This window comes from Melitaea cinxia, chromosome 1, assembly GCF_905220565.1.
Source record: "Melitaea cinxia chromosome 1, ilMelCinx1.1, whole genome shotgun sequence".
Taxonomy (NCBI): domain Eukaryota; kingdom Metazoa; phylum Arthropoda; class Insecta; order Lepidoptera; family Nymphalidae; genus Melitaea; species Melitaea cinxia.
In genome coordinates this window covers 13,413,483-13,485,571 of record NC_059394.1, presented here as the reverse complement: position 1 = coordinate 13,485,571, position 72,089 = coordinate 13,413,483, and the positions used below count along the sequence as shown (strand labels likewise).

The 72,089-nt window shown below is 33.7% G+C and overlaps 2 protein-coding genes and 3 long non-coding RNA genes across 5 annotated transcripts; all 5 read right to left on the bottom strand.

Annotated features, from left to right (window-relative positions):
• Window positions 1–18,344: 18,344 nt before the first annotated feature.
• Window positions 18,345–53,020, bottom strand: LOC123653973. Its single transcript, XM_045589943.1, has 16 exons — window positions 52,930–53,020; window positions 51,998–52,156; window positions 51,535–51,718; window positions 49,224–49,373; window positions 45,481–45,596; window positions 44,196–44,370; window positions 43,366–43,494; window positions 40,187–40,329; window positions 39,719–39,938; window positions 31,927–32,201; window positions 31,535–31,716; window positions 30,662–30,853; window positions 20,420–20,579; window positions 19,855–19,979; window positions 19,441–19,607; window positions 18,345–18,540 (listed from the first exon to the last, which is right to left on the bottom strand). Exons 1-16 carry the CDS (start codon window positions 53,018–53,020, stop codon window positions 18,345–18,347), a joined length of 2,664 nt encoding a protein of 887 aa, XP_045445899.1.
• Window positions 22,128–22,443, bottom strand: LOC123669832. The gene is made up of 2 exons (XR_006745810.1): window positions 22,309–22,443; window positions 22,128–22,212 (listed from the first exon to the last, which is right to left on the bottom strand). It is a non-coding gene; the product is annotated as an uncharacterized LOC123669832 (long non-coding RNA).
• Window positions 27,891–28,206, bottom strand: LOC123669821. The gene is made up of 2 exons (XR_006745809.1): window positions 28,072–28,206; window positions 27,891–27,975 (listed from the first exon to the last, which is right to left on the bottom strand). It is a non-coding gene; the product is annotated as an uncharacterized LOC123669821 (long non-coding RNA).
• A 4,565-nt stretch (window positions 53,021–57,585) lies between the features above and the next one.
• LOC123653961 lies at window positions 57,586–58,496 on the bottom strand. Its single transcript, XM_045589933.1, has 2 exons — window positions 58,143–58,496; window positions 57,586–57,768 (listed from the first exon to the last, which is right to left on the bottom strand). The coding sequence occupies exons 1-2, from the start codon at window positions 58,494–58,496 to the stop codon at window positions 57,586–57,588; spliced, it is 537 nt and encodes a 178-aa protein (XP_045445889.1).
• A 1,640-nt stretch (window positions 58,497–60,136) lies between these two features.
• Window positions 60,137–61,217, bottom strand: LOC123669810. The gene is made up of 2 exons (XR_006745808.1): window positions 61,183–61,217; window positions 60,137–60,548 (listed from the first exon to the last, which is right to left on the bottom strand). It is a non-coding gene; the product is annotated as an uncharacterized LOC123669810 (long non-coding RNA).
• Between the last annotated feature and the right edge of the window lie 10,872 nt (window positions 61,218–72,089).

Sequence of the window (72,089 nt, the reverse complement as noted above, 5' to 3'; positions counted from 1 at the left end):
TCCGTGCTTAGCGGAGTCTGCTAACTATAATCTACCTCCCTGCCAAATTTTATCTTTTTCCAACCTAGATGGATAGACCATCCAGCGGTTTTTGAGTTTTCGTAATGAGTGAGTCAGTGACCTTTCTCTTTTATATATATAGATTACGATGCATTATTTGGACACCTCCTCACCATCTATAAAGCACACATTTTAAATTTCAATTCTTTTACTTCAAAAACATAGGACTTTCATACAAATTTCCAAACCCCGTTTTATCCCTTTAGATTAACGGATGTCTACGCCCTATAAGGAACGTACCTGCCAAATTTCAAGTTTATAGCTGTTATAGTTTTGGAGGTTTCGTGATAAGTGAGTCAACCTACCATCTCCTGTTTTAACTCAAAAAGAGAGTTGATTTCTAAGATACATTATTTGGACACCTTCTCATCATCTATAAGGTATACATTTTAAATCTCAAGTCTCTTACTTCAAAAACATGGGACTTTCACACAAACTTCCAACCCCCGTTTTACCCCCTTAAAGGTCGAATTTCATAAAATCAGTTCTTAAAAAAATGTCTACGTCCTGTAAGGAACCTACCTGCCAAATTTCAAGCTTGTAGATGTTATAGTTTCGGAGATTTCGTAATGAGTGAGTCAACCTACCATCAACCGTTTTAACCCCAAAAGGGGGTTGATTTCTAAAGATACAGTATTTGGACACCTTCTCACCATCTATAGAGCATACATTTTAAATTTCAAGTCTCTTACTTCAAAAACATAGAACTTTCATACAAACTTGCAACCCCCGTTTTACCCCCTTACTGGTCGAGTTTCGTAAAATCCGTTCTTAGCGGATGTTTACGTCCTATAAAGAGCCTACTTGTCAAATTTAAAGTTTATAGGTGGTATAGTTTCGGAGATTTCGTGATGAGTAAGTGACATTTCGCTTTTATATATATTATAGATTAAGATGCATTATTTGGACACCTCCTCACCATCTACAGAGCATACATTTTAAGTTTCAAGTCTCTTACTTCAAAAACATAGGATTTTCATACAAACTTCCAACCCCCGTTTTATCCCCTTAGGGGTCAAGTTCCGTAAAAGTCCGTTCTTAGTGGATGCCTACGCCTTATAAGAAACCTACCTGACAAATTTTAAGTTTATAACTGTTATACTTTCGGAGATTTCGTGATGAGTGAGTCAACCTACCATCCCCCGATTCAACCCCAAAAAGGGAGTTGATTTCTAAAGATATATCATTCGGACACCTTCTCATCATCTATAGAGCATACATTTTAAATTTCAAGTCTCTTACTTCAAAAACATGGGACTTTCATACAAACTTCCAACCCCCGTTTTACCCCCTTAGGGGTCGAGTTTCGTCAAATCCATTCTTAGCAATAGATTACGCCCTATAAGGAGCCTACCTGCTAGATTTCAAGTTTGTAAGCATTATAGTTTCGGAGATTTCGTGATTAGTGAGTCAATGTAATATCCCCCGTTTTAACCCCAAAAGGGAGTTGATTTCCAAAGATAAATTATTTGAACACCTTGTTACCATCTATAGAGCATACATTTTAAATTTCAAGTCTCTTACGTCAAAAACATGGGACTCTCATACAAACTTCCAACCCCCATTTTACCCCCTTAAGGATCGAGTTTCATAAAATCCGTTCTTAGCGGATGTCTACGCTCTATGAGGAACCTATCTGCCAAATTTCAAGTTTCTAGGTGTTATAGTTTCGGAGATTTCGTGATGAATGACCTTTCGCTTTTATATATATTATAGATAGATTAATACTTTCACTTTTTTATATATTCTTATTCATATTTTAGGTACGTATCCATCAAGGTTCCTTTGAAAATATTTATGTATATTTTCCTGTTACGTTTTATACTGGCTATCGTTGTTACCTACCCTACGTGTAAATTATGTGTGGGCTGAGGCGCTGGCATGGCGTGCCATTCATCCATTCCGTATCCTTGAATTAAACTTTTGGTATTTTCAAAATTATTATTTACACGATATTACTTAAAGACAAAATATTGATTTATTTGAGTAATTTATACAGAATCTTCTTTAACCAATCTCTAAACTTAAGTATATGTTATTGTAGATGTCTTTTCAAGTTTTTGAGCAGTGTTAACTTTTGCTAATATAGTAATTAACTTAAATAACTTAGTAACTTAAAATTATTTGTACACTACAAGCCCTACTTGGAAAAATCTGTGATGATAATATAAATTGAATGAAAACCCATTTCGTGTTATAGAAAAGAAACTAAACGAGATGCAACGAATGCATATAATTATTTTATTTTTTATTTATTTATGTATAGTAACTTTATCTATAACGTATTACTTGCGACCGGACCCGGTTTTGCAAGGGTAGTACACAATGATCTCAGTTACAGAGAGGAGCGCGGCCAAGTGGTCGTGTCAATCGAGTCCACTTATTGGAGCGAGAACAGCTTTTAGATTTACTTTCCCGCGCATTCGTTTTTATTTTATGATAACTCCTAATACATTTTTATATATAAATTTTGTGGAGAACATCTATCTAAAAGCTTTCCAATTATAGCATTGTACTTGGTCATTTTCTAAGAAATTAGAATTAATTGTCAGGCATCAGGGGTGCATCTGGTGCATACGATTTGTTTTTCTGGACAGTGTTAAAAATATTTTTGAGTTCGGCTTTTTTGTTATTGGTAAATTTTAAATATAAAAATTAATTTTCATCATCTGAATAATAAATATATATAACCAGGATCTGATGATGGAATCCCAGAGAAATCGAGAGAACCCTCGAAAATCGTAGTGACGACTAGGCGTTTGTTAATTTTTTTCGTCTACTTACGTCTATTACTTGTCGATATAATTGAAGTCGGTTTTTTTTTCGTTTGCTAGCAAACACAATTATTTATCTTTCAAATTATTTCATTTAGTCACGTCGATTAATTAATTATTGCGTCCTCGGTGCGCCCTGTCAGCCCTGCGGTCACCAGCCTGCCTGCCCAGAGTGGTGACTATGGAAAACACACATGAGTTCACGCCATTTTTGGCGCGAATGATGATGATGATGACATAAATCAAATAAGCTCAGAGTATCCGTTAAAATTTTATGGCTATGAGATGCAATTAGGTATATTGTTGAATATTAGGTGAATGCTCTATCATCTCTTACGGTTCATTAAGTGCTGTGAGAAAAGATGCAATAAAGATGATTTTGCTGAAAGCCGAATGAATTGTTTCGCACGTTGTACGCCGCGTCGGCGAGTTAAAAAGGAAATCAAAACGATATTCACAGTATTTTGAACAATACAACTGTAGCCCTCGAACCTTTTCGAAATGTTGGACAGAGAAATGCAGAAAAACATTATATACCTTAAATCGACGAAGTACCACGAAATAATTTACATTTTTGGACTTGTTTATTTATTTATTTAATATTCGGAAAACCAACAGCATAAATAAAAATACATGGCAATTGTACTAAACAACGTTTAGCTAATGATAGGTCTTCACGTATAAACTTGTACGTATAAACGTTGTTCGAAAGAGCTAGCAATAATATTGTTCCAAGTAAAAGTAATATCAAAATATTATGATTAAATTTATTGATATTAGGTACTATTGAATTTGTCAAACAAGCTTTCCAGACAATTTTCGACAAACCGATCGTCGTTATTATGTAAATTGTTGGTTAAATTCGCAATATTCTCTATTTAACACCCCGTGAGCCTTTATCTACAGAAAACAGGCATAAGTATCTGTGGAGCCTTCGACAAAGGGACGAGTACAGCACGCGGGCCCTTCGCGATAACACTTAACGATACTTTAAGTAAAACAATTCACTTTTATATTTTTAGAGTAGGTTCGTGCGTTTTAGTGCCGCATTAGTTTATAATAATGATGATATAAAAGACGTTGCAAAATCATATATAATTAACGATATCAATCTAGTGATATTAAAGCGTTAGCTTTGTCACCTTTAGACTGCCTCTTGATATCGACGTATGTAAATAAAAAGTAATGGCTGAAATGTATGTACGAACATAACTTCCATACGTCTGCATCAAATTGGATAATTACTTTTTTGCTTATTGTCAAGTCAAGGTTTGTATAAAAAAAATAACAATATATTGTGTGATACGAAGTTCACCGGGTTAGTTAGTCCTTAATAAACACAATAGATGTAAGTTATATATATATGACAAATGTTTAATTATACAAATAAAGTGGAGAAAAAGATTTAAAGGACAGAATACCTTAAACTTTAAGTAGATCTTAATTAAAAGGCCGTAGGTTTAATATTTCTTGTTCTAAAAATTCTCATACGAAATTTTAAGACGTATCTCAGATTATGCACAGTAGAACAACATTGATTAACATCTAATTTGAGATGCAGTAAAAACAAGTTTAAATAATGTAAAAAAAAGGTTTTATTCCATAGAAAAATACAGACACATATACATTTTAAATTATGTATGCAACGGTGTATTTTTCTTTATTTCATATCATTTAAATGATTTTCCTATAGTGTATTTGTACATAGTTCTGGGATCTTGTTAGCATCAACTGCAGTGAGAAGCTATACAGATGAGCCAGGCCAGTTGTAGACGACCTTCGTTACCTACACTGTCATTTGCTTAACAAACATTTGAAGTGCACTCGCCCATCAACGAAATAATTGGATTCTATTATTTCAGTTACTTTTAATTTGCATTTAGTTGTTTAGTTATACTGTTTTATATTCAATTAAAAGGATGATGTTTCAAAAATTTATTATTCATCTTTTATGTTGTTATTTATATATGAATAGCTTTTATTGTGATTTGACAATTAGTTTCGTAAAATATTGGTTTCGTTTCCTAGCTTAGTTTCATTTTATTTGTTTCTTTTTACAAATTTTGAAAACCGTAGATATAAAGTTTGCAAAATTAATTGATTAATAATAATACACAAAAAAAACAGTATACATAATTGTAGCCGTTATTATTATAAAAGTCCCATGTCCCTTCTTTATTCCTTCGAGTTGAATTTAAAATTTGTCAATGGTTCATTAGCGAAAATGAGTCAAGTAACAATTTAAACTAAGTTACGAATTAAAAAAGTGTTAAAGATAATAATTGTGTAAATACGCAAGTACGCAGTACGCAGTCACAGAAATATCTGCATAGTCTCTACAAATATTAGTTATGAACGGGATCGAACCCGCAATTATTATTATTAGCACAACATCCAGTTTATATGACAACTTTGCGTGAACCAGTCACCTAATACGTCGATGGTCAATTAATATAACATTTATTTTTAAGCGACTTTCTACTGTACCTAAGAAAAGACGTAAAATCATCTGTTTGTGTTGTTATCATAAATACCTTATAACGAATGTAACTCTTTAGAACATAAAAGTCTTCGTATGATTGAAGAACCTATGAAAATTTTAAATAATGTATTATATAGAGGACATTTTATTTTAGGAAAGTATTTAAGACACAAAATAAAATATAAGTCGAAGTATTGATTGATATAAGAGACGATACTCAATCCGAACGTATACTCGGGTTGCCATGGAATCTAGAAGCCGACATCGACTCGCTTTCATTCTCGACTTGGTAAGATAACTATCTGGCATCATTGACTCTTCGTAATCTTCGAAACAAGACGCACTCTAGATAGTCATATCTTAATTTGATCCGCTTGGTTTTCGCTTTGTCACTCCAAAGTACCGGATTGGATCAACTGATTGACAGGACATAACAAAACAATAGACAGACCTCGTGATAGAAGTGAAGAGTGAGGCTACCTTGCTGTAATCATCATTATCCTTGTGGCAGCAATATTTGCATAACCCAATATACCTAAAACCCGATCAACTTCAGTTCTGGACCAATAGTAAAACCACGCTAATATTGCCCTTTGTAGTTTCACAAGAAAAGCTGGTAAAAAATGGAAAAGAACATTTTATACAGCGAACGGTGATGGACGCTATTGAAGCTTATTATCGTCGATAATGCTATAAAGACGCCTCTCGTTACAAAATATTGGTCTGGCTCTGAGTTACAAAATATTTTTTCAAAATGTCAATTTTGAAAAAATATTTTGTAAACCCAGTTTTGGACGGGGAGACATATCGATAATACAACGAGAAACTGAAGCGATTGCGATCGTGGGCTTAAATCTGGGCTAGTACACCTGAGTTTAATAAGATTTATTGCTTTTGTGCGTAATGTTTTCTAGTAGAAAACATATAATTGTTAAGGAAGTCTGCATGTTTCCAGAAAAATTAATCTCGATCTGCACTGTAGAAGTGTTTATGATTAATATCCAATCTTCATCCTAAAAAAGTCAAGTGTCCACATTTATAAACAGCCGGAGACAAAATTATTCTCTTAACTTGACTATATCGTTTCATAAACGTTTTTTGTACGTATTAAAATACTTTAAGACGCTAATAACTCGACAATACTTTCTCTAAATGTACCTTAAATATTAACTATTATAATTAAAACAATTAAGAAAATAAAAGAAAAGTCTTTATTTAATAAGTAAGTGATAACAAAACATATAGCTGATGTTTATTTTTCTGATAAATATTTGTGTTTTTCTTTTTTATTTATCAATATCCATTAAATAAAATAATTAAGTAAAATTAGTTTTGTACTCACATACGCTTAATAAATGTACTGCATCTACAATAAACATAATTCTTGTCGTTGTATCGAAATAAGGTACATAATCCGTACATTATAGTATGAGTACCTAGTTAGATAATTACAAAATATTTCTTTGCTTTTACCGTCAAAGATTTTGTTACAACATAAGAATTTTCAAATTGACGAAAAGTAAAAGCAGAATAATATTTATGTATATAAAGCAATACAAGAAGGCTTACATACCAGACCAGGAAAAAAATATTTGTACAAACACAAAATATTCGTTCCTGTCTGTGTATGTGTGAGGACAAATATTTCGCTGCTTAAGCTTTGGCTTGCAATATCCCACTGCTGAGCATAGACCTCTTTCCCTATATAGGAGATAGATCAGAGCTTAATCTACCACGCTACTCCAATGCGGGTTAGAGGATATATTCCCTACTATGAGTAACGATCGCTATCACGTGTACATGATAACAACCGGGGCCGACAGCTTAACGTGCTCTCTGAGACACGGTGGGGAGACCTATAAAACAACCAGAACGGAAATAAATATTTGTATAAACACAAATATCCACTGCGACCGGGAACCGTACCCGCGACCGTCGGTGTTTAGGCGCCGCCGACACGGCACTCGCATCATCACAACAGAGCGGTCGTTGGCGAAAATTTCAGTCGCGTTGAAATACTTTCCACTTTTGTTTTTAAAACTAAAGCTTAACGTCAATGATAATATGTAATTTAAAAATTATACAAAAGTAACAAAGGTTCACTATGAATTTATTTCGATATTACAAAAAAGGAGATATCGTTTAAAGTCGATACTCTTTTTTAATTTTTTTAATATTTTTTAAATGTCAAAGCGATAATAGCTGAACAGGTTCTACTACGATGGCAGATGAAAAGAGAACGAAAGTATTAAAAACTTTATGTCGCCAGCGAAAAATCTTGTAATGGGGCATTTGACGACAGGCTATCATCATTAGGAAAAAATTTTTGGAGAAAAAATTTAAAAAAGTTTACAAATTTTAAAGAATCTTTTTACACATAATGGGTTAGAAGCAGTCGTATAAAAATATTGCACTTACTAAGTATGCAAGGCGTTCAGATACACCTTTGTTGTCTACCCTCTAGCACTCAACGAAGGAAACACAGTAATGGCGTATTCCTCGAACAATAGATGGTGCGGAGTACTCACAGGTGCGTTTTAGAGTTGTCTCAAGACATTAGAGGAGAAATGTTGCCTAGTGGAAACAATACCTTTGAATGTTATTGTTACCAGCGCCCACAGTAAATTTGGGACAACAAACTGTACAGCACTGAATAAAATACGAGTTGTCCCTTAATTAATTCAGTTCTAACTACATTCTAAGTTACACTACTCCTCGTTGTGGGATAGTAGGAATTTGTAAGCATTTACCCTGTACTAATCTATTTTAATGAATTTCTATTAATCACTATAGTAAAACGGTTAATGTTTCAAATTGTAAAATAATTGAAAACATCACGGATGTCTGTTATAGTGTACAAATTTTGGTTTTATTTGCTAAATTGCAACATTTCTTTTCACTTTTCTGGATATTTAATTTAAAACCATTTTAAAACTAAGTTTATAAAAAAAAAAACCTTAATATTGTAATAAAGTAATTGAATAGAACACTTCTTACTTGACCGCTTATAAAATTACGAATGTTAGGAAACATCTTAAGTCCTAAAACAATGACCAACCGGGTAACTGCATATTAAATTAAGTTTGGTTACCGTTTACGGTAAAGCGGAGTGAGTACGCAAGACTTATGACAGCAAGTTTGTAAGCTCGCTGTTTGCAATCCATTAAAAACTTAATTATGACTAGGCTCTTGCTAACTCTGTCTAATTGAAAGGAACAAACATTGCATCGTTTCCTAAACGTCGAATTCAAAAAAAACTCTAAATGTATTTATTTTAAAGTGGAAGTTTACTAAGCACTTGAATTGTTAATTTTCACTGTTTTTGACAAAAGAGTTACTAATGCTGAAGAAGAAATTAATAGCATTATTCATATTATAGTAATTTGAAATAAATTAATATAATATAAATAAATTGATATAATAAATATAATATAAAAAAAGCTCTTTTGAAAAACGATTTTAGTGGCAAATATAAATCTAATGTTTGTGAAATTTCAAATAAATATTTAAAAAATACCAGATTAACAGTATAGGTAAGGTAATTGTCTGATTTGTATAACGACATCAGACGTGATAAATGAGGATTTCGCTGAATTGAATCCAGAGCTACCACCTACATAACAATAATATCAATATCGTTAAGTACTTCGTTATTTGATTTTTTTAAAGCAATGAGAAAACTGTGAAGTTGTTGGTAATTATTGTTTTTTTTTTTAAGTTTAAAACAAAAATTGTAAACTGTATTTCTTACTTGTTTTTTTACGTGTATTAATGAAAGTGTATTTCTTACCTGGTCAATCTTGCCTTTGTTTTGAGTTTTTTATTTTAAGTTACTTTTAAGTAGCTGCGTTTTACTGGTCCTTCGACGTATTTAGCAATGACCCTGTTTTCTGCTCCAGGTTTGTGGGTGCGATTCTCGCCTAGAGGCTCTATGGAAGACATATTCATTCCTTGTGTACTATATATAAAAATGTACATTTATTACAAATGTGTACATCAATTGGCTTGTACCTAAGTCACTACCATTACGTTGCTTATCTTAGGAACAGACGACTGTATATATGTATCTATGTTAAGTATATATTTTGTTATTTTTGTAAATAAACGAGACAATTACTTTGAATTATTTAAAAATTATAATGATAGTTATTACTATAAACTTATATATACAGGCGAGTCTGCACATTTATTCTTAAAAAAATACCTTTTTTTACATTTAATTTAATAACTTTATAATTTGTTCAAAAAGTTAACTTTATGTTACATATTCGTACAAAAAGTAGAAATCATTTACATTTGGGATAGGGCGTACAACGATACGAAACGATACGTTGTTGATATACGTTGTTGTTGATTGATTTACTTTAAATGGAATCTTGAGTAAGTTATAAAATAATGAGTTTTATACTTAACTCCGTAAATCATCTCATGTACGATCCAATCAAATGCTTTTAATACGTCACGTTATTACATAATACCAAAAAATTACTTTTAATTAGATTAACTTATTTGCACAGAGAGTAGGTACATCAATTAATGTTACATAAGTTTTACTTTACACCTACATCACATTGGCTAAATAATTTGTGCGAAATTGTGACAGCTGAAAGTCGTATAATGAAAAATTTAATTGAATTGATACCTTACAATCTGCTGTGAATCGATATAGAAAGTAAAATTATTCTTCTAAAACTGCAATTTTGATATTAAATGTTACATAACTTTGATAGAATATTTTTTAGGTCTGTGTTTAACTCAACGTACTGCTTATAAGTCAGACGTAGCGAAACGATGTTTTGTTAATAAAGAATTTGCTATATGTAAATAATGTCTTATAATGTATTTAAATTTAAAAGTACTCTTTGGCCTGTTTTCAGTTCAATTCTAAATTTCAATAATCAAATTCATAGCTAAAAGTTTTTTCCATAACCTTTGTCATACATATAAGAGAGTTGGCAAACTAGCTAAGTTTTGTGTCGGCTTGTATCTGTTCTTATTGTACATGACGTAATAGGATTAGGCATGTTGAGTGTAGGATGAATCTATGTCAGTAGCTACTTTTAATCTCATTAAATTTACCATTTTTCGTATCTGTATAAAATGCATATTGGAAACAGTAACATTTTATAGTCATGAAGAACAAAAGAATTATTTAATCGTTTGAAAAATAAAGTAATAAAAATGTTGATTTTTTCTATCAGTGAATTAGCGCAAGATCAAGACCAAACTGCAAAACACTGCTAAAGCAAGAAGAACTTCTTAAGTGTGATAAATTGCACTTTTAATTAATGACTGCTTCTCTCCCTGTCGGCCGCGCGCCGCCCGCAGCAAGTCGCGGATGCTGAAACTTTATAGATAGAAAAAGCTTTTATATACTAATTACCATTTTTTTGCTATATTGACTTCATTTCTTTGACTAATATTAATTTATATTTATATATCATATATAAATAATTTTACTTGCCAAAGTTTAAGTTCACATTTAAATGTTTTCTTCTAACATATTTTAATGCATCTACTATTATATAAATAATATACCGATTATACTAAAAAATGCTTTCAAAACTTACTATTTAAAAAAACCAAATCATATGCAACAAGTATAAAGTAATTACGGAAATTACAAAGTAGCCGTAATTTACAACTCGTTCGCACGTCCCAATTTTCAATTGATTCTGATCAACCTTCGGCATACATGGGTTATATATACATTTACCTCTATAGTCTTAAAGTGTATCAAATGTAATGTAAATCGTATTCAAACAATTTGAATTTCACTGTGCTAGAGGTTGAATATTGCTTTATCGGTTCAGAGCCTTTAATCACTCTAACGCACTTTGCTTCGGCGTTTGCACACATATTAAATGGCTCACGGTCGTTTTTATCCCCACATTGTATGATGAAACTATGTGTATACATACAGCGTAAAATTTCGTTTACACTTGTAGCTCTTTTATGTCACTATTTAAAATTTATACGAAGCCCTAGGATGTATGAGAATAGTGTATTTGAGATGTGAAAGTCACAGGACCAAATAAAAACAACTGGAGTTAAGAATGTTGATTTTGTCCACTAAATAAATATAGAAAGATATTTAATGGTTGCATTAGTTGAAAAGATAAATGTTTATACAGATATGGATATTGTATATTACTAGTACAAACACTTAAAGTAATGTATCGCTTAAGATATTCTTAATATTTATTCATTTTTGTAAATAGATACTGAAGGAATTTAAGCAAGTAAACAAAAGACAATATTACGAATAATGTAAATGTATACGCTTTGTTAGTTCAAGGGTGTGATATTCCTTTAAGTATAAGAAGTGGTCATTTCTTATGTTAAATGTAATGTATTGTTATACTTAGTGTAAGAGGGATATTTAGTATAAGTGAGTTGATCAACCAGCGCCGATAATCGGTGTGCAGAGAACTAGAAGCAATCATACTACTACTCTTCTCTAGTCGTCGTTTTCTCCTACTTTCTCTATTCGGCCCCGCGTATATCGATCTATCTATTATATACTTTATTGCACTCAAAAAATAGATATAAAACATACAATAATAGAAAGGTTTATGGCAAAGGTGGACTTATCTCTGAAAGAGATTTCTTCCAGTCAACCCATGGTCATGAGTAAGTGTTTCATATAGCGAGGCAAACAGTGCAAGAAGTATTCATTCAGAAGAAAATAAAAAATAAATAATAAATATTTAAAAAAAACACCAAAGAAAAAATAAATAAAATAAAAGAATAAAATTAATATATATATACAAAAATGTAACATACTACATATTAACAAATACATATAAAAATACATACCAAAATATAAATATACTTATACATATACATAAACATATACATACACATAAACATATACATACTCACTATAATATATAAGTAAATACATACATATTCTATAATATACAGATGATTACACATTAGCTAGTGAAAGCAAGTGTTTCTTTAATTTATATTTAAAGGAAACAAGGGAAGGACTAGTTTGAATGACTCTTGGGAGTTTGTTCCATAGTATGGAGGCGCGTACCGAATAAGAATTTAACTTAAATTTTGTATTACATTTTGGTATGTCTAGCTTAGCTGTACTGCCAGAGCGCCTGGAACGAGTAGGAGAGGGCAGTAGGTGAAATCGGGATCGAAGATACGATGGAGCATTTGGATCGTGAAGGATATTAAAGAGAGTGGAAAGGATGTGCATATCACGCCGAAGACGAATGGGGAGCCATTTTAACTGAGCACGAAATTGAGAGATGCGATCAAATTTTCGCAGGCCAAAAATGAATCTTATGGCAAGCAACTTTGTAAGTAGCTCCTCAGTCACATCCAGATAGCATACATCAGCATAATCAAGGATAGGCAGTAGAAGGGTTTGCGCAAGCATAATTTTGGTTTGGAAAGGAAGAAAATATTGGAGACGCTTGAGAGAGTGAAATGTGTAGTGTATTCTTCTGCTGACCTCGCTGACATGAGCTGACCATGACAAAGTGCAATCCATAATAAGCCCTAAATTCCTAACTTTATCACAGTAAGGAATTGGGACCCCAGAGTACGAGATTTTAGGAACCAATTCCCAGTCAAGTCTGCTTCTCAATCGACTACTTCCAATAATGATAGCTTGTGATTTAGCAGGATTGACCACCAGACCAAAAGACCTAGCCCAGTCCTGAACTGCGACAAGGTCACTATTTAAATTTTCAACAGCCTCATGTAACTCAGTCAACTGAAAGTGTCTGTATATTTGTAAGTCATCTGCATACAAATGGAAGGGAGAAGTGATAACACGAGAAACATTGTTAATGAACACAGAAAATAGCAATGGAGATAAGACGCCACCTTGTGGAACACCAGCAGTAAGTTCCATCCAATCTGACGTATTGCCGTTGAAAGTAACGCACTGCTGGCGTCCAGAAAGATAGGAGTGAAACCAGTCAATAACTGCAGGTGAAATGTTAACCGCACGCAGAGTACCAAGAAGAATGTCGTAATCAACTGAGTTAAAAGCACTGCTAAAGTCTAGCAGGATCATGGCAGTGAGCTTGGTTTGATCCATTGCACACCGCACATCCTCTGCCACATTCAGCAGTGCTCCAACAGTGCTGTGGGAGGGACGGAAACCGGATTGATAAGGAGATATAAAATTGTAAGAGGAGAGATGAGTATAAATTTGATTATGAACAACGGATTCTAGGACTTTAGAGAGTATGGGAAGAATGGATATAGGTCGAAATTGAGAAGGGATAGTAGGATTAGAGGTTTTAGGTAAGGGTATGACAAGAGCTTTCTTCCATAGCGATGGAAAGACATTGCATGTAAGTGAAAAATTTATTATATGAGTAATTACAGGTGCAATGTCCTCCAACACCGGAAGAATCATGTCGAGGCTGAGGCTATCGTTACCAATTGCTTTAGTTGATATAGAACGTACATGCTTCTTAATATCCTCCTGCGAGACTGTTTCAAATGAAAAACTAGGTAGGTCAGGTGAGACAAAAGTGGATAAAAAAGAAAGCGTTGCAGCCCTAGTATTAGAATCCACAGTTACAGGTGGAGTAAAAAATATCTATCTATTATTACATGATAAGAGGAAACATTTGGTTTTTCGTTTGTTTTTAATGGATAAACGGTCAAAGTCGTGTCATCCATGCGGGCAAAGCCACAAGCGGAAAGTTAGTAAGTAGTAAAGTAATTCTTCATAAGCGGTAATCGTCACATCTCACAACTTGCCTACTCGGTTGTAGTCTGTTTCGATAAACGAAATTAGGAATGACCGCCTCGGCACTTTGCCTCGTAATTGCATAAGACATTCCTGTCTCGCGGTCATGTTGTACTTATTACACAGTGGAGTCAACAACACCGCATTTTGAACAAAAAATAATCCCTATGTACAAAAAAAAAATATACTTTTGTGTCTCGTTACTTTTTGCTTACAGCATAATTTTTATGTTATTTTCAAACGCTTCAATTGTTTCAATTGTTCAAATGTTTTTTGATATAATATGTAACGTGTATACACCATATGCATTTAGTAAAAAGTGGTTATTTTATTATTACAAACAGACACTCCAATTTTATTTATTTGTATATAGATAAATAATTTAAAAAAATACAGGAAACTAATTGTTTTATAGTTTTCATAAATAGTTGCTGCAAATCATTACAAAGGCATTCTCTTCATATGCATACGTATAATATGGCTTGCCTCGCGGTCAGCTTATCGTTCGTATAATATGTGGTAATATGTGGCTTGTGAAATTGTTTCATGCCTCAAATTAAGTTATTTTAGAATTCATAGCGAAATCTGAAGTAAAGCTTTTGAATTACATGGAATAATTTAATATAGTACTCGCAATATATACGACAGATATTCTTAATGATTTTAATAAATAAACTAGCTGCTGCCCGCGACGTCGTCTGCGTGAACGCTATACAGCACCAAAAATACCTACGATTATACCTTTTAAAATAACATTCATTTACCCGTTTCTTCTTTACATTTCATACCTACAGAAAGTGCAATAACAGAGGGAGACTGTCTTTTGTAAATTGACCTTCAAAAAGTGCTTATTTTTAGCCTGCTTTGAATAAATTACTTTATGGTGATTCTGCTGAATTAGGTCATAAGTTGTGACTGAAGCAGATAGAGAAAATTCCAATACAGACAAATTCGATGAATTTTATAAGACATAGATGAAGCAGCTTAAAACTTATATAAACACATCTTTTAATTGTCTTGCTCATCTCTGAAACGAATTAATGATACAATTTTTAAGAAGAAAATTCCAACTCCATCATTTTCACAACTCCATCTATGACTATTAACCTCGCCAACATTATCGAATTTAAATATTTATATCTAAAAAGGATTGATGTTTTTAAAATCTCATAGATGGCGCTGCTTTAAAATTGTCTTGATACTACTTATATTCATTTAATTAAGTTACTTATATTGCGTGATTTTTATAGTGTGAAGCTAGCTTATATAGTATGGTTATTAAACATAATAATAACAGCATTTAAATATGCGTCGTTAGATTACACGTTGTTACAGAATGCGTTGAAGAAATAAAGGTTCACTGCTCGTTCCCCGTATATATTGTAGTTTCGCTATATATTGTAGATCACACCCCAAGTATTCTTTTTAAAAAATATTCAATGTACAGTTTTGACTTTCCTACCATTTTATTATACTAGCTGACCTGGCGAACTTCGTATCACCTTATTTTTTTCTGAAATATAATAATAACATAATATATCAAAATAAAATATAGCCTATCTTTTAAGTTGGATCAAACTGCACACGGTGTGCAAATTTGACTAAAAAAGGTTAAGTAGTTTAGGAGTCCATTGAGGACAAACATTGTGACACGAGATTTATATATATTAAGATGTATAGATTATGCATTTAAATATTGTAAAGAATCTCCATATTATTATTATATGAATTACATTTTTACTTGTATATTTTAATTAAAGTACTGCTTAAAATATGTATCAGTAAAATATTTTTATTACGTTAAAAACTAAAAAATTTAACCAACGGCCGTAACAACTATTACAAGCAACACTTTACAGCATCCAATTATTTCGCACTCAACCACATTTAATAGAATGTGGGATCTATATTATTTTGTAGATAGTATCAACTGGTAACCCGCAAGATTAAAGTCTTTGAGTGATCCTTGAACAAATTGGCTGGCTAATGAGATAGGTAGTGGGGGTGGACGGACGGATTACGTCTAAATGAATCAAAGTTGTTCGGGAACCGGGCTTAATACTATCAATTACAGCTGTAATACTTACGCATATTTGAGCTATAGCAGAAAAATTTAAGATTATAAGAAAATGTCGTTTTGGTAAAAATATTATTAAAATTTTTAAACGGTTTTTATTCAGACAATAGTTAATCAGAGTTTATTTCGTTCATTCACCGGTTAGAGAATAAAGGAATGATGTTTCAGTAGCAGCTGTTATATACAATTTTATTTCTAGTTTTGTTTCCTATCGTAAAAAGAAATTTCGTTCTTAGAAACCACAAAGGATAGTAGAAGTTAAAAGCTAAAAGAACATTTCAAATGAAAGTTTAAAGGTTCGATAAAACTTTCAGTACTGACATAGTTATCTCTAAACCTCGTAAGTACTTTGTATTTTTGCTTTTGTTACTACCAAAGTTTATTTTATACCACAGTAAAAGTGTTATATATATATATATATATACGAGTATGATAATCACATGTATGTTTTACATAATTATAATATCTTTACACAGACAAGTTATTGTTATAGAAACCATAATACATAACCAGAAATTGACTTCGTGGGACAAATAGGAATGTGTAAATAACGCTGCACAAGCTGACTAGCTCCACGGAAGCATCGATAAATGAGTCACGAATCATTGAATGGGTACAATGTGCAATACTGCAGAAGAGCATTGGATTTCCATCCATAGGTTTGAATTGTACGTTACGGTATAAAAGAACTTGTCCAATCGTTCAATGTTGCGAAATGAAAGACAAACTCAATTTGATTTCTCTATTTCGGTGTAACAAACATCGCTGAATTACATTAATCGAGTCTATTATAATTAATGTTCATTTCAGTATTTACTATGTGTTGTCTATATATGTACATCTATATGTAAATTACAAGAAAATATACAATTGCTAAAACTAACTTATGACAGCTGTGTCATTATCAGTTTAATAATATTAAACTGATACTGTTATATTTTATATTTATATAATTAACTGATGTAGTAATTAGTGACAGTTTATTAATAAAACAATAAACATAGAATATGACAATAAGTAAAGATATATGTAACTTTGAAACGTATTTTAACTTTATAATTCACAATTTAAAATACGCAACTAAACTGATTTAAAAGGGCTCCCCTACTGTAAAAAAGATAAAGAGATAGGGTTATAGCTTATTTCATCGCGTTGTTCTGCTTCTGGTTTGCAAATATTTTAATTTAATTTCTAAAAACTAGACGTCAATTTTTAACGATTCCTTTCTTGGTTATTATCAGTGTCAAAGTACGGCCATAAAACTTACATTGATGTACCTAAGTTATTTGCAAATACCAAACGAAGGTAAGCAAGAACAATAATTATTTAAAGAAGAATTACATACAAATCAGGTTATATAGTAAAATAAAGTAAAACTTTAAAATAAAATACATTAGGTAGTATATAAGTGAACCTAACAATTATACGTGTAGCACGAGTATTCTAAATTTAATTACTATCTTAGTATTTCTAATTGACATGTGATAGTACATAGTATTATTTACAAATAACGGCTAGAGAGTTTACATTCCCAGTGTTTTTTTACAACATATGAAAACATAAATAAATGGGACCACATGATACCTACCAGCTTTCGAATATGAAGAACACCCCCCATTTTTGAAGTGGATTTATGTATACTCTTAAGTTAAAATAAATTCTATCAGAGTAGTGTTAATAAATTTTTGAAATTGTTTTATATTTGGTTTATAAGATCAAACAAACTTTTAAGTTAAGTTTAACTTATTTAACGTACAAGTGATAGCTAAGAAACTTTAATGCTTTTTAACAGTGCTGAAGTTATAATAGTTTTTGTGATTCCCTTGTGGTTTTACTTTAAAAAATAAATTATTACACATTATTTCTCAATATTACATTCTTAAAGCACGATCCTTAAGTGTTTAGTCCATTAGTCGCCAGTTTTTTCGAAGGTATTTCACATAAAAACTACTTACACGTTCTATCGTGTTAAACACTTTACTAGTAAGTACAAGACACTAAAATATAGTCACATAAGTTCCGTATTAATTTTCACCATCGACACAAAAATTAAATATTTTTTTGTTTAATATTACACGAAAATTGTACACACACAAGTGAACCAAAATCACATACTCACACCTATACACTTACACAAACGCGTCAATAGTATTCATGTGTGTGTGACACTTTTAATCACATGTTATATTAATAGTCACACATATACACACAAACGCTTCTTTACTCGTGTGTGTGTAACAGTTGAACGTACTTTAAACATAGGGTAAGGAGAATGAGGAGCAGGTTGTAGTTAAGATCGGATGCGATGGCCGCCGCTGCAGGTGCTGGAGTGGGTGGTCCGAGTCTGTTAACTCTAACCACTTGCGAGCGCCACCGAACTGTGTATAGAGGTTGCTGCCGTGACAGTGCTACTAACCTGTTTGTGTCAGAAGAATTGTTTTTAATGATATAATAGCACCTTTATTAATAATATGGTATAGATAATAACACGTAAATGTGTTCTATAGCTATTTTAGCTATTTATGTGTTTTAGATTATTTATAATCAAAAATAAAAATAAATTTGAAGATAGATGTTTAATGACTATTACTCTCACTTATTCAAACCTTCCATAGCTTTTCTGTCAAATTGGAGTTCATATTATATTATTATGTTAAATAATCAGAATTTTGGAAAGACGAAGCAAGTACCTTAAAAGTCAATCATCATTATTATCATTTAAAAATACACATAAAAGTTTTTAAATACAATGTACGATGATATATGGTATATGTATGTTAATAACTAGGAAAACATTTTACAAACTCGCCACGTTGCTCACTTTGTTTATCTAATATGTACAAAGAAAGATCTTTTGTAATGAAAGTATACCTACGTACCTCTACAAAAGTATGCGCTTTTACGGATTTCATACGAGCCGAGCGGGCTGGCGTATTAGGGCGAAGGCCATTCATAAATAATTTACCAAATAAGTGATACAGTGTTTGCCTTCCTCTCGAAAATGTAAGCTCGCTAAAAGCTCTTACTAAAATTTTCTATTGAACTAATGAGACAGCACGGGTAGATCAGAGAAGTGTTGTTGCCTTTACTGTTTGTCCAAAGTTACATAATATATTTCAATCCATATATTTCAATCAATTATTACTCTAAACACATTTTTAAATTTTAGTGGCTATGTAAATGTCAATGTTTATGCATTTAAACGAAATGACATAAGAAGCCCTACTAGCTAGCTAGTTATTAAGTTTTATTCAATAAATAAAATACATATTTGATGACCTTGTACATCAATTTATGTGAAGTGGTTTGAACTTACCTTATCACTACTGTATTAAGTCGCCATGGTAAAATGTACGTGTGGTTCTTATCCCTGGCGCAGAACGTGTAGAGCAGATCCCCAGCGGAAGCGGCTAGTCCGTCGCCATGGGCGCGTGGCCCCGACCACTCGTGCAGGGTAATATTCCACGAGCTACATGACTTATCCTAAACGAAAAATGTCATTTTAAATTTAATGTTAGATGTTCAATTTATTTTTAAATTTTAATAAAATTCGTTTACCTAAATACGCTACGAGGAGATAAAGATAGGAATAGAGGTAAAACTATTTTCATATTGTTATTATTTTTATTTTCATATTGTTTACGATATTGTGATCGATAAATTATGAACTTAAAGATTTTATGCCATTGCCCATTGGCAAGGAATATCGGTATTATATTACGGACAATACCTGCTCGGAAGATATATCGATGTACAACTGACGTTCAACATTCGAGTCCAGAACCCAGGTGCATTGTTGGTAGAAAAACTCGTTTAAACTGCCAGTGACAGACACATTTTTCGACGTTATCTCTCCTGTTAATAGAAATCTTATATTAAACTCGTGGTTTCGAAACGTTTAGATGTACAACTGTTTATGCCAAATGCTTATGAGCGCCTTTAAATCCAAAAACAACGAGTTACCGCAATACCAGCGTGTAATTGGAACATTACGATCTCGTTCAAGGTTTTTTCATTTCAACGTTACCCCAAGCGGCGTAAAACTAGGTCGGTGCCACGTAATTTTCTCGGACACGCCCCGCGCCACCGAGAACAATATCCGAAGCATTTTAGCAAACGTTCGCCGCCCGCGACAAATTCGGAATTGACTGTTTGTTTTTCTTTTATGCGATCACGAATGATGAAATTTATTTCGGATGAGAAACCGATTATTTATATTCCTGGATGGTTTCTACGAAATGGTATCATCACGACGGTCTAAAACGTCTGTTTCATGAGTGTTAATAATAACTTACCAGAGTGTGTTGTATACGTCCGTTGGCCGCACATGGCGTCGTCGTTAAAGCTATACGCGGCTGCATAATCGAATCCTCGACTAGCGTACGTGTAGTGAGCCACCGAATACTCCAACCGCAGACTCGTCCAACTCCGGACTACGATCGGCAGCCAGTCCGCCTAACATTGTAAACACAGATTTAAGAAATATACTGTTCAAACATATTATTATTATATTCATAACTCAAACCCGAGTCTTCGAAGAATCAATAAGGCGCTCCAATAACTTAATAAGTTTTTTGTATACTTATAATAAAGAGTAAGGGACAGACCCCAACCTATCCCTCGAGGAATTGAGAATATTAGCTTTCAGAACAGGGTAATTTTGTAGATATCTACAGGTTTTTCTTGTTGATATTTAAATGAGGAAATATCATACAAATTTCTTTCTTACCCATAATAGATCTACGAACACCTCTGAAAAAAACAGCGCGGGTTCATCAAATTACCGATTCAAAACTCTTACTTGTTATCGAAAAGGTAAAAATGTTTTATCATAAGTGTTACAATATATCGTGTTGGTATATTAGTAGTATTCCCTATGTTAAAATGTTTATACAGAATATTAAATTGCTACATTAACGTAATCAGATAATCGTTCTGTATATTTATCACGAATTTTTTTTTCACTAAGCCTGCCACCCGACACATTGACGGAAAAAGTTGCCCGGCTATTTCGGAATACAATGTGCCGTTGACAAAAAAAATAGTGATATATCTTTAGGGCTAGGACCAAATACAAATTTTAAGCAGGTAGGAAAAAAAAAGATTTAAATAATAAACCAACTAGATATTCAACATTAAGGTAGTTTAATTTCCATTTTTTTACACTTACCCTCATGTAACAAAATATAATAAATAAGCCTACCTAGCTAACCCCAAAACCATCACTTCAGAAATTACAATTTAAACAAATACTAAGGTTGCTCAGTCGTAGAGAGAAGGTTCTTAATATATTTACTACATTAAAAAAAAAAATACGTGATGAGTATAATTGCTTAACGAGTATAATGAGCTTAACGAGTATACCACCAGAAATCAAATAACCTTGTAAATAAGCATAGATCAACTAAATAATGAGAAAGTCTGTACCTCTTCTGCTTTAATTCATACCAATTACTTGAATTGTCAATTTGCTCGGGACATCCACCGGGTGTTAAGGTCTCAACAGGAAGTTTCGATGAGCAGGATCCCCAGCCCAAAGGTTCTACTTTAATACGGACAGATGTTTCATTGCTCTGGTGATCCACGGTAGACTCAGCTTTCAAAATATTGAAAAGATACCTTTTGGTGTTTTATTTAAATTCCAAATTCAAATATCCAGGCCTCGATGATTGAAGTTTAACGAAAATGACAGAATGAAATCGAAATATAATTTTAAGTTTGAGTTCTGTTTGTAACTCATTTAAGTTCCATCTTAATTTCAAATTATAAATTTTTCATATTTAAATTTTTCCTACATCATGGTAACGCAAGTGTATTTTCTTCTAAAGTCATATCTCCATTAATTAGTTACGTAATATAATAAAATAAAACAATAAAATACTAAGGAAATATAAAAATGAAAGAATCAAAAAAAAAAACCCTGAAACAAAGAAAACACGTTGTCAAAATGGCGGAATCGAACCGATGCAAAATTTAAAAGAATGGTTTAAAATCTTACCAGAGTAGATTGCATAAATGTAATCTCTCGTTCCCACCATCCCCGAAATCAGATAAAAATATCTATTTCAAAATGAACAAAATAAGGAAGCTGTAACAAAAGTAAATTACGAGTTAATATGACACCTAAAGGTTATCACAAACACAAAGGGAAAAAGGTCCCACCAAAATATCGAAATTAACTCACCATTATTGTTGAGATAAATAAAATTATTATTCTCTACTTCAGAGACATAATTTTTAATATGCAGGCGAACCTGGCCAACAAAACACGAAAACGTGAAATCTTTCCCTCGCCGTTCCCAATCATGGTCGAAGCGAAAGTCCTTTTAATCTGGCAGTGTTGCCACTCAAAATTAAAAATTTATCCAATACAGTAAACCGAAAGACATCTATATAAATATTTTTTTTTTTTATTATTATTTATAAAAACAATTTAGACAAAAATCCTAAGCAATTAAATAAATATTTGAATATGAAACAATGTAAAAACAAAACCGTGCAAATACATAGCAACTCTCCAAGCACGCCATCTAGTGAGCCCGCAAGCTTCGCTAGATAAACCTCAATACCAGGATCAATAGTAATACCGCGGCTATAACTAGATGTCGCTATGCACCACAATTTTACTACGTTACAATACCCCCCCCCTTACGAAAAGGTTCACCGGGTGAACCACGCTGCCCTCAGCGTTTCAGACCTGAACTAAAGAAATTCCAACTAAACTATCCGGAACACTTAAAAAAAATGCAAACACTAACGTATACTATATATACAGCAAAAGAAAAAAAAACAATAATATTGCGGTGTATTAAAATGTGCTTAAGTGAGAGCACCTTGACATCACCTCCCAGCTCATTGTTAAATGCAATGAAGCTATCTCCACGGTGACTCACTCCTTGCTGCCAACCGCCGGAATACAATTGTCAAAAGACAATGTTTGAAATCGAATCATGTGTAGTAGTGCGCCCTTCCTAGCGACTAATCACAAGAAAATGCAAAAGTTTCTACTATTTATTAGAATTGGTTCTAAATAAGAAATAGTAGTTTTCCTGGAACTGATCATAACAAAGACCTAAAATCAGAATCTTGAAATAAAATTCAATAACCCAGGAACTAAACAAAACGGAAAATACACGGAAAAATCCAAAAAAAATAAAAAAAATACAATGTATCAATCAGCCAAAATCTTAAGACAATAAATATCAGCATCACACGTTATTTACTCTCTTTTGCTAGTCTTCCACGAACACTCAAATCTCAAGCAACCTAACCTTACTTACATCAACTTCATCAATCCCTATTCAAACCATGGTAATGTAACTGCTAACTCAGTACATCACTACACACTCAAAAAAAAACTAATTGAATATAGTCGAAACTTAAATATCCAAACAGTAAAGACCACAAAAATGAAATGCTAAATATTTACCTCTTAAAATCCTTAATATGCCAAGTACCTATAGGATGGTTGTCAGCAACTCTAACCAACTCATACACTAGAGGTGACAAAACTTTTACTACCCTGCACTTTTCATATTTAGGAGCCAACTTGGCTGTAAAAAATTTCTCAGCATCGCTTTGTGTATACGTCTTTTTCCACACAATATCGCCTACCGCATAACGTGCTGGTCTGCGCCGTAAATTATAATGCGTTGCATTCTCTGCATGAGCCTGGAACAAATTCTCTCTGACTTGACGAAATATGTCCTGTAAAATTCCAAAATTTCCAGCATATTCCTCCCTTGGCATTCCTACCTCGTAATCCTTATCCGAGTCTTTATAAAAGGAACCATTTAGTACCGGTTCTCTTCCATGGACAAGAAAAAACGGGGAGAAACCAGTGGACTCGTTTACCGCGCTGTTAATGGCAAACTGGACTTTATACAAGTTTTCATCCCAGGACCTGTGGTTGTCCTTTACAAAAGCAGCTACTGCAGTCATAACAGTCTTGTTATACCTCTCTACAAGATTTACTTGTGGTGTATACAACGGTGTGTAATGCAAATTCGGAATATTGTAACGCTTTATGAGATTACGGAATTCGGAACCCGTGAATTGCGATCCATTGTCTACAATTACGGTCTCCGGAACACTATGGTTCAGAAAAACAAAATTCTCAAGCGCCTTTACAACAGCGGCACCTGTGGCACGCCTTAACGGAAACAACATTGTATATTTTGAGAAGCAACAAGTTACTACAAAAAGAAACGTAAAACCTGATCTAGATCTGGGCAAAGGTCCTACCAGATCAGCAGAAATAACCTGAAACGGTCTACTACAGACTTTTGGTTTTCCTAATAAACCAGGAGTGGCTGTTGTTGTATGCTTATAAGCAGCACAAACATCACAATTTTTAACATAATCAACCACATCCTTATACATACCGCGCCAAAAGTATCGAAGTGATATTCTACGATGAGTTTTGAACACGCCGAAATGACCAGCAGTTGGGTCTGCATGGTTTTCTTTCAAAATCCTATTAATGTCGCTCTTATGGACTACCTCTTTCCAATCGAACTCACTCAAAAGCTGGTATTTACATTTACTGAAACGGAACAATTTATTATTCAAAATGCAAAAATTTGGAAAATTGGCTGGATTATTTTTACAACCATTAAATATTTTGTCATACCAGTCATCAACGATAGTCTGTTGTCCCGAACTACTTCGTCCAACTTTAACCACATCAACCTTTATGAGTCTCGACAAGGTATCCGGAACTACGTTATCACTACCCTTTCTATGCTCAATAATAAAATTATACTGTGACAATCTGCAACCCCATCTGGCCAATCTCCCAGAGGGATTTTCCAAATTCAAAAACCACCTAAGCGATGCATGATCCGTAATAATCGTAATTGTTTTTGAACCAAAATAAGCCTGAAATTTCTCCACTGCAAAAATGACAGCAAGAGCTTCGCGTTCTGTCGCACTGTAATTCCTTTCATTTTTATTTAAACTCCTACTGACATATGCGATAGGATGATCATGTCCATCTACCTCTTGTGTCAACATACCGCCAACTCCATAAGCTGAAGCATCGCAATGTACCTTAAATGGCTTGTCGAAATTCGGAACCGCAAGCACAGGTGCCGTTACTAGTGCATTTTTCAAAGTATTAAATGCCACCTCTGCTTGTTCACTCCACTCAAATTTTGGTGCGTTCTTGCCTTTACTAGTTAATCTATTGAGTGGGGCTGCTATAGTCGAAAAGTTTCTAATAAAGCGTCTATACCAGGAACATGTACCTAAAAATATTTTTACATCCTGTGCGGATTTTGGTGTCGGAAAATTCATGACCGCGGCAACCTTCTCTGGATCAGTCCGTAACCCGAATTCATCTACCATGTACCCTAAATAACGTAATGATTTCCGAAAAAAACTACATTTTTCAAAATTTATTGACAATTTAGCCATTTCTAATTTATCCAAAACTCTATTTAACAAAATTAAATGCGTTTCAAAATCTGAAGAGCAAATCACAATGTCGTCTATATAACAAAAAACTCTCCCATTCGTTATATCGTTACAAAAATTTTGATTAAATAACCGGTCCATTAATCTCTGTTGTCGTGCTGGAGCACCGCATAAGCCAAAAGGCATAACTTTAAATTTAAACAAACCCCTACCCGGAACTGTGAAACTAGTTTTCTCTTGAGAATCTTCACTTAACGGAATTTGCCAAAAACTAGAACTTAAATCAATTGATGACAAAAATTTAGCTTCTTTTAGGCTATCCAGAATTTGCGGAATGTACGGAATCGAATATGAATCCCCCTTGGTTACTGAGTTTAACTTACGGCAATCCAAGCAAAATCTCCAGTCTCCATTTGCCTTTTTAACCAAGATCACTGGGTTATTCCAAGGACTCTCACTAGGAGTGACTACATCCAATTCCAGCATTCTATCTAGTTCTTTACATAACGCCTCTTTCTTTTCCGGAGAAAGTGGATATTGTTTAATCTTAATAGGTAAAGCATCACCGGTATCAATAATATGTTCAATCAAGTTAGTTCTACCTAAACCTATCCTTTGTGATGAAATATCCAAAAATTTATTTACTACTGAATTTGCTAATTCTTTTTGCTGGTTTGTTAATGATTCAAAAGATTTTATGGTATGAACTGGTTCATTATCAATAACATTTAAATTATAAAATCTTGAAGGTGCCTTACTCAATTCCAAATTATCAAAAATTCCTGGCGCTAACTGAAACGTTTTCCAAAAGTCACAACCAAAAATAACATCTACCACAATAGATGGAATTACAAAAAATTTAATAATGTGAGTCATAGAATTGTAAGTAATCGGAATAAACATGTAACCCAAGCAATGGAGTTGGTCCCCATTTGCCACAGAAAATGTGGTGTCATTATCCACATGTAATTTGTAACCCATTTTCAAAAAAACCTTGTGCGCCTGGTTACCCAAAATTGACGCGCAAGCACCGGAATCTAGTAATCCTGTAATCTCTAAGTTGTCTACTGAAGTCTGTAAATGTGGTCTAACATCCTTTTCATTAATTGAAAACAGAACTGTGTCAGGTATGCAAGTTGTTTTACTATAATTGACACCACTATGTAATTGTGTCTCTGCACAGTCCTGGTATATTAGTTTTTTGAATTTTTATCTGAAGGTGGTTGTCTAACCAAAGCCCTCTTACTACACACTGGACATGTTTTAACTGTGTAGTTCTGCAATCCACACGAAAAAACCCCACGTTGGGCGCCATTTGCCACCCGACACATTGACGGAAAAAGTTGCCCGGCTATTTCGGAATACAATGTGCCGTTGACAAAAAAAATAGTGATATATCTTTAGGGCTAGGACCAAATACAAATTTTAAGCAGGTAGGAAAAAAAAAGATTTAAATAATAAACCAACTAGATATTCAACATTAAGGTAGTTTAATTTCCATTTTTTTTACACTTACCCTCATGTAACAAAATATAATAAATAAGCCTACCTAGCTAACCCCAAAACCATCACTTCAGAAATTACAATTTAAACAAATACTAAGGTTGCTCAGTCGTAGAGAGAAGGTTCTTAATATATTTACTACATTAAAAAAAAAAATACGTGATGAGTATAATTGCTTAACGAGTATAATGAGCTTAACGAGTATACCACCAGAAATCAAATAACCTTGTAAATAAGCATAGATCAACTAAATAATGAGAAAGTCTGTACCTCTTCTGCTTTAATTCATACCAATTACTTGAATTGTCAATTTGCTCGGGACATCCACCGGGTGTTAAGGTCTCAACAGGAAGTTTCGATGAGCAGGATCCCCAGCCCAAAGGTTCTACTTTAATACGGACAGATGTTTCATTGCTCTGGTGATCCACGGTAGACTCAGCTTTCAAAATATTGAAAAGATACCTTTTGGTGTTTTATTTAAATTCCAAATTCAAATATCCAGGCCTCGATGATTGAAGTTTAACGAAAATGACAGAATGAAATCGAAATATAATTTTAAGTTTGAGTTCTGTTTGTAACTCATTTAAGTTCCATCTTAATTTCAAATTATAAATTTTTCATATTTAAATTTTTCCTACATCATGGTAACGCAAGTGTATTTTCTTCTAAAGTCATATCTCCATTAATTAGTTACGTAATATAATAAAATAAAACAATAAAATACTAAGGAAATATAAAAATGAAAGAATCAAAAAAAAAAACCCTGAAACAAAGAAAACACGTTGTCAAAATGGCGGAATCGAACCGATGCAAAATTTAAAAGAATGGTTTAAAATCTTACCAGAGTAGATTGCATAAATGTAATCTCTCGTTCCCACCATCCCCGAAATCAGATAAAAATATCTATTTCAAAATGAACAAAATAAGGAAGCTGTAACAAAAGTAAATTACGAGTTAATATGACACCTAAAGGTTATCACAAACACAAAGGGAAAAAGGTCCCACCAAAATATCGAAATTAACTCACCATTATTGTTGAGATAAATAAAATTATTATTCTCTACTTCAGAGACATAATTTTTAATATGCAGGCGAACCTGGCCAACAAAACACGAAAACGTGAAATCTTTCCCTCGCCGTTCCCAATCATGGTCGAAGCGAAAGTCCTTTTTATCTGGCAGTGTTGCCACTCAAAATTAAAAATTTATCCAATACAGTAAACCGAAAGACATCTATATAAATATTTTTTTTTTTTATTATTATTTATAAAAACAATTTAGACAAAAATCCTAAGCAATTAAATAAATATTTGAATATGAAACAATGTAAAAACAAAACCGTGCAAATACATAGCAACTCTCCAAGCACGCCATCTAGTGAGCCCGCAAGCTTCGCTAGATAAACCTCAATACCAGGATCAATAGTAATACCGCGGCTATAACTAGATGTCGCTATGCACCACAATTTTACTACGTTACAAGCCGTCGTTGATATTAATAGGATCATTATTTGCGCTAGCTTTGCAGGAATATCAGTTTATAATTTATTAATTTTCTGTAATTAATGTAATTACTCTATGCGCCAATATTCGAAGCCCTATTTACATTATAAGCAGCAATAACGTAACATCGTAAAATTATCATTTTATTTTTTCATAACTTTTCGAATTAGGTCAAGTAAAGTTCGTTAACGCTTAATTGTTATTCGAATTTGAAACAAGTCTCGAGATTGGCGCCTAAGGCATCGTACAAACTTTATATAAATAGATGAGCCCCTTTTCAAACACGTCTCAAACACGATACTATTTACGGTTGACATAAAGTCATTGAATCTGCCACCCTAAGTTTACCTTGAAGTGTTAGTCGTTGTACGTTTTACGCATAATACGTAGAACATGTTAAATTATTTAGCGGTAAATTTGCTTTTATACTGAAGACCCTCACGGTCGGATGGTCGCTCCGCGCTTTATTGCTATTACATACTTAATGGTAACCCTCTTACTTAATTATGCGTATCGTGCCGCAACCCGAACGCCAGGCAGGAAAAGGCTGGTTCAACCGTAGGTGTGTTAGCATAAGACCCGGGTAATACGAGTACGATTAATTTATTTGTTACAGTCATGACGAAATTTGCAGCATTCATCGATAAAGATGAATATCTTAAAACAATATTTCGATGAATGTTTAAAGTAATTGAGTTTCAAACCTCTGGGAACAATGAAACTGTTTTAAAATCAAACAAAATAAATAGTTCTGCTAAAAAGCTAAAATTAATAAACACATAATATACTAGTAATATAATAGACATTAATCTAATAAAGGTATTTACAACCTATCTATATTAGACAACAACTACAGTATACCTACGTAGTTCACGCATTTTTTTAAATTACAATAACGATAAAATTGCAATAAATGCTATTGCAATAAATATATTGCGCATCAAGATTGTAAAAAATAATAATAGTATAGTAAAAATTTAGTAGGTCGCTTATATATTTTTTTTTTATTTCATTGTCGGCAAACAAGCGTACTCGGCTCACCTGATGGTAAGCGATTACCGTAGCTTATAGATATCTGCAATACTAGAAACATCGAAAGCGCTTTGCCGACCCTATCCCCTATACCCCCAGGAGCTCTAGACACCTTACTCTACAACAGGAATACAACACCACTAATCTAAGGATATTATTAAATTGGCTGTTATTTGCTCGGTGATCGCTTCGATTTTCTTTTACGCTAAACAATTATCGTCAATTTTTTTACCGTTTAATTTTGTTTTTAGAATAGAATTTTCTTATAAAAGAACGGGCCACTTCTTCTGTTTAATTAAGTTCTTTGTTATTTGACAGGTTTAAAATTTGCGTTTTTGTTTACTCATTCTATTAAAACATTACAGAATATATTTTGAACACATCAGGCTTAATAATTTGCAGATGGTTACATGATGGAATAATGATGGAAACGCCAGTGGGCATAAAATATATTTTCGTCGATTCAATTAAGACATGCTTAGTTAAACATCGGAATCGAAATTGCCGTTATAATTAAAATAGTAGGTAGATAGTAGTAGGTTGAGTAATGTGGGGATAAAATAAATATTATGATGACAACAATTTTAATTATAGTGATTATAAATAATGTTTATTTCATTTGTAATTTTATTTTATTTATTTATACAACTATATCTTATTTGTATGACTAAACGTACATGGACACAAATTATGTTGCTACCTTGACTACAAGAACGACGCCCTCCGAGAGAAGGGAGACCGAGCGACTGATATGCAATTAACGCGCGTATGAAAATGGAGGGTCAAAGACCTCCTAAAATCACGTGTCTTGTCTTATGATCATTGTAATAATGACTGAAAATTAAACGTATTTTTTCATACAACAAGAGTAGCAAATAATCGTACAGCCTACGTGATGGTAAGTGGTTACCGTAACCTATGGATCCCTGCAACACCATAAAAATCGCAGGCACGTTGGCAACCCTACTCTGCCTCTCCCCAGGAGCTCTGGCTACCTTAATCACCACAGAAAGCCAACACTACTTATGAGCAGTATTATTGGGCTATAATCTTGTGTAAGGTTGAGGATTTATAAGTTGATTACCTGAAAGTCTCCACATAGACAGGACAAATGCGTGCCGTCCCCTGCTACCAGTGCGATGTGGTCGTGGTAGTGGAGAGGCGTGGCCGCGCGACACTCGCAGCCAGCATCCCCGCACGCTGTGCGACAGCCGCCATTACCCGTTGCTACGCTACCGGTCGGCTCCGCGCTCCACATACGCTCTAACCTTTGTATCTTCGAACAATTGGAACCAGCTATTATAAAATATTTTTATACCCATTCAATATGGATATACATATAAGATTATATTATGATTATATATATATATATAAGATTTGTTTGTATTGTATTGTATTCATTTTGGAAAAAAATGCTATGGTTGATTTGTGGTTGTACTTCTTTTACATCAAATTACTAGTAACAATGTGTTATCGGGTCAATAATGGAACTAGGACGTTTAATTTTTGGATGGTTTCATCTGATTTTAATTATAAATTTTACGCTACAGTGAACTTTCTAATTTTTGAATTTTGTATGAAGTTTTTGTATCACACATACACACAATTACAAGGCCAATTTAAAGCTCATGTTAGATTTACTACCATAATCCTAAGTATACTAATAAACATTCGAACAAAATGAATTAAGTAATATCTAATATATAAAATTCTCGTGTCATAGTGTTAAACATTGAACTCCTCCGAAACTGCTCGACCGATTTTAATAAAATTTTGTGGGCATATCGGGGGTAGGTCTGAGAATCGGCCAACATCTATTTTTCATACCCCTAAGTTATAAAGGGGGGGGGGGAGTAAGGGTGTTAATAACATATATGGCAAAACAACGTTTGCGGGGTCAGTATAGTATATGATAATTATAAAATGTTCGTTGTATGTTTATGTTATTAATTAGTACCTCAATCGTTACACTCTGGTTGGAAGCAGGTATGAAGCGATGTGTACACATAAGCTGTTCTTCAATGTTCCAGAATATGTGGTGATGTGATGGAGCCGACACTCCACCGTGTGTGGGCGAGGTTAATCCATAGTGCGTCGATGCGCAAGTTGCATCTGGTGATATGGTCCCTTCGTGTTGTTCTGATTAAAAACAAACAAACTTTTACATTGTATAATATCGCTATCGAAGAAGCTTCTCTAAGCTTATCGATGGTAATTTTATTTAGGATAAAATTTTATTTTTTTGTATACCCTTGGCTGAAAATTAAAAATACTTAAAAATACTTTTTACCAGTCCAAATTACCTTTAAAAATAATATAAAGGTTAACATAATTATCTCAATTACTAACCGTCATGAAATGCAAATGCTCCGTCCACAAATTCTTCTTCGTCAACACTCTGAGACGTCGCCCTTCTGACAAGAATTGTCAAATTTGAACCCTTAGAAGTAACAGCTTGTCGAACCAGAAATCTCCCAGAAGGATCTCTTGCTTCTCTTACAGATGGACCACATATGCGCAACATGGCTCTATCTCCTCTTTCAAACCTATCTCCTCTATCTCCTCTGCCACCGAACTCATGAAGTCCCTCTAAGATCTCAATATGAGATCTACAACTTTGTAACCTATAATATTACAATAATTTCAAGAAAAATAATTAAATAGAAAGGAGAAAGTTACGATCACATGCATAAATATAATGAGATAATTCGCGACTAAGCAATTTATTAAGGGGTCGTCCAGTAATCATGTGATATTTTTAGCAACTTTTTAACTCCCTACTCCTCTTGATGATATATGATGTATTTTTTTTCACATGAATTTTTCCACAGTATATTTGAATTTTGAGAATATTATCTTTGAATAAAGGTACCGCAATACAGGTATTTTATATTAGCAGAAAATTTAGCATCGTAATACACTAGATGCATCAAAGTTACAAGGTGTTTTTTGGTTTAGAAATCGCGCGTTCAACAAAAAATCAACTTCATATCTCATTATAGTCCCCCTCCTCCTTGTGCTAATTCGTGTTTCTTTTTCGAACATCACCCCCCCCCCCCCCCCCCCTGGAGCCTCACATGATTAATAGCAATTAATTCTCAGTCTGCGATATATTCAGAATATAGATAGAAACAACAAGTAGATGTTGATTAGGAAATGTTATAACTATAAGTTATTACTCATATTTAATTTATTATAATTAGAGACTACACAAATTTTATCAATCAAAATAACTTATCATAATTTAATAATATTCTTATTTCATTCATTGAAATTAGAAATACGTAGACTGAAAAAATCTTGAACTGACTATTTTTAATTACTTAAAAATTACAACATCAAGATGATAAGAAATTTTTAATCTGTCTTGATAGTGTGACACGCATGGAAGCATACTTCATCCTAGTGTGACACGTATAGATTGGGTGCGTTCCACTAAGCGACCGCGACGACCGCAACGCCTTGACAATCGTTCCACCTAAAGCCCGTGGTCGTCGCGAGCGATCACTCGACGTCATAGATGACGTCACTGTTCGTGGCCACATCGCGCCAACTTCGCCCACAAAATATAGGTGGGTCAGATTTGGCTTTCATCAAACGCCGCCACACGAACCCATTTTTGATATATTATCTACTACAAATAAACAATTTTATATCACACAATATTATATCAGACTATATAATATTACTAGCTGTGCCCGCGGCTTCGCCCGCGTTGAAATTAGTGTATCACAAAGTTTTCCCGGCAAACTTCCAGTGAAACTCTCATCAAAATCGGCTTAGCCATTCCGTAAACCTTCCTCTTGCCAATGGTGGAGCCCTTTCTCGAATGGTGAAACCGCGTGAAAATCCGTTAGTAGATTTTGAGCAAATCGATCACATACACTTTTGGGGACTTTGTTTTATAATACACTAACTGTTACCCGCGACTACGTCCGCGTGGTTATGAAGATATGCATTACTATTAAAATGTTTAACGCAAATTATTTTTTTATTTCAGTCACTTATCGAAACGCTTATCAAACTGAGTAACTTTTTAAAAGGCACAATTTAGTATAATTTAATAGTTATTTTTATAAAACCTCTATACACCACATTTTTAGTTTTATTTTCAGGCTGTTTAAGTTTCATACAAACTATCAACCCCAATTAAACCTCCTTAGCGGTGGAATATCGTAAAATCCGTTCTTAGCGGACGTCTGCTGACTATACCTCCCTGCCAAATTTTATCTTTGTCCAACCTGGATGGATAGACCATCCAGCGGTTTTTCAGTTCTCGTGATGAGTGAGTTAGTGACCTTTCTCTTTTATATATATATAGATTACGATGCATTTTTTGGACACCTCCTCACCATCTATAGAGCATATATTGTACATTTCAAGTCTCTTACTTCAAAAACATAAGACTTTCATACAAACTTTCGACCCCCGTTTTTTGGATCGATCCCCCCTTAGGGGTCGATTTTCGTAAAATTAATTCGTAGCTGTTTACACTCTATAAGAAACCTACCTGCCAAATTTCAAGTTTGTAGGTGTTATAGTTCCCGAGATTTCGTGATGAGTGAGTTAATCTACCATCCCCCGTTTTAACCCCAAAAGGGAGTTACTTTCTAAAGATACATTATTTGGTCACCTTTTTACCATCTATAGAGCATAAATTTTAAATTTCAAGTATCTTACTTCAAAAACATAGGACTTTCATACAAACTTCCAACCCCCGTTTTACCCCTTTAGGGGTCGAGTTTCGTAAAATTCGTTCTTAAAAGATGTCTACACTCTATAAGGAAATTATCTATCAAATTTCAAGTTTGTAGCTGTTATAGTTCCGGAGATTTCGTGATGAGCGAGTCAACCTATCATCCCCCGTTTTAACCCCATAAGGGAGTTGATTTCTAAAGATACATTATTTAGACTCTTTCTCATCATCTATAGAGCATATATTTTAAATTTCAAGTCTCTTACTTCAAAAACATGGGACTTTCATACAAACTTCCAACCCCCGTTTTATCCCCTTAGGGATCGAATTTCATAAAATCCGTTCTTAGCGGATGTCTACGACCTATAATGAGCCTATTTGCCAAATTTCAAGTTTTTAGGTGTCATAGTTTCGGAGGTTTCGCGATAAGTGAGTCAACCTACTATCCCCCGTTTTAGCCCCAAAAAGGAGTTGATTTCTAAAGATACATTATTTGGACACCTTTTCATCATCTATAGAGCTTACATTTTAAATTTCAAGTCTCTTACTGCAAAAACATAGGACTTTCATACAAACTTCCAACCCCCGTTTTACCCCCTTAGGGGTCGAGTTTTGTAAAACCCGTTCTTAACGAATGTCTACGCCTTCTAAGGAGCCTATCTGCCAAATTTCAAGTTTGTAGGTGTTATAGTTTCGGAGATTTCGTGATGAGTGAGTAAACCTACCATCCCCCGTTTTAACCCCAAAAGCGAGTTGATTTCTAAAGATTCATTATTTGGACACCTCTCATCATCTATAAGGTATACATTTTAAATTTCAAGTCTCTTACTTCAAAAACATGGGACTTTCACACAAACTTCCAACCCCCGTTTTACCCCCTTAAGGGTCGAATTTCTTAAAATTCGTTCTTAGCGGATGTCTACGCTCTATAAGGAGCCTTTCAGCCGAATTTCAAGTTTGTAGGTGTTATAGTTTCGGAGATTTCGTGACCAGTGAGCCAACCTACCATCCCCCGTTTTAACCCCAAAAGCGAGTTGATTTCTAAAGATTCATTATTTGGACACCTCTCATCATCTATAAGGTATACATTTTAAATTTCAAGTCTCTTACTTCAAAAACATGGGACTTTCACACAAACTTCCAACCCCCGTTTTACCCCCTTAAGGGTCGAATTTCTTAAAATTCGTTCTTAGCGGATGTCTACGCTCTATAAGGAGCCTTTCAGCCGAATTTCAAGTTTGTAGGTGTTATAGTTTCGGAGATTTCGTGACCAGTGAGCCAACCTACTATCCCCCGTTTTAACCCCAAAAACGGGTTGATTTCTAAAGATTCATTATTTGGACACCTTTTCACCATCTATAGAACTTACATTTGAAATTTCAAGTCTCTTACTTCAAAAAACATAGGACTTTCACACAAACTTCCAACCCCCGTTTTACCCCCTTAGGGGTCGTTTCTCTTAAAATCCGTTCTTAGCGGATGTCTACGTCTTATAAGGAGCCTACCTGCTAAATTTCAAGTTTTTAAGTGTTATAGTTTCGGAGATTTCGTGATCAGTGAGTCAACCTACCATCCCCGTTTTAACCCCAAAAAGGGGTGTATTTCTAAAGATACATTATTTGGACGCCTTTTCATCATCTATAGAGCATACATTTTAAATTTCAAGTCTTTTACTTCTAAAACATAGGACTTTCATACAAACTTCCAACCCCCCGTTTTACCCCCTTAGGGGTCGAGTTTCGTAAAATCCGTTCTTAGCGGATGTCTACGCCCTATAAGGAGCCTTTCTGCCAAATTTCAAGTTTGTAGGTGTTATAGTTTCGGAGATTTCGTGATCAGTGAGTCAACGTACCATCCCCCGTTTCAACCCTAAAAAGGGGTTGATTTCTAAAGATACATTATTTGGACACTTTTTTACCATCTATAGAGCATACATTTTAAATTTCAGGTCTCTTACTTCAAAAACATAGGACTTTCATACAAACTTCCAACCCCTATTTCACCCCCTTAGGGGTCGAGTTTCGTAAAATCCGTTCTTAGCGGATGTTTACGTCCTATAAAGAGCCTACCTGCCAAATTTCAAGTTTTTAGGTGTTATAGTTTCGGAGATTTCGTGATCAGTGAGTCAACGTACCATCCCCCGTTTCAACCCCAAAAAGGGGTTGATTTCTAAAGATACATTATTTGGACACTTTTTTACCATCTATAGAGCATACATTTTAAATTTCAGGTCTCTTACTTCAAAAACATAGGACTTTCATACAAACTTCCAACCCCCATTTCACCCCCTTAGGGGTCGAGTTTCGTAAAATCCGTTCTTAGCGGATGTCTACGTCCTATAAGGAGCCTACCTGCCAAATTTCAAGTTTGTAGGTGTTATAGTTTCGGAGATTTCGTGATGAGTGAGTGACCTTTCGCTTTTATATATATTATATTATAGATAACAATTTAATATTATATAAAAATAAACAATTTAATACAAATTTATTATAAAGTATGTTTCATTCGATTATCAGCTCGGTGAATATCGACTGTGCTGTGTGGCTACGGCACTAAAGAATTTAGCCACCCCCTCTCTTCCCGTGGGTGTCGTAAGAGGCGACTAAGGGATAACAAGGTTCCACAACCATCTTGGAACTTAAGAAGCCGACCGATGGCGGGATAGCCATCCAACTGCTGGCTTTGAAATACACAGGCCGAAGACGGGCAGCAGCGTCTTTGGTGCGACAAAGCCAGTACTGCGGTCACCAACCCGCCTGCCCAGCGTGGTGACTATGGGCAAAACACATGAGCTCACGTTATTTTTGACGTAAACTTGTGGAGGCCTATGTCCAGCAGTGGACTGTATAGGCTGTAATGATGATGGTGAATGATGAATATCGACTTAGGTTCGGATCTTAGACCATTGTAGTTTCTAAACTAACATAGGTGTAAGAATTATTGCAATTAATTTTCGCTTTGTTTATTCAAACGCGTTTTTAATTACATAATACAATAATTCAAATTAATTAAATATAGATATGATATGTAATATTTTTAAAAAATTATGTGGTGTCATGGGACACCATGTAGGAACGAAGTTCCTTCGCATAGTATAGAAGCAACACAATTAAAAAGTGAATTTTATATAAATTTTCTAGTTCTTGATTTTTTTTAATTTTTTTGATTGGTTTTTAATTAAGTATATAAAGTTTTTAGGAAATTTAGTATTTTAGAAAATAACAAATACCGTAAAATAAAATAAATCAAACAAAATAATAATCTATACATATAGAAAATGGTAGGAAAGTCAAAACTGTACATTGAACATTTTTTAAAAAGAATACTTGGGGTGTGATCTACAATCGATACCGAAGGCAAAAATATGGTTTTTAGAATTTTTGTCTGTTTGTCTGTTTGTCTGTATATATGTCCGGGATAAACTCAAAAAGTACTGTATGGATTTACTTCAAATTTGGCACGAATATTATTAAGAAGTCGGGTCAATATATAGGCTACATATTATCACGCTTTCACCTACGGGGAACGAGCAGTGAACCTTTATTTCTTCAACGCATTCTGTAACAACGTGTAATCTAATGACGCATATTTGAATGTTGTTGTTATTATGTTAATAACCATGCTATAAGCTAGCCTCACACTATAAAAATAACGCAATATAAGTAACTAAGCCGATAAACATAATTAAATGAATATAAGTAGACAAGACAATTTTAAAGCAGCGCCATCTATGAGATTTTTCTGTAGATATGAAATGTAAAGAAGAAACGGGTGAATGAATATTATTTTAAAAGGTATAATCGTAGGTATTTTTGGTGCTGTATAGCGTTCACGCAGACGACATCGCGGGCAGCAGCTAGTAATAATAATAATAATTCAAACTATTAAGTACGCTTCAGCCTGTAATATCCCACTACTGGGCATAGGCCTCTTTCCCCATGTAGGAGAAGGATCAGAGCTTAATCCACCACGCTGCTCCAATGCGGGTTGGCGAATATATTCCTTACTATGAGTAACGATCGCTATCAGATGTATATGATAACAACCGGGACCGACGGCTTAATGTGCTCTCCGAGGCATGGTGGGGAAACCCACAAGGACTGCACAAACACCCAGACCACGGCAAACACCTGTATGGCCAATACAAATGTTTGTCATGTGTGGGGATCGAACCCGCAACCGCCAGCGCAACAGGTACAATCCATGGCTGTGACCGTTGCGCCAACGCGGCGTCTATTAAGTGAAATTAAAAAAAAACATATGTCTTTATTTATTTTTGGCGACAGTATAAAATTATATAAATAATTTAAAAAAAAAGTGTACTAGTAATATTTTAGTTTTACAAACGTCATATTATACTCCGGTCACAGTCACTTCCGTTATTCCGTTATATTTTTCTTACGGTTTTAGTATCACATTTTTTTCAGTTCGCTCGCCCAGCCAATGGCAAGCCTGCCGTAAGGAACTTCGTTTCAATTATTATTATTAATAATAATGATTATTATAAATTTGTTTGTATTATTTTTTTTGTAAAATACCCATAAATGAGGAAATTATAAACATTTCTAAAATCATATCAAAAATATGAGCCGAAGGTGCGGTTTCGATCCCCGCTGGAACGGTCGGTATTTTTGATATAATTTTAAAAATGTTTATTATTTTAAAGTTTGTGATTGCACTATAACACTAGAATATAAAAAATATTGTTACACTTTATGGGCTAATCCCAAAATAAAGATTATTATTATTAGCTAGCTGTGCCCGCGACTTCATCCACGTGGAAATCAACAAAAAAAAAGTGTGTGTACTTATGTACGCACGTCGAAGTTATACTGCATTGGCTAGCGAACTTCAGGATGTCGGTTTTTTATGTGACGTTGTGCGCGCGCGTCTTAAAAATTTACTCTCATAATTTTTCCCTAACGAGCCAAGCGAAGTATAACTTTTAAAAGTTATTTTTCAGTTCGCATAGTTATAAAATAAATAAATTTCTAAAATCGGTCCAGCCGTTTCAAACTTTTGCCAGAACAAACAAACAGACAGACAGACAAATATTGTAAAAATGTTATTTGGGAAGAATATAGCCACCCCTTGTCTTCCCGTGGGTGTAGTAAGAGGGAAGATGCGAATCTTCCCTCTTACTACGTTAAATAATAATAAACAATTTTAAAAAAAATGATTTTACACAAATGTCACAATTAATGGGTAAATGTCAACTAATTACTAATGCAAGAAAAAAAATGATTTTACTAGTAGATATTTATGCTTTACAAAAAGACCCATAGTCTATCTTACATCGACTATTTGTTGATAGCGATGGAGTGTTATTCACATCGTACAACACCTAAGGAAGAGCTTTTTACTCACTTTAGATACGACATATATGTGTATTTAGATTTATATCTGTGATAATGATCAAATAGTTAAAATAGATTTTCCAAATACCTTAAATTATAATTGAATAGTGAAACTTGAACCACATCAGTAGGTGTGCCCAACAAATGTATAACACACTGGGCACGCCATGCCGATGCTCTTGTATCGAAATGACCGGAGCGAATCCCTCCCGGTCCGAATCCTCGCACCGTAGCACCGCAACCAACGTGCCCTCCATTGTTAGAAGATATTTCATTTGAAACCGTATCTTCTAATGCTGAGTTCTCACCTAAGATTAGTAAATTTTCACTCCCATTTTTTTACACAACCGACAGAGGGTCTGTAGCTATAACTTTATTTTCTAACACTAGAATATTAGACTATCCACTTTATTTTTTCTTGTATATAAAAAAAATAAGCAAATGTGATCAGGCTTCTATTGAGATTAGACATTGAGATTAGAGATTGAAACATTGGAATACAAACTATGGAAATTAAATTAGAGTATGAGATTGAAATAACGAATAGTAATTTTACCATTTGTGAGATGTGTGAGTGCGGCGAGCGGCGGAGAGGCGGCCGAGATCGTGGGTGGAGGTCCACTTGTTTCTATTTTCTCCAAAAATTCTAATTTCGCTATAAAGCCGTTGTAATCGTACGGAGGCACCAAAGGACCAGAGCTATATGAAATGCAGAATATTATACAGTTATCACAAACACACAAAGTTTATCCATTCAAAATAATTATTAGTTAATGTTTAAGTGAAATAAATTATAATCCAGATACAGATATTATGTACTAATAATTTACGTTATTAGTGTATGGAAAATATGTCTATTTATTCACATGATATGTGAACTAGCGCTTTAAATGATTAAAAAATCTAGCGTGATTGTACATCTCTGTATTATAAATCTATTACATTAATCAATATATCACCTAAGCAATAAATAATAAGTAATAATGCTGAAAAACTTAATGTTGTTTAAAAATATTAAAAGTATCAATAAGAAAAACTCTCAGTTACAATAGGTATAAGAGCAGACGAAAAAGTTTAGTCATGCAATAAATAGTAGCCGTTCTGGGTGAAAATAGTTTAGCTACTATAAATTAGGTCGGCGATTGAAACTTGGAAAAAATCTTGGGCGCTAGTAGCGAAACAATAACATTTATAAGATTTTTTTGTAAACACATATAATTTTTAATAAATGGTGCATATTGAAATAGATAACGAGATTTTATAATAATATTATATATGTTTTCTGTACATTGTTCATTGATTAGATTGATCATTTGACCCCAATTATAACAAAGTCTATTGTAATTCATGAATGCTTTATGAATTCGCTGCAATCCAAATTAGATGCATCAAATCATTTTCGTAGAACGATATACGAATAATACGATAGAGACTACGAATATCGAATTTCAATATTGATTTAGTACTAGCTGTATGCTGCGGGTTCTGTATTCTGCGGCAAGACATATACGTTTATACAAAAAACTTCGTTAAGGTGTCACTACAATTGTTTATAAAGTAATTAATAGCTGCGCTTTAAAAGAAATATTAAGATGAAAACTATTAAGTGAGAATTTCCTGCTCAAAGTATGGAGTAGCCCGAATGGGAAAATACCTCGAGATTACAGAAGATCACAGCTAAATAATACTGTTTTCAAGCAGTGTTGTGTTCCTGTTGGTGAGTAGAGTGACCAGAGCTCCTGGGAGAATTGGGAATAGGGTCGACAACGCGTTTGCGATGCTTCTGGTGTTGCAGGCATCTATAAGCTACGGTAATCGCTTACCATCAGGTGAGCCATACGCTTGTTTGTCGACCTAGTTACATAAAAAAAAAACTTACTTTTAATTCATTCAGTTAGGTCGAAATTATCAAAACTGTGAACCACATCTAAAAAATTTAATAAATAAAAAGTAATTTAGTGCTGCAGATTTTATGTATTGTGACAAATATACACCAACAGACAGATTTAAAAAATATTATAATTTGTATTTACTAAATAATTTTTTTGACGCCGCGTTGGCGCAACGGTCACAGCTATGGATTGTGCCGGTTGCGCTGGCGGTTGCGGGTTCGATCCCCGCACATGACATACATTTGTATTGGCCATACAGGTGTTTGCCATGGTCTGGGTGTTTGTGCAGTCCTTGTGGGTCTCCCCATCGTGCCTCGGAGAGCACGTTAAGCCGTCGGTCCTGGTTGTTATCATGTACACCTGATAGCGATCGTTACTCATAGTAGGGAATATATCCGCCAACCCGCATTGGAGCAGCGTGGTGAATTAAGCTCTGATCCTTCTCCTACACCGGGAAAGAGGCCTATGCCCAACAGTGGGATATTACAGGCTGAAGCGAAATAATTTTTATGTACAGAATTCGCCAGTCACAATAATTGTATTAATTATGTGTAAATATTTTACCAATTCAAGAAAAAAATACAATGTATAATACCTACCAAGTTGGAAGCTATTTTCAAAGAAACAAGGCGAAAACAGAAAGAATAAGTACTACTTTTCTTTCAAGGTTTTCTTTAAGAAAATGTCATCGATGCGCGATGCTATCGTTCTACTTAAACAAACGTAAAGGGACATGCTTCTTTCTCTCCTCCGTAAAAATAATCGATATAAGTATTTATTTATACGGGATTTAACACGGTTTTCATTTTGAAACTCTCGATGTTTCGGGGTCGTTGCATTGATCACAGTCGACCACGGTAAGAGTATTAAGAGCTTGTGTTTTTTATGTCATACGTAGGCACAAGGCGCTTTTATATTTACGTTAGCGAGACTTAATAAAATTCATACTTAAATATTCGTTGTCATAATTTAAAAAAATTGTTATAGTAATTTCAGTAATAGACAAATTCACTAAAAAGACAAAGCTTTGCTGCTAATAAGCATTAGTATACCTTACCCTTTATTTACTCTTTGTCTCTTACAGTATTTTAAAAAATGACTAACCTAACCTAATATTAATTTTAATAATCACATTTTAGATATCAACTCTAATTTCGCCATCTATAGCATATGTTGTATACCTAACAGCTCATTAAATTATAAAATAATTGTCAGACAAAAAGCCTAACTCGATAAACCATCGGGGACAGGAGCATTTATTATCGTTCACCGATAACATTGCGGATTAATATATTTTTTTTCATTTTCAATGAAAGACTAGCAAAAGAAATTTTTATATAATAAGGAAAAATAAAAATAGATTTTTAAGTTTAGAATTGTTAAAGATACTAGAAAAAATCGATATCATGTTTGGACACGATAATTGACTTTTAAATATATATATATATATATATATTTAACTTTATAATATAACTGAATAAGAGCCATTTTTGTTATTTAAAAAATCTTAATTCCTACTAAAATACTAATTAAAATACTACAATATTATAAGTTTATACGATACTCACAATACTTACAAAACTTACAATGTTATAAATTATGCTGCTTTATTTACTGGCTCAAATTGTATATTAAAAATAAAGTAATAAAATTAAAGGTTTTTCAGTGATGTTATTTCCGCATCATTTTTGTTCTCGAAAATTCAAACTTATATTTAAGTAATAAAGAAGATTTGTACTATATAATAGAAGACTGCAATATATCTTAAAAAACAGGAATTTAAATGTGAGTGACCTAAACGAAATAATCTTAACGATATAATTTTACATCAACTCATCCTTACTTGAATTCCAACAATAGGTTAGGACCGGGATGTTCGAGAACCGCGCTCCTCTCGGAACAGAGCGAAGCCAACAGTGGGGCAGAGGGCGAGCTGCCAGCCCGCAAAGTTAAATAGTCCGTGGCACAATGGCTGCAAAGAGGTGATAATTACCAACTGACGAAAATGCTATGCTAATGCTGCTAAGTGCAGCGTCGCCGTCAAACGAATCCTTATTCACTTTTATCTACAAATTTACATTTTTCATTATTATTTAAAAATCGTTTCATACTTCTGTAGTAATTATGTTTTTTCATCAAACAGCTATTGTTGTTGAAAATAATTCATATTGTAAAAAGTCATATTTTAATTGGCTTATAAGAAGAATTGTTACAACGTAGACAATTCACTTTGAAATGAAACTCATACACGTACGTCAAACAGACTTCGCAATCCTTTTGGGCTTTGCTTCAGTCAGGTAATAATATCTTAAATCGTGTATAACTTAAAATTATCGTCTTAATATTTTGATTCTAAAGAAAATTTTTGTTCACACGTTTCTTTGATATTTTTTCTTTTTGTATTTCGAAGTAGACGTTAAAAAATGTTGTTTTTTATCGAAGTGACAATGTTGCCTGAAAGTTATTTAAAAGGATAGCTTTATATGAGATTATTCATTAAAAATATACAGTAAATGTCTTGAGAAAAATAACTTTGGAGTTTAAAAAATATATGTGTACTTTCTAGAAATATATATCGTGGTCTGGACGTAAATTTTCATGTGTGTATTTCGAGCTACTTGGCATGGGACTTCATCTTACTAGGGATCGATATGTGTGCTGTAATAAACTTACTTTCGAGGTAGAAGTATTGAAGTAAACACGATCTTGACGCGCGTGTGCACTGAGTTGGTGGCGAAGAGATATCGACAGCGTCGGTGCGGCGGGTACAGTCCCGGGTAACCCGGACTCGCAAGCACGCAAGAGCCAACGCCTCGACAGGAAACATCTTGGTATAACCAGTCGCAGTCTGTATCAAGGAACATAGTTTTAAAAAAATGTGATAAATATATAATTATTAGCTACTTACATTATATAAACAGAAAAAAAATCAAGTTAATAGATTATATTAAAATTAGTTAGTAAATTTAAAAAAGCCAAAGCCAGCTACTGTAAAAACGTAACATCAAATTTTGTACAAAAATGTAAACCAAATACTTGCGATAAATTGAAATATGTTTTCGAATTGAACAGAAAGTACCAGACCGTAACAGGACGTGAACTAATGTATAAAGACTTTGAAAAGTGTATACGAACGCAGGCGAACGTGGCAAAAATGCATACTTTCAACTTACAGGAAACAATTTTCTCTGTTCGAGCTAGCAAGACTGTCACATCATCATGTGCAATTTAAGTGTTCAGCGCAAACGACAACAGAGATAAAATATCACTGTATTTTATTGTTATAAAAATCATAGCTTTATTAAAATATTTTGGAATTTCTTGCAATATTATGTTGTTTGATATATTTCATGACATCACAACTCATGTTAACACGTGTCCATTTCTTATTATATATTTATTTGTTTTTTTATCTTGTTTGTAGTATGGATGAGTATTTTCCAATTTAAGCACTTACTTTTTTTTGTTTGAAATTATAAAATGATATGGGTAAAGGAAGAACTGTAAAATTCTCATATATCTTTTCAGACGAGCTTTTATTACTTTGCCGGATATTATTAAAACGGTTAACACTTGACCGGTAAATATGCCAACGAGCGACGCTTTTTGATTGGGTTAACTTTCGGCGTTCGTATGAGCGTTGAAAATAATTTCGTAGTTTTATCTCAAGTACGGTTGTTAAATTAAATTTAAATTAACTCGAAAGAGATTTTTAATTACTATCAATTTAATTTTACAGTCACTTGTATTTATAATTTACTAATGAAACTGGACAACATGTTTATTTGTACATAATTATGTCAGTTCCAATTAATTTCATTTTTTATGTGTTGTGTTAAATAGATAGGGCAGAAATTATATACTTTCGTGCAGTAGTAACCATAAAGTTCATCTATAAAGTTATCGCAGGTAAAACAATAAAAGGTAAATTTCTTTAAACGGTGTTTGATGTTTTTACCTGTCTGTGGAATCCTCGATCCCCCTCGCGGATGAAACCCCACGCCCTGCGTGTTGCTCAAAGAAGTGAAACTGAAGAAAGCGAGAAACTGCGAGCGTACTGTCTTCTCTGTTATCCTGACAACAAGAAATAACTACTTAAAAAATAAGTACTAGATCCATTTCCTTCATGATGATACCCTATATGTCTTACATTTTTTTTTAAATACTCTTGTAGATTTTAAACTTAATAATTTTAATTTTTCTTAGAATGTCACACTTCAGCATAATGCAGTCCACTGCTTGACATAGTCCTCTCCAAACTTTATGGCGCGAACTCATGTTTTTGGCCCATAGTCACCACGCTGGGCAGGCGGATTGGTGACAGCAGGCAGGCCGCAGGGCTGGCTTTGCCGCACTGAAGACACTGCTGCATGTCTTCGGCCTGTGTATTTGAAAGCCAGCAGTTGTATGGTTATCCCGCCATCGTGCACTGGTCGAATTTATAAGTTCCAAGGTGGTAGTGGAACACTGTTATCCCTTAGTCGCCTCTTACGACATCCACGGGAAGAGAGGGTGTGGCTATATTCTTTACTGCCGTAACCACACAGCATTAGAATGTACTATTTCAAAAAAAAATATACATTTACTAGAACTCAGTACATTATTTCTTGTAGAATGATAGTCTTTCTTAATATCATTTCGAGCCTTTATAGGAAGAAAAACGGAACCAACAAGGTTAAAGAGGAACTAAGAAAATTAGAAAACTACTTATTTTGTAGTAGTTAATTCTACTGCGTGTTTGTACAATAACAGAATGAATAACAATATTTATTATTTTATATCAGTGTAAATGAAACTAGATGCTTGTTACAAAAGGAAACTGATTTATTATTCCATGAAACGCATACGCTAATTATATACCCCTAAGGTGTTCAAATAATTATTCTCATAAAAGTTGTAGAGTACATCTTATATATCCGTGACAGTTTCCTTTGTAAAATGATATATAACGCTTCAGCCTGTAATATCCCATTACTAGGCAAAGGCCTCTTTCTCCATGTAGGAGAAGGATCAGAGCTTAATCCACCACGCTGCTCCAATGCGGGTTGGCGGATGATATATAATGAACACGATTTCGTACTATATTTTATATAAAAGAAAAGAATTATCGAAATCGGTCAAGTAAATACGCATTATTAGCGATAACTTGAAAACAATTTGCTAGATCTCAATTCAATTTAAATGGAACCACATGATACCCACACCTCTCGATTAAAAAAACAATCATCGAAATCAGTCCACTCAGTCAAAAGTTCTGAGGTAAAACACACACACAGTGACATAGAAAAATACAGTCGAATTGAGAACTTCCTACTTATTTCAAAGACAATTAAAATTAAACCGAAGAAAATATTTCTTATCATTAAAATGAAAGTAAAAGCTTTTAGGTTTTTAACATAAAAATCATAAATATTTTTAGTGCTGCATGTATGTCAGTATAATTAAAAAATTATAATAACAGTATATATACATTTTATAAAAAATTGTTGGCATATATCTAAAACCTTTCAAATAGTACTTATAAAAATAATAATGCATATTTCAGTCTTTTTGCTTAGAAAAGAAATGATCGCATCTCGAATTGTGTACCTAATTATTAAATATAATATTTTGTCTATTTTTTTCATAATTGCAGTAAAATATTCCACTAAAGTAAGTCAAACTACTTATTACGAAGAAGTAAATATGTGTGTCAGCAAATGCGTGGGTCAATACTTCTAGAAATAATTTTAACCAAAATACAGAAAAAAAATCGGGACTGCATTTTTTGACTCATTTATTATTACATGTGAGTACTACCGATACCATAATTTATTTTATTAAAATTCTGGAAAACAGAACTTAGTATTTTAAATTTCTTAGTCCCTAACTGTACAACTTGCGACTGAATAATGTTTCAAATCAATTACATATTATTATTAAAATTCTGGAAAACAGAACTTAGTATTTTAAATTTCTTAGTCCCTAACTGTACAACTTGCGACTGAACAATGTTTCAAATCAATTACTATTCCCTAAAGGATAGTGTTCCACGGAAGCTTAGTCACAAATACAATTTCGTCTTTGCCTTGTCACCACAATCTCGATCAGTGTGCCATTGTTTCAGCTGTAGATTGGAGAATTTGATTTCAATTTCAAAAGTCGAATGTTTTTAGACTAACGCATTTATGTTAAATATTATAAAAAAAAACTATAAGCAAAAAAACCCGTCACTAAGAATATTAATAGTGCTGTGTGGCTACGGCACTAAAGAATTTAGCCACCCCCTCTCTTCCCGTGGGTGTTGTAAGAGGCGACTAAGGGATAACAAGGTTCCACAACCATCTTGGAACTTAAGAAGCCGACCGATGGCGGGATAACCATCCAACTGCTGGCTTTGAAATACACAGGCCGAAGACGGGCAGCAGCGTCTTTGGTGCGACAAAGCCAGTACTGCGGTCACCAACCCGCCTGCCCAGCGTGGTGACTATGGGCAAAACACATGAGTTCACGTTATTTTTGACGTAAACTTGTGGAGGCCTATGTCCAGCAGTGGACTGTATAGGCTGTAATGTAATGATGAAGAATATTAAAATTATTTAGTGATTAATGAATTCATTAGCCCGCTTTAAAAAACACTCGTAAGTATCGAGTTTTTTTGTAAAATAAAAACATCAACTAACATTACCGCTCGCATAATTTTATTTACTTCCTGAATTGCATCTAAATAGTTAGCATTTAATGATTATTGTCAAAAGAATTGGCTCTTTAAATTAAACGCTCGAATAACCGACAAGTTTCAAATTAGTTCACACAGAATAGCTTTGCTAGTGTGCAGTTTACTAGTTACGGTTTATTGAATTGGAAAATGGCGCGGGAAAGACTTAAAATCATTTACGAAGAATATTCGCTATGAGGCAAGTGTACGGAGTAAAGTTTTATAGCATGGTATGTATTTAAACAGCGTAATTACTTGCAATATCGTTTACTTTGTCTATAACAGTGTATCTTCAACTTTATGTTATCTTTAAAATATATTTTCATTTACTTTTTTATTTACAAATAGAATGCTAAAAATTACTGCAGGGAGAGAAATCAAATACAAACTCTTTGAGCACTAAAAATTATCTACAGGCTTTTTATATTGAACTGATATAGCAATAATTTATTCTAAGAATCATTATCTCAGCGTGCCGTCACGTAAGTATAAGGCAATATAAGGCAATCCAGCATTAAAGTGCTTTTATCGAATGGAGAATGCTGTCAACTTGAGAGAATAAACTTGGGGAGCACAAACCGTCAAAACTTTTTTTCATACGACTAAGTCGGTAAATTAGCTTACGGCGCACCTGGTGGTAAGCATTTACTGTAGCCTATAGAGACACAAAACCAAAATGATCCCAAGCGCGTTTTTGACGCTCCGCATGAGCTCGGTCACCTTACTCACCATAGCAATACAACATTACTTGAAAGCCGTATTATTTAGCTGTGATCTTCTATTAGGTTACTTCCTTGTTAGTATATATCCTTCTGTGCCCTATCTCAATGGAATTGTAACTGTTTATGGACCAAGAGTAAAATACTTTTTGCTCTTGGTACACGAGACGACACACAACACTTATTACTATAAGTTGTGTAGGTCGTTGTGTGGTGTCGTCAATAGGAAGGGTTCAATATTAGAAGCGTTCTGTCGACAAATGAGATGATAACGATGTAAAATACCTAAAATCAAGTACTGATGCTCCATGATCAGCAAATAACACAACTGGTGGTGTGTATCGCTCGTTGGCCCCACACAGTCTGGTCTGCGGTGATCGGGCCGCGCCCGGCACAGCGCCTTCGTCGCTCAGCTGCAGCCACCCGCCGACACAGCTAGATAATACATACATTTGTTAGTCAAATAAATAATACCTAAGAAAAAGGTAAAAAATGATTTAGACAAATCAAACAACACCATAGACAAAGTCAACAGTTAAGGATACACAGATAGTTATGTGATTTATTTAAGACATGTTTTAGCTTTGGTGGTAATGGCACTTATTTTAAAACCAGTTTATTTCTTTTTTATTCAATATAATTTCTAGAATCGTTTGCTCAGTTTCAACATTATTTAATGAAATCATCAAATTAAAGTTGAGATGGACCTTATGTAAAAATATACGAGTAGAAGTGAACTAAGCCTTAGAAAATATTATGCACGCCATTGTCAACATTGCAAGTCTCAGGTTATGTAGCCTCAAACAAAGCAATTGCTTGAATAGGTCGCGGCTTTATTAGAGTGGCTTTGTTGTAAAAAGTGACGCTGTATTGAAATAAACATGTTTAAGGTTTCCCTTTCAGTTTGTATGACTAAAATTTACTGAATGTATTCCATTTTTATCCAATAATTCTGAAAGAATGAAGTTTTCGCTGAAAATTATTTTAAGTAATAATATTTGATCATACAAATATGTATAGCTGAACGTGGATACTGCACTATTATACGAGTATACTCCGTTGTGTTTTGAAACTATTTAGTGTAATTGCCGAGAAATTCTATAATCTATTAAGAACAATTAATTTCACTAAACTAGTAAGCTTGAGACAAATATAATGTTGTTTCAACTTCAAGTGGTCAATTTGAACAAGAATTTCTAATTTACTACGATTTAATAAGACAATAGTTTAGTTAAGTGAGAGCGACGAGTCGTTATTATAACAAATAGACTATTGGCGTAATGCTTGCATGCTTTAGGCAATGTCAATGTCAGTAACTCACACTTATACAGAATGTTTGTAAATGTGTGCCTGGAATACTAATGGATGCGGCGGTTCTCAGACCAAACGCTTCTTAAATCTGCACTACCAATTGCAAATAGATTCGGAACAGCCATAAAGTTTGAACCGAGCTGTTTGTAATTTATAACGGGATACCTACTTGTTTACGCTCCTGTGTTATACTTTTTCTTAGCCTCATTTTTATAAGAAAATATTAAATCAATTATATAAAAAATTATAAGACGTTCTAGAAACTTCACAGTATCCTCTTTTAAGCCAATTCAAAATCATAAGTTAAAAAAATTGTAGCTATTGTTTGAGTTTTAAAATAGTCCCAAAACATAACATTCTTTTTTAGAGCACTAGAGTAAAATATGAGTTGTAAATTACAAGACAATTTTTTTTGCAATCCAACATTTTGACTCAATTCATTTTAAAAATAAGTGGGCCGCCTCAAGATGATGAGTAAGATTTTTTTTTCAAAAGTTTTATATTTTATAAGCTACAGTTTCGAACCTAAGAAGGCTTTCGAGGTTAAGAAAAAAAATCTTTTTTTTTTTACTCCACTCTAGTGGATATTATTCCCTACTATGAGTTCGTTGATTAAGACTCGCTGAAGTGCAAGAAGTATTTTTGGTTATTTTTTTCTTTTTTTTTTTATTTACTAAACTCGAACGGTATAATTAAGTCTTATTCTTGCAAAAAAAAAAAATAATTAAAAAAATTGTCGTGTTCTGTGTTACGAAAATCAATTTAATACACTTGTAATGTTTTTCTTTTACTATAATGGTCAAATATTTAGAGCTAACTCAAACAGTACTCGTCAGATCTCAATCAAATTTAAATGGGACCTCATGAAACTAGTGCTTGTTATTAACCTTTGTTCACAAAGAATCATCAAATTCGGTCCATCCAGTAAAAAGTAATGAGGTAACACATTCAAAAAATACAGTCGAATTGAGAACCTCCTCCTTTTTTACCCGACTGCAAAGGAAGGCCTCGACAAGCATGCTTACAACAAATACAAACGTTTATCCTGAGCGAGGATCGCATCCGCGATCGCAAGCGCGACACGCAGTGTTTTGACCACTGCGCCAATGCGTCGTCTAAAAATTATAAAATCGCATCTAATTCGGTCTATCCGTTCGAGAGCTACGATGCCACAGACCGACACACAGACATTGTTATCAAACTTATAACACTCCACTTTTTGCCTCCGAGGTTAAAAATGTTACAAGAGATTGGTTAATTTTCATTATACCTATATATTTTTTACCTTGAGCCATTAAATCTGCCAACAGACACCAAGCGATATACTTGAATCTCCACTCTCTGCCCGGCGTCAGGCTGCAGGATGTAGGAACACGCGCCGGGGCCCTCAATTGATGGAGACTTTATTTGACCAAAAGTCTTGCCAGATTTTATCTTGAGTATCCGTGAATCAATTGTAATGTTACACACTATTTGAGAATGAAACGAATTTGTTTTAGTATAATATTACTACATATTATTAGAACAACTATACAAATAAAACATTAGTATAACTCATTACTTACTTACATAAGAATTACGTTGCTTTTGTACATATTTTATATAATATTGTACATATTTTTATATATATCTTAAAATGTCAAACTATTTAAATCAATTTTTATACATTATTTTATTATTGACATTATTTTATTCAAAATTATACATCTTTTTTATTGATGAAAGATATTTATATTATAGTTACGTACTATTAGAACAAAATTGCTCTAGTCCGCATTGAGCGCACCGGCCAGGCGCTATGTCGCCGCACGGGCATGCACCATCACGGACGCAACACGCGCAATCTTCTCCATCGCCTCCTGGGCATGCGCAACCTGATGATGACTGCGTCCATAGATCTACTTGACCTGCAGACAGTCAATACTGTGTTAAAAAAACATTAGCAGTCAAAAATAAAAATAATAAAGCTGTGGTAAGAATGGTTTCTGCCAAAATTTGTAATTGTTTTTTTTTAATGTATGGTGCTGGATCTATACGTCTATTACTAAAAAAAAATTCATTAATTTTTTAAGATAAATATCGTGTATTTAAACGTTGTACTATTACGTTTACATGTACTACTTTTTATATTTTCCTGGTCAAATAACGCAAGTCGCGCCCCTTTGTAGTCAATTTAGCTACAAAATCATAGTGAGAACATGTACTGTATTTTTAATGGTTCATTAACGGTCCGCTTATGTTGGAATGAAAAAGAAAAGTTAGCTTATTTATTGTGGTTTGATCAATCCGGTCGGATCCAACCGGATTGATAAAAATCTGACCATACATTCATACATATTTTCGAAAACGACACCCGATTGCAATCCCTACTTGCAATGCTGCTGGTATTGCAGGCATCCATAGGTTAAGGTATCCATAACTTTGTACTACAAAAAAAAATTGGTTGTAAGTAAAGTTGGTTTACGGACGATAGTTTAACGTGACAAGGTGATAAGAAAACATCTCTTCGGACGCATAGGCCAATCTAGTGGAAGAGAAATAGATGCGGCGCAAACGTACAATGAACGTAACGGGGCAGTGAAGGTAACGCTACAATGAGTCATCCTTTTTCGTGCACGCCGCCGGCGTTCATCGATTTATTAGACGTTGTCACGTCAAAAAGTTCGTTCTAAATACGTACTACTTCCGTCAAGAAAAATAGGTGTCCAAGCAATTTGAGCGGAGACAGCGGCGCACGCGGCTGTGAGTAGTATCGCTACGGCCTGCCGCATGGTGCGCGCGGACAGTCACCGCGCTCGCGCCGCCCAACCACGTCGCTTTCTCATTTGCCACCACGCTCCTTTCTCCCTCTGCTCACGGAACACCAACAAAAACAGTAGCGAACGGCCATGCCCCAATTTGCATGATTGTACACAATCACTGAAAAGTAGTTTTTATTTCACTGCGTTTCTAGTTTATCGGGGTTTTATTGCGAATCCCCTCGATCCTCTGTTTTCCTGGTAAATTCGTTTCGTATTCCGACCAGAGGGTTGTCTGTAACAAAATCAATATTGTTTTTGTAGAGAATTTTTGTTTTCAGTTTAGTCGAATGCGATGTTTTACATTGTAACGTAGAACACATTTAAAAATGTTTTTTTCTTCATTAAATAACTTCATATTATAATATATTTTTATATAAATAAATATCTTTTCGTATAAGAAATATAGAAACGTAGTTGAAAGGAAATATAGTTTAAGAGAGAACGAGATAATATGCAAGGAACCGTTAAAAAAAGCTGTGTTACGTTATCGTGTTAAAGTATCTACGCCAAATAAAATCAGTGTTAATTTAGGTTTGGTGTATCACTGCACTTTTTTTAAATTGCTGACCTTTTTTTACATGTCATATTTTCGTATGTATTAATGTAGGCTAATACTAGCTAAGTAGTATAAACACACATTCAAAATTAAATCCAATAAGTAGCGCTGTAAGAGCTTCAAAAATTTTGTAGGATAAGATAATTTCTATTGGAGTTATGTTCATCTTTTTTAGTTATAGCTTATGACTCTTTTATTTGCTTAGCTTATATCCGGAAACATATTCGTAATTATCTCAACAATCTCTTCGCGTTCCTATCGGTAAAGAATGTGATTCTTAATGCCAGTTTAGACTGCAAAGGTACGAAGTTCAAATATCTAAGCTATTAGCTACAGCTCAAAACGCTCGTTTTTTGTATAAATGTAAGATACAAATGTAAGATACAAATAAATAAAATTGGAGTGTCTGTTTCTAATACTAAAGTAGCCGCTTTTTACTAAATGCATATGGGAACATATTCCAAAATAACATTTTTTACAATTTTTGTCTGTCTGTCTGTTTATTCTAACTAATCTCTGATACGACTGGACCGATTTTGACGGAACTTTCATTGGCAGATAGTTGATGTAATAAGGAGTAACTTAGGCTACTTTTATTTTAGAAATTTATTTATTTTATAACTTTGCGTACTGAACAATAACTTTTTTGTTAAATTCCACGCGGACGAAGTCGCAGGCACAGCTAGTAGATAGTAAAATTCTTTGACAATGGATACAAATTTGCTCAAGGAAGACTGTACCTTGAGCCTTATGGAGGTAGGGTGGGTACAGTAAAAACAAGTATTTTGTTCAAAATTTGGTGCAGCCCAACTAAGGCTGTGCCTCAACCTTACAGTAGATCACGACAAATAATACTGGACACGACTAACGTGTCTCTGTAAGGTAACTAGAGCTCCGAGAGTATTAGTATTGGGAGTAAGGCAACGCGCATATGACGAATATAGTGTTGCAGGCGACCAACTGCTTACTATACACATGTTTGCACTTCTACCTGTATAAAACAAGAATAGATGTATGCTCCACTGAGATAATCGTTTCTGTCTGTAGTGAAAGAAAGTGACAGAACCTGTAATTTTGCTCAAAATGTTACGAGCTAACTATACAACCATCTGTAACATTAAAAAGTTTTGTGCGAATTTGTTGCTTTCAAAATATACTTTATAAAAGTTTGAAAAACTATAATATGACAGGACAGAGAAAAAAACTACGTATTACTTAAAGGTTTTATCTTTGATCAGTTTACATAATTCTCCAAAAGAAATGTGATTTTTTAATTCACAAAGAACTTCAAAAGAATTTAAAGTACTTTGTGAGTAATATGATAAAGTAGCTTTTGATCGCACTAATATTCAAAAATTAAAAAAAATGTTAACATTATTTATTGGTAGACCTATTGTGTTAGTACAACTAAATAAAAATAAAACAAATATCGTAATAAATTTAATGTAACATCACGTTCCGACTCAATCTGTATCATATTACAAAACAGTGATCACAAACAATAAAAAAAGCTTGTCCCCGGGGATACAATATTTGCTCGCATGTCTTCTCCACAAGGGGGGTACGAATGACGAGAAAGACAGCCATCCGAAAATGTTTCATGTTTCTTTTTTTCGAAATGGTAGCAACAATTACCCTGAGAGAAAACATAATAGTCGTTAAATACTTTAACTTTTCTCCGAATATATAGCTAGAATTAACGCACCGATATTGCCAACGATTCTTCTGCCCAGTTTTATGCAAAGTAAATAAGCGACTTATTTGCATAAGATGCGAAGTTTTGCGACTCGAATCACGTAAATTAATTAACTTTGTAATTAAAAATCTGACGAGGAAAATCCTATCTCGCTGTTTTTCCAGTAACTTAGCTGTGTTTTTCGTTAATTGTCGAAATGAAAAATTAAATACCTTTTGTTTCTACTGTGGTGTTGCTTTTGAGAAAAGAAGAGAGAATAATCCAAGTATTACGTTATAAGCATTTTATTTTTAGAAAACACAAAGTATCTAGAGAAAAGCATACTAAATTATAATACGGGAATTAAATTCATCATTACCTACTACATAACACTGCTAAAATAGAATATAATATCACACATATTGTACCTATGCTATTATTACCATTTAAACATCGTTAACTTTAATATTATATCAGCCAGAAAATAAGGAAAAATTACAAAGGTTCGTATCTTTATCATCGAAGATAAATCTATTTTAGCCTCGTTGGGTTCGGCGAATAAACATTGCGGCCTGACACAAGCGATCGATGTCAGAAACAGTAAGCAACAACACTCAATAATGCCTATTCTTAATAATTCTTTCAATATTCGCACTACACGATTTCAGTTAGTCGCTCGATTTAGTCAATAAATGGATTCGTGTGTAAATAGATATAAGATTTTTACATAAATTAATTAATTCAATTGACTTTTAAATGTTAAAGTGATCTCCCGATGGTTTATTTTACTTCTCGGTTACAGTAGCTTTAATTGAAATAACAGAAAGTTAATAAACCAAATCTGCAACTTCATATTGTTTTAATATTTTATCAACCCTTAAATAATATTCCATCATATCGCTTTTCTGGTCAGAAGTAATTTTTTAATAAAATTTAAACACGCTTCAACGATAGCGACAGCGTTTATTCGGCTTTTTGAATCAATTCAGGTGCCTGGGTAATATAATTTCCTCTGAATATTAAATCTTTCAGAATAATCGACACTTTTTCTGGGTCAAATAAATCAATAACTATAACAAAGCAAATTTACCACCAAACATTATTACTATATTATTATTTACTAGACGGTATTATTAAAATTCTTAAACTAATATTTATGGAAACTAACTGTAAGATACCCGTTCATCTTGTGAGGCGTATCGATGAACTTCTTGATCCGAATCAGCAGTGTAAGAAGAGACTACAAAAGGTTTTCGCCGAGGCCGGGTCCCCACAGCAACTTCACATGCACGGCGCATCAGAACTGTGGGTTGATTTACCTATAACAAAGACAAAATTTATTTGTTTAATTTGTTGCAAATGCAAAACTTAAAATTAAATCCGTGTGCTCTTTTTTCATTGGCTGTAAATTATGTAATTCTAATTATATAAACGTTAGACTTTTAAAACAAAGCAAACATTTATTGATTTATTATTGTCATTGTTTTAAGTACCATTGGTCATAAGTTTGTTAAGTACTATGAACTGTAATGAATTTTAATTCTACGGAACTAGTTTTTTTTTTCTTTTCAAAACTCCCAAAATATAACGAGTTTTAAAATAACAATCGCGGTTATTTCCCGTAGAACCAAAAGTGCTCAGATGTAATGCATATACATATATGATATACGCATATATAATAATATATAAGCCATTATAAGATCACGAATAGCAACAAGTATGTCAAACCAAATGTTGGTAATTAGATTTAATATCAAATAATACTGCAAACATTCATATTAGTTTCCAATTTCACCTGAACATTTAATTTATTTTATTATCAGTCATCTAATATATCTTCCAGCGCTACAGCAATAGGTTTCTTCTTCAATAAACACGAGCTCAACGTGCAATTATCATAAAGTGGCACTTTTACTGGGTCTTTAACTTTTATACACATTGGATTAACTTCACATTCTATGGCTACGTCTCGGGGACAACGCTTCAAAAAGTTTGCAGCGCCCAGTTGCTTTGAATGCTCTTGATCCTGTATTCCATTACGCTTAAATGCAGATACTGGTAATTTCTTGACCTGCAATGTACAGTCAGGCTTAGTTCAATTTTTTCATTAATCAATTTTGAATTGGAAAAAAAATTTTCGATCACAATATCATCTTTAGGCATTTAACATTGTAGAGAGGCACTTGACAGAATAGTGCTATATCATAAATCTAATATTAAAGAGACCCCTTCCGAAACTTCATTAGTCACTGCCATAAGATGTCCCTTATAGACAAAATTGATTAATTAACGCACCAAAATGGGTTATTGCTTCTTAGTCATAATAATAGACAATTTCTTCATAGGTTTGACGGGTAGAGCAAATGATACATCACTCCATGTAGCTAATTTCCAAGATTTACGTATGTAAGATATTGCTCCACACTCAAGAAAATTTTGATCTTGAATGCCATTTCTCTTAAATGCAGTTGAAGGTAGCTGGTTTACCTGTTGATGGTATTGTCCGTTTATGTCGATTATAGCTACTATTATTTTCTGTCTCTTTTCTTTTTTACGGGCAACATTTCTTTGGTAATTTTTGGATACAATCTTCGAATCGGTTCAACCGCAGTGTAAACACAGTACCCCTTACTTTCATCACCAGCGCACAAATAACGCGTTGCACCTCTGTAGCCGTAAATTTGATCTTGTATACCATTCCTACGGTATGCTGAGAGAGGCAGTCTTCCGTGTCGAGTTGGAACATATTGTTCCTGAAACCAACAACAAAATAAATAAATTAATTAAATAACCGTTCATTTGTTGTTGGTTTCAGAAAATGTTGTTGGAAAGGGTTTAATTAACTATAACAATATACTTACAATGCGACCGTCTTCGTAACGGTAACAAGGTATTACATATTTTGTCTTGATAGATTTGCAAGGGCTGTTACATGTAGGACAATATTCTTGAGAGGAATAAGAAGATTGTTGGCTTTGAAGTTCAGACGGATTTTGTTGTTTTATAAATTCTCTGCAACAATTATCACCAACTCGATTTGTTCTTTTCGAATTTTTGTTATATGGTTTTTCTAACAAAGTGATTTCTCGTTTTGGACATTTCGGTAAGGATACATAGCACGGAGATGGTCTTTCACAACATTGTTCAGGAATACACGGAGATAAGATCATCGGTGTCACAGCATAATCATCTAATTCTTCAAAACAACAAGCCATATTTTCGTTTTACAATTTTTCTTATTTTATTTTTGAAGCTTACAACTTAATGAAAATTTTACTAAAATTTAGAGAACATAATATTCAAAAAACAAAATTTTGACTAATCAAATTAAAACTGATTCCTATTTTTAATCATTTTTTCATCTTCATTCTCCGGTCGCTTGCCAGTAATTTAAATGTATCCAATAAGTTTGTATATCATTATGACAGAAACTATATAGTATAATAAATGTTTTGTCATTTGTAAACAATTTCAAATAATTTCATATTGACATTTGGATCTTAAAGGGCTGTTTCAAAATTCGAAAGTAAAGCTCTCGGAAGCATTCGCAAACATTTGCAAGCGGCGCCTCCTTGTCGCCGTCGCCGCCGATTCGAAAATGCAATTTTCTCAATGCAAATCGAACGCCTCAGACAGATTTAAAGCCTTTTACTTGCCGTTTCTGCTCATCATTTCCGGAGAGAATTCACGATTTCAAGATAGCCGCATTTGTGGGAATCGGAGGATATTTTGAAAATTATCTTATTTAACTGTCTAGACGGTTTTAATAAAGTAAAACGAAATTTTAAACGTTACCGTAATACCTGCATCTAAGATAATAACACAAAGTTGACCAGTAGATAATTAAATTACATATCACGTTATTTAGTAGCTGGTGCATTGTGTTCTGAAAATTTACTTTTTGTATACTTGTCGTGTTTTAAAATAATTTATTGTTACTGGACAGAAATAGCTAGTAAATACCGCTGGGGAAACCTTTGTTCTTCTATATTGTTGGTAATTGTACATTAAGGATAGCTTAATCCACAATGTTGCAGGTTGGCGGATAATTGTTTAAATAGGAGCCTTGGTATCGGATAGCCTTGTGTACTTTCTTGGGAACAGCGCGATACTTAACGACGGATAACTGGACATCAAACAATTTGATTTTCAAATTTGAGAAAAATATTGTAAATAATTAGCGTATCAATTTATAAATAAAGAAGTGAAGCTTTAAAAATAATCACAAAACGATTTTGTGTAAATAAATTGCAAAAAACTATAAGAAAATGTTTTCAGTTATGGCGATGCCATATATTGGTGGAAATAGTCGTGAAAATCTTTACTTTTCATTCATCGACAAGCAACGGAATCGTTATAAAATTTACGTGAGTCTTCACATGGCAAATACCGTGCCACACTCATAACTACAAACAACTTTGTTGATATTCTCTGAATATGTAATGTGGGAGTTATGCTTACGTAGATATATATATTTGGCTTATGTAATGTAATAAAGTCATTATCATAAAATCTTAATTTTTTTATTAATGTACAACGTCCATTCATATATGCAATGTATATTTTTGTAACACTAAATAAAGTTAGGCAATCGCTCCGGTGCGGTGTAGCGGTGCGTGTGCCGTGTAAGTACGTAAACACATGCGGTCGTGCGTTCGATTCCTGCTCGGAGGAGATATTTGTATTTGAAAAAATATTTATTTCCGGTTTGTGTATCTGTCTTTATAGGTCTCCCATACCGTGCCTCAGAGAGCACGTTTAGTTTTAGTTTCAGGTTGTTAACATAATAATGTCACCTTGTATATATATATATATATTTTTAGCGATTATTTCAATTATCAATAAAAAAATATAATACCACAAAAACAATCATTTATTAATTATTAACAAAATTAATATTCATTCGAAAAATATAACAAGATAGCAAAATTAGAACTACTTTAATACAAACTAAACTATATAACAATTAAATTAAATATAATTCAAGAGTTCTGCCTAACAAGTGATCGCTACGCGAGCCGGAGCCAAAGTGAGCTCTCCGCGGTGTGCTTGCTACCCTCCTTGCTATTGTTGCCACTTCAGTATTTCAAAACATCGAACGACGACCAAGCCACGCCTCCTGTCTCCCACTTCTACCTTCAATTTTGCTTATACGGCCTCTCCTGACAGGTGAACGTCCACGTTCACCTCAAGACTATGGTTATCCATAGTTTCCGCTATTGCAGGATTTTCAACTTGCAAAAATTCCGGATCATTCATATCATCCGCTGTAAAGGAATAATTAGAGTAACCTTTAATTTGTAACTTGTACATAAACTTTTATGTTAGTCAAAATAGACAAAACAGAACAAGCAAGCAGTTAGTATCATCCTCTAACACATACATATATTTTTGGTGTTTCATTCCAATGTGACTATGTATAGTGTTTGTTTTTGTTAAGCTAAGTTAGTAATTCTAAGATAACATGGTCAAGTTATCATGTTATCGCGTGTGGTGTCAGAGTAAAGTAGGGTTGACATGGCCAAGTTATCATACCAACCACAAGTACAACATGACCAAGTTAACATGTTGCGAATCGATTAATCTATGCACGATATGACCCAGTTAACATATCTGCAATATAGATGACATGACACAGTTAACACGTCAACTATATACATGACATGACCTAGTTAACATGTCAGCCAAATAAACGACATGACCCAGTTAACATGTCTGCTATATACACGACATGACCCAGTTAACATGTCCACTTAAACTCGGCATGACCCAGTTAACATGCCGAGTGATCCTTTGTGCTTATAATAATAACATTATTTATAGCACATCACTCGTAATCATCATGATACGAAGAAAAGTCGTCAAAATTAAACAGTAACAAAGAAAACTAGTCAAACTAACTGTTGAAAAACGCAGCACACGATTCCGGCGTCCACTCCCTGTGCCACGCTGTCATATATTCAGCTGCGGCTCGAGTAGTTTTGCCATGGGACGCTCCTAATAGTTGCAGTTCATAGCGTCCATGAGGCAAAATTTTCACAACACGATAAGGACCACGCATTCCAGAATCTAGTTTGCCGCGTGCCTGTGCAGATTTAGAGACAAACACAAAATCATTAAGTTTAAAAATTCGAGGATTCCTTCGGTGTTTGTTAACGTAAGCGTCTTGTCTTTCTTTATTGCGCTCCATCAGTTCAGATGCTCTTTGACGATGTAATTCTCGCATTGCCTCACGATTAGGACTAGAATTATTTATGGCAACGTCGCGTATGAGAGATCTTATCACAGGTGTGGTACCATCTATGCCGATAAGTAATTGCATTGGGGAGACACGCGTAGTCTTTTGTTGGGTGCAATTTAAGACGAGTTGAATCCTCCATAACGAATCGGACCACAGACTATTTTTATTATTAACTTCCACCCTGATCATGTTTAATATTGTTCTACAGTAACGCTCGGCTTGACCGTTTTCATTGTGCATTTCAGGGGTAATGTAGTGAATTTCACTACCTATATCGTCTGCCCATTTACGAAACTGTGAACTTTCGAACATGCGCCCACGGTCACACACAATTTGTTTAGGTGCGCCAAATAATGAAAGAGCGTTAGACATGACTCGGGTTAGTTCATCTGAGTCCTGTCGTTTAATTGCATAAAGTAAGCAAAATTTTGAGTATGCATCAACAATAATAAGAACAAATTTAAAACTATTAGATTCAGGTAGTGCGCCTAATACATCTACGTGAATTGTACTAAACGGAGAATCAGGTTTAGACCATGATGATATAGGCTGATGGGGAGCCCTTGGTATCCTTTTGGATGATATACAAATCAAACAGTGCGCAATATACTTTCTAACAAAAGAAATTAACCCAGGAAACCAGAAATGACGTAATATAAGTTCGATCGTCTTATCAAAACCTATATGATCATGTTGATCATGAAAGATACGCAATAAACTCAATCTGTACCCCTTGGGTATGAAACAAAGTAATCTAGGCTCGTGACCAACGGAACTGTATTTATAATATAACAAGTCATTGCAGACTACATAACGGGACTGATCTAATTCATTGTTATTTACTCTATCAATTAATATACGAGTCTCTTCGTCGGCGGATTGTGCAATTTGTGCCCAATTTTTTGGTTTATCGATATTAAGAACATCTATTGGGTTCCTACTTAGGTAATCGGCGTGGGACATCAAAGAACCTTTTCGGTATTCAATAGTAAAGTGAAAATCCTGCATGTATATCCACCAACGCGCGACACGAGGAACAAGATCCTTTTTCCGCTCGGTTAGCTTAAGTGCATTACAGTCGGTAACTATTTTAAATTTAATCCCTAATAAATATTGTCTAAAATGTTGAAGCGCTTTAACAACGGCGAGTGTTTCTAGCTCGTATGAATGATAGCGTGATTCCGCACCTTGTGTGGTTTTACTGAAAAATCCAATCACGCGCCGTTTTTTGTTTGCATGTTCCTGGATCAATACAGCCCCGTAACCGATTGAACTGGCATCCGTATGGAGCTCGGTAGGTAAATTTGGATCAAATATAGCTAATACAGGCTCAGAAGTCATTGAATTTATTAAATATTTTCGAGCCTCTTCTTGTTCTTCACCCCACACGAATGGAACTCCATTACGCGTCAGTCGAGCAATAGGCGCAGTTTTAGAAGCGTAACCGGCTATGTACCGACGGAAGTATCCAGCAAGACCTAAGAACTGTCTAACTTGCTTCACGTTTGTGGGTCTAGGCGAATTGACTAAGGCTTGTACCTTCCTATCGCTCGGCTTAACCTGACCTTGAGTAATTATGCGACCTAAGTATTCTACTTGTGTAGTCACAAATGTACTTTTCTTTAAATTAACAGAAAATCCTGCAGCCGTTAACGTCCTCAGGACTTCTTTTAAATCATGTAAGGCTTCAGTAACAGAGTTCGATAAGATTAAAACGTCATCAACGTAAACTAGTACTTTGCCAGAGTCGATAAATAATCGTAAAGTTTTAGATATGATTCTTTGATAGACTATTGGCGCATTTGTAAGACCGTAAGGCATTTTTAGATATTCGTAATGACCTTCAGGCGTTACGAATCCAGTTTTCGGTATGGAATCATCATCAATTTTTATCTGATGAAATCCAGTCGCCATATCTAGGCAGCTAAAATATTTATGCTTTCCTAGTCGATCAATGTGATCGTCTATAAGAGGCAAGGGATAACGATCGCGAACCGTAATAGCGTTTAAGGCGCGATAGTCTACGCACATGCGGTCTGACCCGTCTTTTTTCTTCACAAGGATAATAGGACTCGCATACGGAGAATTTGATTCACGGATAATATTCTTTTCTAATAAATCTTGGATAATAGCTCGCACCCTAATCTTCTCGTCAAGAGAAAGTTTATACGGCCGGTAACTAACTGGTGTATCACTAGTCAACTGTATATGCATGCTACCAGTACTAACGGTTGACACCGCTGTGCCACTTATTAAATTATTCTTAAACTCGACAATAATTGAAAGTAATTTATCGCGATCAGATCCCTCGAGGGGTGTATTAACGGATATTTTTTCACTGTAATTAACGGGTAATACATTGTTCATACATATCGCTTTGTCGACACGCGTCAAACGCTGCTGTTTATTAATCCGTATATACGCAACGCCTTCTCGGTTTAATACATCCGTACCTATGATTACGGGTACATTCATGCAACTTGCGGGTACAATAAGAAAATCAACTTCTAAAGATATGTCATTAAATTCGATAATTAAAGTGACGTAACTAGTTGATTCTACATTCTGATTACCGATGCCCCGTAATAATTGGTATGTAGGTATTTGTCGACAATTAAAGTGTTTAAGTAGTGCCGAGGAAATAAGGGAAACACGCGAACCACTATCTATAAGTACGTCGGTAGGAACATTCTGTATTACTGCAGTCACTACATCGTTATCGGTCGATCTACCCTCCAATTTATGACAAAAATTTACTTTTTGCTTACGGATTTCTAAACGCTGCTTTGAGAAGCACTCACTTACGTCGTGTCCCGTCTTTTTACAAAAAGAACACGATTTGAACGTCTCCTTTGTACTACTATTAGTGACATTGTCGTATGTACGCTTATTATTTAATGAAATATTTGAACGTTTTGAGCATGATTTTTGAGTATGACCTACATCACCACACGAAAAACATTTTATGCCCTTAGAATTGTGATTATTAAATGGACGTTTTCGCAAGTTTCGTTCGTTAATATTTCGTACACTACGCACAGCATCATTGGAGGGCTTCGGCTTTAAATAAATAGAAAAAAAGTCTACTAAATCTTTAGGGGATAGTTTAGAATTTAGTGCCGCTGCGCGAATCTGAGGATCGGTTATACCCCGTATGATGATCGCAACTTTTAGTTCGTCACTTAGACCTTTAACAATATTTAGGCGCAATAGTGAACGTCTTGCAAAATCTGCATACGTGGCATAATGATCGGAATTTGAACACATTACATCAAACAAAATGCTAGCAACATCGATTCTTCGTGCGCATAAGGGCTTAAATTCTATTTTAAAATTAGTCCAACTCCAATCGTTAGTAACCCAGTCTTGGAGCCAAGACTTGGCATCACCTTTAAGACAATTACTAATTCTAGACAAACATTCATTATCGTCCCAGCCGTTTATTTCACACGCCCTGTCTACCTCATCACACCAAGAATCGATGTCATTAACATTGGGGTCAAAATTTGAGATGTAAAAATGGTTAGATCTTACTTTTGACAATGCGCTTAGTGCTCCAATGATCCTGTCTGTAGCGTCAAGCCCGGACGTTGTGACTCCGATACTGCTTGAGCCCACGTGGGACCCAGGTGGCGAGGAAAAAGACGATGGCGCGTTAGCACGTGCACCAGCACTCGCTGCTACCACCACGTCGTCACGCTCCCCCTGCACAGCTTCAATACCAGCGAGCTGTGGCACCGAGTGCTCCGTACCACGCGTAGCGTTCACATTTGCACTATTTTCTAATGCAGTAAGACGTGTCAGGATTAATCCGAGCTGATCTCGAATATCCGTCGCGGCCCTACCTCTATTAGTACGACTCCTAGTATTACGTCTATCAGACATTTCTCAAAGCAAGTACTTTAGTTATTTATTAATTATACTAGATGTACCGTCACTAGTAATTTATTAATTATACTAGATGTACCGCCAGGACAACCAAAAGCGGATAGCGCTACAGAGCACTATCCCACTTCTGATTTTAGCGATTATTTCAATTATCAATAAAAAAATATAATACCACAAAAACAATCATTTATTAATTATTAACAAAATTAATATTCATTCGAAAAATATAACAAGATAGCAAAATTAGAACTACTTTAATACAAACTAAACTATATAACAATTAAATTAAATATAATTCAAGAGTTCTGCCTAACAAGTGATCGCTACGCGAGCCGGAGCCAAAGTGAGCTCTCCGCGGTGTGCTTGCTACCCTCCTTGCTATTGTTGCCACTTCAGTATTTCAAAACATCGAACGACGACCAAGCCACGCCTCCTGTCTCCCACTTCTACCTTCAATTTTGCTTATAATATATATATATATATATACAAGGTGACATTATTATATATATATATATATATATATATATATATATCATGTCATAAACGCAATACTTGAAGTAGAAAATGTATTCGCCAACCCGCATTGAATAAAGAGGTCTATGCCCAGCTGTAGTAGGATTTTAAAGGGTTATTCAATAATTAAAAGTTCGAAAAATTTTAGTTAGACCAATATAAAAACTACATTTTATACGGCTTTCATCATACATCTTTATTGCATTAAAATTGAGAAATTTAGAGAATTTTTTACAAAGTATCTCAAATAAACGATATTTCAGTACCCGCATAATATTATTTTTTTTTATTTTATTTTTTTAAGTTATGTCCTTTGTAACGTAGTTATTCCTTAGTTATAAGTTGTCATTCAAGTAATGGGCTAACACAAAATGCTATTGAATATGAAACACCGCGAACGCTGGAAATGATAGGATATTGTAACAAGAAGCGTCGTTTGTCAATAGAAGTGAGATTTAGTGTACTTTTCGATCGATCGAGATCGTGTATAAAAAGACCATTTTTGCCGCTGTCGTCATTACGCTACATTGGCATGTAAATATTCGCATTTGTAGCCTTAATGTCTGCGATATACGAGTACATCGCTTCAAGATATTGATTATATATATATCAATTTATCTAACATGGTTTGAAAAAACGTCTCCTACTCATAACAAATTGATTTTTATTAATCTTTGTACTTTGTTATAGTTATGTACTTAATAAATAATTGTGTTTGCTCGCAAACGAAAAAAAAACCGACTTCAATTACATCGACGAGTAATACAACGTAGATCGACGAAAAAATAGTCAAGTAACTACGCGTTATCAGATTTCTCAAAAAATAGTGATCAGATCTCAATAAAATTTATATGTGACCACATGACAAACATCAGCTTTCGATTAAATTAAAAATTATCAAAATCGGTACACCCAGTAAAAAGTTATTGCGGATTTTCAAGAGTTTCCCTCGATTTCTCTGGGATCCCATGATCAGATCCTGGTTTCCTTATCATGGTACTAAACTAGGGATATTTTCTTTCCAACAAAAAGAGAATTATCAAAATCGGTAATCGAATTTTTTAATCGAAAGGTGGTGTGTGTCAATTTGTCCCATTTAAATTTATTTGAGATCTAACAATTACTTTTCGAGTTATATCTAATAATGCGTTTTTACTTGACGCTTTTTTCGTCGACCTACGTTGTATTATACCGCATAACTTTTTACTGGATGTACTGATTTTGATAATTCTTTTTTTGTTGGAAAGGAGATATCCCTAGATTAATACCATGATAAGAAAACCAGGATCTGATGATGGGATCCTAGAGAAATCGAGGGAAACTCTTGAAAATCTGCAATAACTTTTTACTGGATGTACCGATTTTAATAATTTTTAATTTAATCGAAAGCTAATGTTTGTCATGTGGTCACATATAAATTTTATTAAAATCTGATAACTACTTTTTGAGTAATCTTTGATAACGCGTAGTTACTTGACTATTTTTTCATCGATCTACGTTGTATTACTTGTCGATGTAATTGAAGTCGCATTTTTGTCGTTTGCGAGCAAATACAATTATTTATGTAAATTATAAACACTAATTAGGTGTGATAATATTTTAATTAAAGTTATAAAACAATTTTACTTGATAAAATGTTTTACATTTTCTATCAAACTGAGTTAAAGTAAACACGATCTTGAAGAGTTTTGGTTCTTGAGCTTAAAATGTTTAACATCGTAACCATACTAATATTATAAGAAGAGGAGTTATTTTGTTTTTAGAATATCATAAAATAACTTTGAGCTTAACTAACATGAATATTAAGTTTTAAATCAATTGTGATAAAACTTGAAATGTAAGTACTTATAATACAAGAATAACACATATGTATGAAGCTTAACATTTTTGTGAGATTATTGATATCCTAATTATGAAAATGTTACTATGTAAATTATTTATTTTATGACTAACTAGCGACCAGCTCCGGCTTCAAATAGGTCCAGTGCTGATACTAAAATCAAATATAAAATTACATTTGCAATGTAAGCTTAAAAATTGTGTTTACCTATTTACGAGATCACATTAGAAACCTCTATTACACCAGTGCTTCTCAACTATATTATGCATGTGTTATACATATAAACCTTCTTCTAGAATCACTCTATTTACTAAAGAAAGCCGCATTAAAATCTAATCTATCTAAGCATACAGACAGCGAGCGACTTTGTTTTATACTAAGTAACGATTAAAAATTACACAATAGTATCTAATGTCTATGTGTAATGTGTGTGTTTCTATTTGTCTGTACGTTTAATATGTTTTTATTGCACCAATGTATTACATGCACAAAGAGAGAATGATTTGACTTATCCTTCAATTTCATGCCTCCGACTGCATATTATCTACGACGTTGCATAAAGTTTCGAAGGACTACCGTATTAATATATTTTAAATGTACAGCACAAAATGTTTGATATTGTTTCTATTTATTTCGCTGACTTTGTGTGCATATTGAATTTTTATCTTGTTCCAGCTTTTTCAGTTGATTTTCTATTAGTTGTTCTTCACGCAGGCGGGTTTTTTTTTTTTAATTATTATTTTATTTATGTCTTTTTAGTCAGACAAATTACGTAATCGGTTCAATTAATTAAAACAGTTTACATCATGTGGTTGATTAAGTAAATTTTTAGGGTCAAGAGAACTGATAGCAAGCCCGGAGAAAGATCTCACTCTGCTCAAAGCAACGTAAGCCTGACCTTTAGCAAATAGGTGACTGCTTAAATCAACAACTATTAGTTTTAATATAATGAAATTATTATTAAAATTATTTGTTTGTATTTGGTATTATGTATTTGTTATTAATTTTATTAATGTAATTGTAAATTGGTGTGACATTTATTAATTTTTATTTGTAATTTTAATTGTATGTTTTTTTTAACCATTGTATTTTATTTGAAAGGCTACACCCCGAAGTTGATCGTCGCCTAGGAGGCGAGTTTGACATGGCATAGGCGTGCGAAAGAGCAAAGTCCACATTTTTTAAACTTTAATATTGTATTTCTGTCTTAGTATTACGGTAATAATAATCATGATATACCTTTTTAAAATCCTTGTATTGTGCCCTTCAATTTGATACCCATATTGTAGTATTCGAGAAAAAAATTTTTTTTTTCATTAAATACAATGGCTTCGCACAGCCGCCATGTTTGATTTTTTTTAATGTCACCTATCTAAGAACACTTGGGCAGCAAAGACGAACCTAACGATACCTCAGTTATGTAAATCCGTTTAGTGGTTCTGGAAATATGAGGTAGTAAAGAATATTACATACATACATACATACAAGATACGCGCGAAAAACATAACCCTTCCTTGGCAGTCGGGTAAAAAAGTTCCAATCAGTTTAAATTGATAAATGTTACATTTAATAGCAGAAATAACTCTATTTCAGAAAACTCTGTACCTACCATCCACCATTCACCATCCACTATCTTTATTTGATTAAGTTCTAAAGTCCTTAGAGATAAATTGAAATTGTCATCTGATTTTCTTTTATGTCCCTTAATCCACATTTAAATCAATTTTAAAAGTACTTTTATTCTTATTGTTTGTTGTTTAAAGTTGTGGTTTAAATTAATAGTGCTTCCCTGGACTCAAAAACATTAAATTAAAAAAGTACTTAATCATTTTTAAAGTTTGTTACAGTGGGTATTATTATAATCATTGCTTTGTTAGTAAAGGTCTTTTTAATACTTTATTGATTACATGTTCATTAAGAGTAATATTTGAAAATTTTCGTGCTAGATTCTGTCTGTAAAACCGGAAACGTTTACATTGTACCTTAGAGGCTTCTACCGAGAGTAAATGGATTGCTAACAATAGCTCGTCTTTGAAACTTATATCATGTAAAATTTCTTATACACTGCATATGCAGATATAAACTATTTATTATTATTATTATTATAGTACAATCTTTACAACAATTTACAAACTTGTCTGATTGATGTTGGGATCATTTGTTGTCACTTTCACAGTACTTTTCAACTAGTTATATAAATTGCATTAAATTTTAGTTTTTACTGTATTAAGAAGAATAAGGTTTCGACGTTTCCAAAGCCAATCCTGGATACACACCTCAGTTGCTGTTTTGAATCAAGTCCAAATTTTGCTGAATAGCTTTGTCTTTTTTCAAAATCTGAACTCTATTTTGGAAAGTAGATTATAGTCGAAAATAATGTCTCAAAATAATTATCACAAATCCAATTAAAAAATTTCATTATTCAATTAGGCTTTAAAAGGAGTTTTAAATCATCTTTTTACAAACAATTTTTAATATCGCTTAGACCAAATACAAAATCATCCTATCAAAAATTTCGATCTAGCGGTTACATCGTTCCATAGCTTAAGCCTAAAGCACCGACACGGCAAGTCGGAGATGCAGGTTCTATCCCCACTCGAATGGTCGATTTTTGATACGATATTAAAAATGGTTCAAGATTTCCTAATGTGTGGGTAACACACAAGTAAATCATACGAATCATCTTTTTACAATTTCATACCTTTTACCGAATGTTGTATATTTCATTTTTAGCTTTATTCAGAAAATGATTTTGATTTTAATGTCGCTCTTTTACCACTTTAAATACTTTTTCTAGACAATTGTCGTCACTTCAAAACAGTTTAGCATCTAGCATAATAAGAAGGTTTTCCGTTTATCCGCTGTTATTTGAAATTCTGACTTTTAAATAATAAATAGTGCAGCTGAGCAGGAAAATAGTTTATGTTGCATGAAAGCCAACACGCTAAGAACTTAAAGGTTTTATAAAACTTAGCAACTTCTGCTTTTTTAGTTTATCCAAAAGTGTTCCTCGGGTAAATATTCAAATATTTCCGCAACCAAACGATCCTGGAACTAAAGAGGCATTATAATTATATATAACGTAAACTAAAAAATTAAATTCTGTATTATTCATCGCTATCGTTATTTTATAGAATAATATCGTAAAAAAACAGATAAAACAATAATAGAAAAAACAAAAATGTATGTTTTAGTCATTTAAATATTTTTAAATATTATAAAACAACAATAATAATCTATTCCAAAGACAGCATTTTTTATTTATTAAAATTTGTGTAAATACCACCTTTATTCATACCATAAAAATAATAATTTTCATAATTTACTAGCTACATAAAAGTATGACTTAATCATCATTGAAAATTCGATGAGAAAGAACTATACTTCTTGAACAAACACAAACTATCACTTCTTGAAATATGAGTGAAAATGAAAATTTTACCTACACCTATCTTTTTTATAGTTTTCTACTTATATGTAAATAATTTCAGGGCCTACATATGTTACAATCCAGTTATTCTCCGTGTTTCGTATGATAATTCGTAATACGCGCGTGACATATGGCACTATACTGTATGTATCAAGTGAGATCTTGCTAAAACAAATGTATTCATATTTTTGTCCGTTTTTTTGACGATAATATTTAGATATTTTTAGTTAAATCTAACAACCAACATGATATAAAAAGCGATATATTTAATTGTTTAAACACCTTAGTTTAAAATAACTTTATTTACTTCTAATGAACAGTATCAATTTTAGCATAATATTTTTTTGTTCTTAAAGTTATTTCTATAAATAAAAAAATAAATACAACGAATAAAAATCGAATCAATAAAAAAAGAGAGAGAGCGTTACAAAAAGTGTGATCGGGCAAGGTGAACGGAGTTGAGGGGAGATATATGTTAGTATAAATAGAAAGATAGAGAGAGAGAGAGTTACGTTTCGTAAGTTTCACTTCAGTCGTGTGGCCTAAAGCACACTCGTTTTTTTCGTCATTGTAGCGGCCATAGTAACGTCCAACTGAGACAGTTTTAACTGTCAATTTTTTATGGTTTGAAAAATATATAGGGGACGACGTAAGGGGGATGGACGTATGGACGAAAAGATTCCGAAAGTAATAAAATTCTGTTTGTACTTTTTGGTATAAAAAGAGTGTTAAGAAGTCTTACTTTGTTGAAATAAGGGAAAATACTTTGGAGGCTTAAAAAGTAATGATTTTTAATGTGTATCAGTGAAAAAATTGAGAAATTTGTTTAAATTATTTAAAGTACCTGTATATATTACTTCACATCTGCTATGTGGCTACGGCAGTAAAGAATATAG

Bases quoted from the DNA above. Each gene is read 5' to 3' on its own strand.
- LOC123653961 (XM_045589933.1), bottom strand. From the start codon at position 58,496: ATGGCTTGTTGTTTTGAAGAATTAGATGATTATGCTGTGACACCGATG. The intron at 57,769-58,142 runs GTAAGTATATTG...TACCATCAACAG, and splicing joins GTTACGAAGACGGTCGCATT to GTAAACCAGCTACCTTCAAC.
- LOC123653973 (XM_045589943.1), bottom strand. From the start codon at position 53,020: ATGCGGCAGGCCGTAGCGATACTACTCACAGCCGCGTGCGCCGCTGTC. The intron at 44,371-45,480 runs GTAAAAACATCA...TCCTTGATACAG, and splicing joins ATCGAGGATTCCACAGACAG to ACTGCGACTGGTTATACCAA. The intron at 39,939-40,186 runs GTAAAATTACTA...TACTAATCTTAG, and splicing joins ACTCACACATCTCACAAATG to GTGAGAACTCAGCATTAGAA.